The sequence below is a fragment of the Anoplopoma fimbria genome, chromosome 19, assembly GCF_027596085.1.
Source record: "Anoplopoma fimbria isolate UVic2021 breed Golden Eagle Sablefish chromosome 19, Afim_UVic_2022, whole genome shotgun sequence".
NCBI classification, from domain to species: domain Eukaryota; kingdom Metazoa; phylum Chordata; class Actinopteri; order Perciformes; family Anoplopomatidae; genus Anoplopoma; species Anoplopoma fimbria.
In genome coordinates this window covers 1,392,413-1,459,860 of record NC_072467.1, presented here as the reverse complement: position 1 = coordinate 1,459,860, position 67,448 = coordinate 1,392,413, and the positions used below count along the sequence as shown (strand labels likewise).

The 67,448-nt window shown below is 41.8% G+C and overlaps 2 protein-coding genes across 2 annotated transcripts; one reads left to right on the top strand and one right to left on the bottom strand.

The window, feature by feature from the left end:
• Nucleotides 1–16,962: 16,962 nt before the first annotated feature.
• On the top strand, nt 16,963–36,242 carry otud7a (OTU deubiquitinase 7A). The gene is made up of 11 exons (XM_054620172.1): nt 16,963–17,050; nt 19,663–19,848; nt 19,947–20,165; nt 22,214–22,315; nt 22,844–22,971; nt 23,590–23,702; nt 25,248–25,375; nt 25,456–25,605; nt 31,314–31,428; nt 32,712–32,796; nt 33,116–36,242. Exons 1-11 carry the CDS (start codon nt 16,966–16,968, stop codon nt 34,670–34,672), a joined length of 2,868 nt encoding a protein of 955 aa, XP_054476147.1. The 5' UTR covers nt 16,963–16,965; the 3' UTR covers nt 34,673–36,242.
• A 5,369-nt stretch (nt 36,243–41,611) lies between these two features.
• klf13 (Kruppel-like factor 13) lies at nt 41,612–60,132 on the bottom strand. The gene is made up of 2 exons (XM_054620093.1): nt 59,303–60,132; nt 41,612–48,287 (listed from the first exon to the last, which is right to left on the bottom strand). The coding sequence occupies exons 1-2, from the start codon at nt 59,778–59,780 to the stop codon at nt 47,959–47,961; spliced, it is 807 nt and encodes a 268-aa protein (XP_054476068.1). The 5' UTR covers nt 59,781–60,132; the 3' UTR covers nt 41,612–47,958.
• Between the last annotated feature and the right edge of the window lie 7,316 nt (nt 60,133–67,448).

Sequence of the window (67,448 nt, the reverse complement as noted above, 5' to 3'; positions counted from 1 at the left end):
TGGTAAAAAAAATAAAAAATAAAAAATAAAAAAAAATCAAGTTTAAGGAACAGCACAGCGGCCCCTGCTGGACGTGAGCAGAACTTCTTCACCGGCTGACGTCACGCGTTCTGCTGCAGCGGAGAAATATGACGTAGGGATGAGAGAGAGAGAGAGAGAGAGAGAGAGAGAGAGAGAGAGCAATGGACGGATCGACAGAGGTCTGCACTGAAACACCATAGGATGAGGAGTAATGAGTGAAAACAGGTAAGACATGGATTTGTTTTTATATAATGTTGCACACACAGAGCCACAGGCCGGTGCGTGGCTCGTCTGATGGGCTGCACACTGCAGACAGGTGCACCTGCCTTTATGCGAGTACGTGCTTCGATGCATTCAACTTCAGGTTCCGTGTGAATACCTTTTTATTTCAGGGCAGAAAGGCAAAATGCATAGAGGCCACAAATCCCATCGACGGTTTTGGGACCAGACGTCAGCCTGTGAACATGATTGTGGTCCTCAATCTGTATGCTTAGTCACAGATGATGTGATGGAGGAGCATACAGTAGCATATGCAATGCAAATGTGAGACAGCTGAGTTTATTATTCTGTGTTGCTGGCAAATACTAAATAACACAGTAGCCCTTTTGAAGGCTATTGTTCTTTTTTTTTTTTTTTACAGACATGGAATTTAAATCAGCACAGTGTATTTTGGGCCAGATGGCTGAACATGTATATGGTGATAGAATACATAACAGCTATATGTTTCATATAGTAAATCAAAGCAGTTTCACTATCTGTTCATCGTAAAAAGGAAACCTTACAATAACTGCCAATACCACTGCCTGCTTTAATTCTGGTGCCCATATACGCTTCTTTTATAGTTGGCCTGGTTTGAAATATCTACCACATAAGCCTGCCTGTAAAGATGGTGAGGCCACTACTTCATTGCTATGGTATTTTTTTAAAACTATCTTCATATCCCCCGACAAAGACCTACATAATAAAACCTTTAATCGATCATCAGTATCAGATTATATTTGAGCTGGGTACAACACTAATGAAATCAACTCCACGGTTTCCTCCTGGTCATTCTGAAGATGATGATGTACGTCAAATCAACTGGTTTGCTGTCTTACCCCGACAACATATTCTGCCACCCATTAACCCTGTCCAAATGCTTAACTTGGGCATATGAGACGGGCAGCTGACAGTAGTCGAGTCTGATTTGGAGACAGCTTGATGGGGCAGTGATACAAAGCAGGGCCCGTAGCTGCCAGGCCAAGCCAGGCCAAGCCAGGCCATGCCAGCTCCACAGAGGGCTTTAGTGCAGCAGGGCACTGGGGAGAGGGCGCTTGGCACCTGATCAGTTACCACAGTGAATTCTGTTCCTGTCACTGGCATTTAGCTACAGAAAAGCAGGGCAGAGATGACGGTTGTTGTTGAACCCAGTTGGGCTTTCATGTCACCGTGGTAGTGCCGCTTTATCACTCGTGCTCGTCGACTAATACAAAATGACATTCCTTTGCAAACATCTGTGCCAGTTGCCCACTACCTACTTCAAAAACAGAAGAAGAAAACGTTTTGTTTCACTCAAAAAAACACAAGTGAAACACTGGTTTCATTTTTAGAACGACCCCTAAAGTTGAAAATGTTTGCATATTTTTCATCAAAGGACCCAGCAGCAATGATGATATGTTTTCCGTCTGGTATCATTAGGCAGGAATCTAAAAGAACGATCAAGGTAAATCATCATGTGACCCCTGAAAAGCACCTGGAAAGGGGGCTTAAACCTCTTGTTTCCTTTGACAAGAATTCCATGTCTCCATGCCGGATTCTCCCAAAGTTTAGTCCTTCAGAGGACATGAAATGAGTCAAGTGCCGATGGTAATCATGGCCCAATCACTGCACGGCTTTGAAGTTGTCCCTGTTCTTCAGACATCTCTACAGGTGGGATGGCAATGTTAAGTGCTCTGTCTGCAGGCATAGGGAGGTCAGCTAGAGGCCATGGAGGCACAGGGGCTCCTCTGACACATCAAAATAGGGGAGGGTGGAGCTCTCCAGAGTCACTGCACTGTGGTCACACGTGAGTCTGTACATTGGCCTTGATGTTGGGCCTCCAAACCCGTTCTCAAATGTGTTTGTGAATATGTGGCAACATGAAATATACCTCCAAATCACAGACAAATGAAGTTATCAGCCTTGTGTCATAAAGCTGTAATAAATCCTTACACCAGTGTTCTCTTCTCTGCTGTGGTAAAGGCTTCAACCACAGAAGTGCTGTAATACGTTTACTGCAGAAACCATTTAACCATGATTTATGAACATTTTATAATGAATCTGGATTTTACAGTGTTTGCGAGGTCAGAGTTTGGGTTTTATGATTGTTTGTTTTTTGATGTGCGAATCTCTAAAGATGTGTGTAGGGGATTCTACATGGCCTGTAACGATAGTCCGAAGGGAACTATACGTTTCTGAAAAGATGTTTAGATGCCTGGACTTTAGCCTGAAGTCATCTTTTGTATTTCGTTCCACAATGAGGAAATCTAGACACCCCTGTCTCAATTTCACTTTTTTGATTGCAATATGATAGAAAAGTTTATTATAATAACGATGTACTGCCCCTGGAGAGACCATAGAGGTGGATTTTATGGCTATTATGATATAATAATATTATGATAATATGCAATAATGGTTATTATGGTGTAGCAGAGATAGTGACTATTGAGGTTCCAGTCAACCCTGAAGTTTTGCAATAGATGATGTTTCTGTAGAACATTTTCATGACAACCAGGTTTGGTGTTTTGAGTTGAGTTGGCATGTAAACATTTTTACAGTTGCACACATTGAACTCTCATTACCAAAGTGAAGATGTTGTGATCAAGACCGAGAGAGAGTCACTCGCAGACAAAAAGAGACCACAGGGTGTGTGTTAATGTGTGACAAACAAAGCTTTTTTTCTCATTGTTTTATCCAAATGTGACACATTCAGCAACAGGAGTTGGATGTTACATTTAGCCAAGAAGATATCCTCTGTGACAGACACAGGCCTAGCTTGTGTATGCGTACGTGTACACTGTACACGTGTGTGTGTGTGTGTGTGTGTGTGTGTGTGTGTGTGTGTGTGTGTGTGTGTGTGTGTGTGTGTGTGTGTGTGTGTGTGTGTGTGTGTGTGTGTGTGTGTGTGTGTGTGTGTGTGTGTGTGTCTGCGCCTCCTGCACCTAATTGCATTTGTGTTGCTTCACTTGTCTGGTGCTGAGTCTGGGAGCAGGCTGGCTGCTGGAGACGTCTGTCATTGTGACTTTCCCCCTCTTACAAGGCCCAATGGGCACAGCCATCCCCTGTCCGGCCTCGAATCAGCAAGGGAGCAGTTTCAAAATCAAACAGAACACTGTTGCACAGGATACCCTTGGTGACTCAATGTAGATTCACGCAGACCCACAGCGTAGGTCATTTTCATTCATTCAGAAAAAGAGGTCAGGCCTTTCTGCAAAACCCAGCTGCATTTGTTGGAAATTCAGTATATCTCCATTTTGTCTCAGTTTATTTCCGTTGAAGGAAATATAAAAAGGGACGTGCAGGTTAGATGCCATCCTGAGAAATGAGGAGCAATAGCGCTCCTGTTCACTTTGCTTTCTACCTCATTAATTTATTAAGTAGAGAAAATAAATGCTCTGCTGTTTGTCACTGTTACTACCCTTTCTTTCATCTTTCTCAGCTATAGTTACAATTTGCCAATCTTTGTTGTCTCCATTCTGGTGAGAGGCTGAACAAAGTGTCTGAGATGACTCAGAGGGTCATGAAGTACATAGCCTAGTTATTTGTACACTATATTTATCTTTTGAAGGTTTGAAGGGAACGTATTTTGACGTTTAACAATTATACAGTTGCACATATACTGTACATTCAGAGATATATTAATTTCACAGAAATATGTGGTGGAATACTGCTCTGAGTATTTACCCTGCAGCTACTTTCCTCCCACTGCTGTATGCCTCTCCCACGCACTCTCATAGGCTTGTTGGCGACCCCAACCCACCTACATACTTTCTCGACTGTGGGGTCTGCACCATGAGTGAGGTCACTTGACATATAGATGGGGTTATTGGACATTTTTAGAAATATAAGAATAAATCAGATATTTTTTGAATAAATCATCATTCACATTTACGCAATCTATTTGTATCCCATGATGCTTCTGGACATAGAATGCACAGGTACGCCTTTCTAAGCTTGAGAACTCTGTAAGTGATTTTTTTTACCTTTTTAATGTAAGATTTTGATTGTTTAAGCGACACCCAAGCGTATGATACTAGTTAGAGGCAGCAAACGTTCCTTGAGCAATAGCTATAATGATGGACTCCTCCACTAATGATAATATTTTTTTTCAGTTCGGTTTGTTGGTTAGTTTGTGTGTCAGCAGGACTACGTAAAAAACTACTGGCCTGATTTTTATGATATTTAGTTGAAGGCCAAGGAACAACCCATTACATTTTGGAGGGTATACAATTTTTTACATAATTCTAATGTTGGAAATATATCCTGACATATATAGTGGTTGCGCTTGTAGATTTGCATATCATGAAAGACTGGATTATTGGCCTTGCCGGAGGTGTGACTATCTTGAGTGCCCCTATAGTTATAGAATGTAATTGAATGGCTATTGCTGGAATATTTTTGACCATATATAGTTTCAAAAGCACGGGATGATTTCATGACAATCTGAAAACTCTACAATCTGGTTGAGAAGCCCTGCACAGCTATAACAATTTAAACTTGAACACTGCACCTGGTCATGTAATAACGTGTTTAAGGTTTGTGCTCTAAATGAAATAATGACTGGCTAGTGCCATAACAAGGGCTTTAAATTATTCCAAACAAATGCTTGTAAATTAAACTAAAATTATAAAATGATCAATTGTCCTAATCAAAAAAGTGCTAGATTATGTTACTTTCTTGGATAGCTCATAAAACCCTGATGTAACAAACTTTTTCTTCAAGTTAATCAGACGATAGGCTGTACCAGGTTAGTTAATAATTTAAACAAACCATCTCTGTTGGTTCTTAAACCCTTTTAACTATAAAGGGGAAACATACATGTCAGTTACTGATACCAGTCTGACACATCTTTCCTTTGCAGTGTACCCTTATTCGCTGAATGCCCTTTCTGTGCGTTCATTTCAGGCCAGTTTGGAGAACACACGTCAGACAAAGTTACTAAGTGCAAGATACTTATTTTTTCATCCAAGAGGCCAACATAAACGTTTCAGGCTTGGATCCATTCATCTCTCACAAAGATAATTGATGTCTTTTGCCTCTTTTGGGGTCACAAAGTCCATCTTGGCCCTTAGTAATGGGAGTAAATGACACTTGCATTAGATTCATAGTATCTGCAATTGTTTTGCAGCTTCCATTAACTGTCGACTGGCTCTCGTCAAGTATCCTTTGATGGACACAGTTTGTGGAGAGCAAGGTAGTTCTCCAATCAGAGGATCGGTGGTTCGATACCCGGCTTCGGCAGTCGATGTGTCCTTGGGCAAGACACTTAACCCCAAGTTGCTCCCGAAGGCTTGTGGACTGGATGTTGCATGAATGTTAGTTAGAGTCTGATGGTGGCACCTTGATGGTAGCCTGTCATCAGTGTGTGAATGGGTGAATGATATGTAATATACTACTGATTGTAAGTCGCTTTGGATAAAAGCGTCTGCTAAATGACTGTAATGTAATGTAATATAATGTTGTCAATTAAAATTGGCTGTTGCGGTTAGCATCAGTCCATTTGGATAGCTTATTGTTGTTCCTGCAGCAAAACTGACCACAGTAAAGTGCCGGAAGCACTGCAGTTAAGTTCAGGGTCATATGAAGCTTCCTTCAACAGGTTTACAAATGACACACCACAAGCGTAGGATGTGCAGTCCTGTTCTTCTGCTTGTGTGTCATTATTGTAGCCAAGTGCTCAGATGATTGTTTGGATTCCCTTCTGTCTGTTTGAGCAAAGCTCAAAGTCTTATCAATTGTTAGCTTCACCGCGTTTTCTTATAGATCTGATGAGTTAACACTGGCCATGGTTAGTTTTAAAATATGAGTTTCGTTGTTCAGATTCTCTTTATCAGAGACACTTTATTGTGTCTATATTTTTCTATAATATTTTTATTTCAACAAAAACTATTACTATTCAACTCATGCTACTTTTATGTATATAAGTCTAATAAACCCAGCAGCTTTATCATAAGGCCAATAAAATGAAATTTGTTTGCTTAGGTTTTCCTTGCAAGTCGATTTTTCCCTTTCGCAAGTAAACTTCCATGTCTCCCAAATGACCTATAGTAGTAGGTCATGATTCATTGATATTGTACATAAAAGTGACTCTGATATACTTCCAGACCACCACTCAAGGGACCGATCAAATCACAAATAGTCCAGACGTTCCAGATTGGAAAATGTATTTCCGAAAAAGGGGTTTGACAGAATTAGTGCAACAATGCCTTGATGCGTGTATTTCTTTGTGTAAATGTGTGGTTCAATTCGATGGAGGCACACAACAGTCAAAAACAAAGGCAGTAACACCCGTGTTGGTGCTTAATTGACCTCAGTACTAAAATAAACCCAGTCCGTATTTGTGGTAATTGGTAACTAGTACAAAAGTGGTGAAAGATCATCACAGAATTCTTGTGGCTTAGCCATTTTTTCTTCAGAAACCTACTGGTTTATGGGTTTTCATGTCTTTTTCTTCAGATACTAAATTCAGAACAAGGTTATGATATTGCCCTCTCCACCTACTTGAGTGTACCCACACATACAGTCAATCCAACACTGTACATACAGATATCGTGAGATGTAGAGTCTGAGATATAACGGGTGTCAAAACAATCTCTTACAGCATTTCCTTTCCTTATGGATCAGTGGATATAATGAAATTCTTATCTTTGGGGGTCATTGTAGGTCATCATAGCCATCCTATGATTGAAGCAGGGCTTTAGCTGAATATAATTACTGTAGTTTGTTGATATTTCTGTACATCTCAGATGCTTGTTTTAAAAAAAGCTACTGCAGTAAGTGATCTAGCCAACCTGACATTGTGCATCGCTTTGCAGTAAATGCTGTTTTACAGTTTGTTTTTTTCATGGTACCAAAATGAAATAATCAGGTTGACAAAAGAACACGAAGTACTGTATAGCTGCTGCCGCTTGTCTTAGCTATAATATGTGGCTTTGTGCGTGTGGATACAGAGGAGACGTCATTATAAACTACTTTATACATCCTTTAGACTTATATGTAACAATATACATGTACAGTAACATTCCAACCCCTCATAGAGCATATCAATCTACCATCATACATATATCTTCAGGCTACATGTAGGTCTTTGAGCTGGAGAGGACAGTGGAAGAAAGCAAAAGATTCTGTTTGTCCAACATTTGAGAGGACACCCTCCCTCAGCACAAACTCAAATAGGACATACCAGCTGGCTTCAGCTAGTTGGTCTGTTTATCTCACGTGGGATTAGAAGATAAGTATTCAGATAGCAATCAGTTCTTATATGCAACCTCCTAGCTTCCACCTTTTCATCCATGTCATTAATACACCTCACACTGGGTGCTTAGTGTAATTTATATCCACTGCGTGGTAATTTCTGTCTTCTTCAAATCAACAGAAATGCAGGAACCATCTTCTTTGCTAAGGCTTTGGTCTCTATTTACAGCTGTCTGCTTGTGGCATTCTGTCAAAAAGGGCCCAGTCTGGAAAAGAGGTATCGGACACTGTGGTAGGGGGAGGCTGGAGGGACTGACATTTTAAGGGGTTACGATCTTGTTCTGTGTCCCTCAGCAACCAGCTCTTTGTTTGGGTGCATGCTGCACAGACAGCTGGGTGCAGCTCTGGTAAAACTGAATGTCTGAATTGAATGTAAGGTCAGACAGAAGAATTATCGGTTGCTTTGCTACATGGATTTATAGCTTGTAGTGTCAATAATGAACGTTGCTTTTGGGAAATATGATGTTAATCCTGTCGTTTTTGTGTCTGTAGATAATAGAAAATACAAGCGAAATCATAATTGTATAATTTGGATGGCAAATCTAGTTTGTGCTTCTAAACTTCTTCACAAATACTGAAAGGTTTTCTAGGAACACTCATGTCCCTCAGGTACACAGGTTAGTGCTTTATGCTGTCCACTGCAGCATTAATTGAAATTTGCCTCAAATATTTATGCAATGATGCATTTAGTGCAAAATTGACAACAACTCTCCCCTCCATGCATATGCTGTGCTGGCAGTGTGCAGCGCAGCAATGAGATGCAAAGTGACATTATTGCTTCCAGCAGCATCTTTCTTGCAGCATGTGAGGGACCTGCCACACAGACGTCTGGCTTTTCTTTAAGTTTAGAGAAGGATTAAGAAAGAGAGGTTTTTAGTGGGAGTGTCAGTGTTTGTGCACGGCTTGATTACAGACTCTAGAGTCTAGAGGTCAAGACTTTGGAGTGTTGCACACTCATTGTGCCTTGCGCGAGTGTTTGTCTCTCCAACGTCTTGGCTTTCTCGCTGTTGGTCTATCCATCTTCTTGCCACTGGAAGCGGGTGCTTTCTTAGGATGTCAGGGTGCTCTGAGGTGACAGCAAATACATGCCATCTGTATGTCCTGAAGGCAGGGAAAGTCCCACTAGTGAGTAGAGCATAATGGATGGATAGGGAGAGATTCTTCACACTCCCAGGTCGTGACTGGCGAGAAAGACAGACGTAGATGGAGCTCTCAGTCATCAAAATGGCTTAATTTGATGAGCCGGTGCAGGGTGAAGAGCTCTCGCTTTGAACATGTCATCCCATGCACTGATTGAAACACGTCATACCTTCCACTGGCCCGCCTATAATATCTTCTAGATGGCGCCGTGTAAGCATTTACATGCACACGTCTGCTGCCCTGAGAACTGGTGAGGCACATGCACAATCACCACAAGTACAAGCTGGCCATTGTGACTGCAGGAGGAGGAGGAGGGACAGAGATTGAGGCTGACTGACTGATATGAAGGCTGAATAGCAAGTGGTGCTTCCAGTCCGCATTGAGATTCACTGATTGAATCTTGTGCTGTCAAGCACGGACTTTGAAATAGTTGAAGTGCTTAGTTTGTAGTTTGGTTGAGACATTATAATATCCCATTCCATGAATTTTCCATGCCACTTAGGTGTGCTGTGTTATGAAACACGCTAATGGATTGTGTTGATTATTCGGTACTGATGCAAGCTGGAAATTATCTGTTTCCGTTGAATTGTTGCTCATTTGTTTCTCCAACATACAATTACCCCAAGTCTAATGTAACAGTGTTTTGAATTGCTCAATTTTTTTCTGTTTCCGCCATTATTTATTCAACGACATCGATAGCAGTTGAGCAACAACACTGTTTTGTAACTGTCTGGTTTGGTGTTTCCATCTCGTTGTATATTAAAAAAAAAAGCAGACATTTTTCTTCCAACCATAACTGAGAGGGTGACTTGACATTTTGCTGTGCACAGGCATGTGAATAAGTACTGGATAAGAAAGAATGCCATATTTTATTAGCTGTGAGATTGGTAAACACACAGAGGGCAGAAGGAGTAGAAAACATGCAATGGTTAGTTTTCTTGCATACACACATACACGCACACACACACACACACACACACACACACACACACACACACACACACACACACACACACACACACACACACACACACACACATTTGCGTACTCACACCCTCTTGCACTCTAGAGAAGGGGATCATAGGGCGTTTATCTACCAGTGTTGAACACAGCAGTTTGAGCCAGTTGGTGCTTGGCCCTGCTAACCACAGCTCAGCTCACACACTGGTGATGAAGCCACAGTTGGCCCGACAGAGCCGTATATCTGAGCCAATCGTACTATTTTGTTCTCTGCCTGCCTTGAAGAATCCCAAAAAACTCTCTCCATTGAAAGAAGGGATCAGACTTACTTGAGGCTTGAGTAACTTAATTTGTGTTTAATCAACAAGCCCACGTCTTATGTCAGAACCCTTGCTGGACAGGTCTCTTGCCACTACTTTGTTGATTAGGCTCATGTTTCAGGTTTCAAAGGTCTTTTTGACTCTTGAATCTCTGGACTAGTGCCACCTACTAAGCTGTGAAGTGAGCTAGTCCTCCACAAGAAGGATGGATTGAATCAGTCCCTGAGATCAACTGTCTCATCCATATATGTTGTCTGACATTGTTTCGAAGGAAGATATTAACACCCCAAACCCACTAATCAACTTAAATGCTTATATTTATGAAATATCTTGCATTACGGGGCCCATTTTTGTTCAGTGTAACTGGACAACGCAGTGAGCCTTGATGCAAAGTTATTTCCACAGGTACAGTGTTTAATAGGACTTCATTTATAATTTATTTGTAGAATGACTGGTAGTTTTGAGTTGTGATATAAGGCTCTTAGATGTGCTTATATCTAAATGTACAATCATTCAGGAAGAATTACGTCATTAAAAAGGAAGAGATACCAGAGAAGCCAATTCCTCCATTGACATCAGCCTCAATCGACTGGAACAGTGTATCAAATAGCATAATATTATGAGGTGTTTCTGCACAGCATTCTGTATGCATGTAGGCTCTCTTTTGGAAGCTGTGTTTTTTCGGATCTTGGAAAGCATTCTGTCAAAAGGAGGAAATCAGAAGTCTTAGCAGAAACAGACAAAGCAAGTAATAGACTAAAATGTAGAATCTTGAAATTCATTGGCCACACATTAATATGATACGTGTGTAAAGGATGGGTTTTTCCTCAACAGCATCAGTAGGGTACTCTGATATCTACATAAACTCAGACTTGCAAAGTATAATTGCTGTAAAATAGAAGCTGCCTTTTAAAAGCTTATCTTAGAGAATCTATACCCTGCTGTTAACATTGATGTCCATGTATAGAATTTGCTGCTGGACCATATTCCAGTTACGAAGGAGATGCACTGTAAAGAGTAGAGTATAAGTGTACAGTATGTTCACCTCCCACCTGCTGTGTTTCTGCCTGGCATGTGGGCGATCATGGCTCACTGTGGAGACAATTATCTCATCTATAACTCATCCTGTTATTGTAATGTGATTATGTATATACGTGTACATCATGGGGGGAAAAAAAACTGTTGCACATTTGCATTGAACAGTGGACGTTTAAATGCCAAATAAGCTTGTGACGGTGGAAAGCAATAGTGCGTCATTTTTGATCTTCTGTGTTGAATTCTGAAGTATTCTCGGAGTAAAGGCTCCGAGGTCTAATTGTTAAGTCCTGTAGATCCACTCACAGTAAGTATTTTCACACTTTCTAACCAGCCAACTGGTTTACTGGTGGTTTAAAGTAGTGAAGCTTCAAATGGTATTAAATGTAACTAAGGAAGTAGTGGTTGGGGTGTTGTTATACAGGATTAGCATGCATAATGTAGGGTGGTTTTGCATTTGATAATTTTTGAGGTGGGGTCAAATACATCTGTGTTTGTTGGCTTTTTTTATTGTTTCACAAGTTCACAAGAGATCTCTGAGAGAAGGTTAATTCGATTTAAACACCCTGCAGCTGAATAACTCACTGAGGTAGGTTTATTTATATTAAGACTTGATTGATAGTTGCTAATGATTGATTTGGTGAGGTGGTAATAGTTGTTAAGAACACACAAAACACAATGACTACATTTGAAATGCCTAACCATCAGCAATGTACGGCTCTCAGTGGGGTACAGCCAACAGCTCCCAGGGGCCTCATTTATAATAGGCGGTCCGGCTTTTATGCTTGCATGCAAAATTACAGATGTTATTTATGAAAAATGTATTTGAGCTTGCATGTTTTACGTAGGTGTTTTATTTTTGTCATGTCTAAATAATTTGTTATGAATGTTATACTGTATAGCTGCAGTGTCTGTGGACCAGTGCTGTTCAGTGTACACATAGATGCTAAAGGAGAATTCAGTGGACCGTTCACCAGTGCTTGTGCAGTCAGATGATTAAGAAACAATTCCTTTGTCTGTCTTTTACTGTCTACAAACGGGCCTTTGTAAATATGGAGGGACTGCGGGCAGAATGCTTACAGGTCAGTGGACCACAGGAGGCAAAAGACGCAGTGTGTTTGAGTACTGTTGTAAATACTGTTAGGAGTATACACAACTTACTAATACACCTGCTGCTCAGCTGTGTAGTAGGAATAGTGAAAGCAGAAACATCCGAGTGATAATGAAGCAGTAGCTGGGTGAAAGGCCACACGTTTCCCCCGCGGTCAAAAACTGTAAAAGAGTTCAATCGACATCACGAGATCAAAGATGCAGCCTGCAGTGAACATTGTGTGTTCACTTCTGACACAAATATACAAGCGTACACACTCGACCAATACCAGGTGCGGAAACATACAGTGTGTGCTCTCAATATTGCAATTGAGCAGCATTTTCAAGATTTTTCTCCTTTCACTCATAGGTTTTTGTGATATATTAAGTATTTTCCCTCAGGTAACAGTAGTCATTAAGCAATAGTCTTGCGTTAAAAACTTCAATTGAGTAAATATAAAGTGGTATTGGCGATAAAATGTACAAGCGAAAGCAAAAGTGTTCATTTTTCTGCATTAGCCCGTGTCATTGTTATATAATTATGTTATTGGATAATTATTAGTTTAATCTATAACAATGCTGCATAATTTGAACGCGTATCACATGTTTTTACATGTAACTACGTCTGTCAGATAAATGTACAAGTTTCCCTCCTGAAATGTAGTAAAGTATAAGTATAAAGTAATGAAAATACTAAAGTTAAGTACAAGTACTTTAGGATTGTACTTAGTACAGTCAGTACAGTACAGTACTTTGGTAACAGTATAATTATTTTGGCACAATTAGGATCATTTTAGTTCAAGTGGCAGAGCAATTAAGCCATTAATTAAAAGGTCGGTGGCCTGATCCCCCAGCTCTTCATCGCCAAATGTGAATGAGTCTTTGAGCAATACACTGAACTACAGTGTCTGCCAAATGGGATGTAATTATAACTTTTAAACTTGCATGGATCTTTCATTTTGACTTTTAATCAAGAAAATCTTTTTTCAACACAAGTAACCTGACTTTTACTTGAGAACAATACTAGTCAAGTAACTTCTGCTCTGGTGGAATATTCTCGTCTTATTTCCAGCCATGCAAATTACATTTGTAATAGTCATCACTAACATGTTGGCCTGAAAGTAATAGTTGAAGTTGTGAAAGTTGTTCCTTTGTATAACTCATGGATAATAGTCAGTATCACATTTACACTACAATTTGCTCAATTCACTTTCATTTCAAGTGAGGAACTGCTCTGGTTTGAAAGGTAACATATAGTGCTGTGGTTAAAGTTGCTGTGATAGATTGTACAAATAAACCTTGGACACATACAGTATATGAAAATTTTTACTGTTCTGGTGAATTATGCATGGCACTGAAGGATATTTCAGTCCCACTTAGTAGGGCTTTGACGCTAACTCCTCAGCAGTGTTCCACTGAAAGGGTGAAGAGAGGCGTCGGTAGTGGCTGAATATCCTCTGTGGCTCTGTGTGGCTGCTCTCACACTCTTCTCTCTCAGTTTCCATGTGTGTTTGTCTCCACACACTGATAATCTCATCTCTCAGCCTGCTGTATCATGCAGGATCATTCCGGATAACAGCAACTCTTACAGCGTCCTCCTCCACATTTACTGGCATCAGCATGTAGCGCGTTTCGTGACGTATAAGCAAAGATCGGGAGGCTAGCACTGCACTTTCCTTTACCACGTCAGTGATGGTGTCACATAAACATCTGCATCTTTGTTTGAGAAGCTGAAAATGTGATGACGCCTTTAGAAGGTGAGGTCTTAGAAGAAATTCTGCTGCTTTTAGGTGCAGCTGCTTCCTAAACTTCAGGCTGTTTGAGCTGCAGGAAATGTTTATGAAGAAGAAATTAAGCAGCTTTATGGGGCTCTTACAACAGCTGACTGGTGTAGTTACACACATCACAAGGCAGATTAAAACCCTGTTTAAAAGTACTCAAGCATGACATCAATAATGTAACTTCACATTTTAGTAAAAAGATTGGTCTTTAATTTTGTATCGATGATTAAGTGTTGGCTGTTCAAGAGCAATACTCTGCTGATGAATAGTCAGTAGACCAAGTGGTTTCTAAATGACACATGATGAAAGTAATGGCTTGAGGGGTAATTTTGGATTTGCATATTAACACTGATGCAGTCGCAGGTGTGTGTCCGTCGGGTGTTTAACAGCAGTTCCAAATTGAGCTCAGTCGATCAGAGCTAAGGGCCATAACTTTCTGTTTCAGGGTGATAACTTTCAGTAAGTACTGTATGTGTGTGTTTCAGGGTTCTCTGCTTCCCCGGTGTCTTCCTCTCCTCTGCTGCCTCTGAAGCCATGGACTAGAGCTGTGTCTGGTCCGGACAGTCCCACGGTCATCAGATGGCTTCTCAACAACCCTCAGCAAAAATACAGAAAGTATGTGTGATAACTAATGGAAAGAAGTTGAGTCACAGTCATCCACATTGTCACTGACAGCTGCTAAATAACACTAAATGCATAAGGCTAGAGGTATTCAATATTCCTCTAATTAACAGCAATGAAAAGACCAAAACCAACAATGAGTTGATCATATTATCTAGTACCATAGACCTCCATTTTTGACCAAAGACTATTAAAAACACACAAATGAGCCACACGGCTGCACTTGGTAACATGTTCCTTCATTAAGATTGCATTGCATCAATATGGGAGAAGCATTTCACTGCTGCACTGTAGTTGGTTAAGTAACTTCAACCACGTTATAATGTTGGGCTCTTTAATTTGTCATATTTTATAAGCTGATCATTAAATCATAAAACAATCTTAATCTAGTAAGAACCTATAGCTGTCAAATAAATGTAGTGCACTTAATAAGTACAGTACTTGAGTAAATGTAATGGGCTACATTTCACCATTGTACCTGGTGCCATAAATATTCACAACAATGGTTGGTACTGGTCTTTTCATGCATTTGTTAAGAATAAGAACATATGACAAACAACAGTCCTTTAAGTAGCTATCTTTCTAGTTCACAGCGCTGCGATAATGCTTTCGTTTTTTGTAGAAGCTGGATGCATCATGCGTGTGACAAATATGCAAATTGTCATTATGATTTAGGGGAGGCTGGGCAGTCCCAGGCTTTATGTCAGATAGAAACACATGAATAAAGGTGTCTCTGAGTCATAACTACCTCCCACAGGGAAAGCAATCTGAATAAGGCTGTTCTTCAGGGAAAAGGCGAGGTCATGACTTATAATATTCCTATGACTCCTGTTATATTCCTGTGACTCGCTTCACACCACTAGACTCAAGGCTTTTTGCCCTGCTGCGACTCTCACTTGATGGGCAGCTTATTATTCTGTACTGAGGTAAGTGTTGACCTCTAGAGAGTTTAATTATGTGCACACATGTTGTGTCTTTGTGCCTTGAATTTCCTGTAAGAAGTTTCCTACAATTTAAATGTTGTTATCAGAAACATTTAGACGATTTCTAAGGAGGAAGTGCCAATAAAGAGAAAATCTTCTCCTCCAGCGATACATTTTGGGTCACCTTTGATCCAATAACATAATGTGTATCCCTCACAATCTCATGATCTCTGACCAACCTTTGGTTGTGTCTGCTCCAGCACATGCAACATAATGCAAGTGGTTGACAGTAAGTAGGTCAGCTAAACTACAGCTTAAGTGCGGCTTTGGCTCATTAATAATGCATATGATAAAGACTAAAGTTACTGGCTCTTGAACACAGATATTTTCTCTCTGATGCCAATAATCAGGCAGTGCTCGGCTGTCTTTTTTTCCCTTTTTCGTCGTGAGCTTTTAATTTTCTTGTGACGATAATACTGACTGAGAGCACGTTTCTGAGAGTGTTCTGTCATGGTCTGTTAAAGATATGCTGCGATGTCCTATCCACTAACGCTCATCCGTCTCAGAAGCAGGAAACAACTGAATTTGCTTTGCATCAGCTGTCTTTCCAGATCAGAACGTCTGTGCCAAAACTGAGCCAGAACCTGATGGACGCTCATGTCATGCGGCACACTGGGAGTTGGAGCTGTGCTTACAGCTCAGTAATGTGGGCAGAGCATCAGAATGTCTCCAGCATGCTCTCACTCCTCTTTGGGTCAAAGCAACAGACGTGAGCAGCCGTCAAACCTCCGGTCCGCACACACAGAGGCCCGGCGTCAGAGCTGCAAACCTGTGGGTGTTTGTTTCTCCACTGACAGCGCTCTGAACTCCGTTCCTCTGTCACCCACACAGCCTCCAGAGGAATGAGAGCTATGCCTTGGCTCATTCGTTCCATGGGCCGAGGGAGGGAACATTTGTGCATCTTAGAAGTGTTATTCGAGATCTAACAAAGGAGCGCTTGTTGATCATTAGAGGCAGGATGTTAACCTGTTCTCTAGCTAGGATCATACTAAATAACATCTCACTGAGTCGCTCCACAAAAGCGTCCTTCCCTGCTGTCCAGGTCATGTGTTTCAAGATACTGGACCATACCCAGAAGCCCCTGGTTGGCACTCGGTGGCAGGAAGTGGGTTAGTGTTGTTTTGGTCGTGGGCGTTGGGCCAAAGGCTTTGGAGATAGGCAGGTGTGTCCTGGAAACGACCTCTGGTAATATTGTTGATATTACATCTGTGCTGTCGGATATTATGTTGTGACTGTTAGCGAGAGCTGGGAGGAGTTCTGGGAGTGGAGTGCTGTTCACACGACTATGTACTTTCAGCTCAAAGCAATACACATCAGTAAAGGCCATGACTGCTGGCTGAGATTAGAATAAGAGAGGGGCCACCCAGTTTCTGTTTTCTCACAGGGGAGGTGAGTGATGGGTTTTTAAACGTGTGGCTGAGATGGATTTACTATAAAATGGTGTCTTTTTTCCAGATGACAACGTGAAGGCTGGCGTCCACCAAGGCCACCGCTGCACCTTGGGCAGCGCACACACATGATCACATGACTCTGGACATGGACGCGGTCCTGTCAGACTTTGTTCGGTCCACAGGGGCAGAACCGGGTCTGGCAAGAGACCTGCTGGAAGGTAAGAGACCAAAAATGTGCCTGCACCTGTGAGATTAGAGCTATCAACCAAACTGTTATATAGAAAAGACTCAATATGTGGGAATTTGTGATTGGATCAGCTGCTCCCCGTTGTGCTGCGGTTGCACTCAAGCAAGCAGAGCAGAGGGAAGGACAGAAGAGGAGAGGAAATGAGGGGAAAGGAAAAAGAAAGGAAACAAAGGAGGGAGGAGAGGAATGGGGCCTGTAACAGTGAGCCAGCTTGCTGATTTAAAGGCCAGTGTGACGGTTTTACGAGTGCACTCCCCAGGGAGAGCTTTGTGCCCATTCATTGGAACTCATTGAGGAGCAGAGTGCTACTGGCACTTGTATAGCTTACATACAGGGCCACTTTGGGGGGGGAACAGGAGAGCAAAAGTGCACACGGCAACAGAAAGCTGGTTGATGGTCAGTTGAATTGGCTTTCTTGAGACAGTCAAGTGAGGGTTTGTGTTTTTATTTCCTTTTTTTTTTGCAGCCATTTCGGTCTCAGACAGTTTCGCATTGCTCTCCAGCATCTGGTCAAACTGCAGTAAAGAAATGCTGAAGTCTTAATTCAGACCGGTTTTGTCTACTTTACAGGAATAAAAGCATGCTCCACACAAATCCGACTTCCATTAGGCGATGAAATCCTTTTAAAGTGCATCCTGGAATTCTTTTTTTTTTTTGTCTCTGCGCATGTGTTTTATGCAGCTGGTGCCTAGTCTGATAAAATAATTAAGGTGTTGGGTGTCTGTCTCTCCCTCCCCTTCAGTCATTCTGATTCTGCTTTGGCACAAAGCCACAGGGACACTAACAAGACACCAAACAAGACACAGCACTCAGACAAGACAGACATGGGCCTGGATGGCCTATTTCAGTATCACTTCTCTCTGGTGTTAGCTTAGCTCTCCAGACCTGCATCAATCAGCTTCTGTGTGACTCTCTGGTCTGAGTCAGGATGGTGAGAGCAGCACAAATATGACAGCGCCACATGTGATACTTCCCCCTAGAGGATGGTTTATGTACTGAATCATTTGTTTGGACCTGTGGTCACATTTATTGACAACCAGGACAATTTCTGTGTTCTGGGGTGAGAGTTTTTAATTTTTCACATTAGGAAAAAGGGTTAACAAACTAATTTAGGAGATTTCATTTAATCAAAGGAATCAGATAGTTAGTAAAGCTTGCTCATAAAGATCTATTATATTGCCCTCAAATCCTCGTATGCACCTGTTTTAGTTCCAAATCCTTTAATGATTAAAAAAAAAGGAGTTCAGTGAAGCTGCTGTGTTTTTAATAGATTGGGATAATGCATGTTCACACTGCAGATGAATTTATCAGTGTTCCTTTTGCTGACGCCATCCATTAAAAATGAAGGAGCTGAAACGAGGCCTTCCAAGCTACAGTAATAGTAGGCTAATGTAGAAGCATTTAAAGAACATGCATTAGGTGCTGAGTGGCTATGTTGCTAGACCTCAAGCTGCGTCTGTGCAGCTCGATAAAGTAAAACCAGTTTTGCATTGATTGGGGGTGAGAGACAGTGATTAGTGGTGCCAGGTTTCACGTTCAGACTGCCGAGAATTGTCATGTCTGGAAGTGAGGAAGAAGACAACTTCCTCAAGGTCTCTTACAAAGGGAGTCCATTAGTGGACCCTGTCTCACAAACATTCTCAGATTACACGCAGGAACCCTGGGAATGTTCGCAGATGTAGGCGTTGATGTGAGTTTTATAGACTGTCTTACAGATAGTTCCTGTGGCATCATGAGAAGGCACATTGTTTTATAATAAGACTGAGGCTCGACTTATTTCTCTCAAACCTGGAAGGGATCTCTATGAGAGAGACAAGACCCAGAGGAGACAAGTGTGTGTGTGTGTGTGTGTGTGTGTGTGTGTGTGTGTGTGTGTGTGTGTGTGTGTGTGTGTGTGTGTGTGTGTGTGTGTGTGTGTGTGTGTGTGTGTGTGTTACCAGTGTGTGGGTCCCTCCTGCACATCAGGATATTGCTGTCACTCTGTTAAAAGATCTCTCCCCCTCAGCATCTTCATTGTTGATGCACCACCCAACCTCAACCTGTAGTTATTCTTCTTATGATGCAGCATGTTTTACTCAGACACTGTATGGCATTGCTTATATATATATATATATATATATATATATATATATAAAGGATTGATTATTTATTTATTATTTATATACCATATACCATTATTGTTGGGCTCATTATTTACATTTCTAAAGAGCTGGGAAGTTATCTGAATTTGTTTTTTAAAAAGACAGTAATCCCAAAACTCTGCAGAGGCATAGACCTTTTGCATTTCACCCCATTTCTTGATTCCCTTTCTGCTATTGGTAGCATATTATGAGTTATTTACCATGATATAGCCCTTTTTACTGTAAACTGCAGCAAAACGTGTCCTGTTGCACCAGAAAAACAACAACTTTAATCATGCCTGGGAACATAATATTTGGTAAACCACTCTAACTGTTCAGAAATTATATATGGAAAAAGAATATCAATATGATAGCTTTCAATAATCCTACATAACATGTATTCTTGATATTTGTAATCAGTGCTGATATGCACTCAACCAGACCTTTTGTTTGTGTCCCGCAGGTAAAAATTGGGACCTCAGTGCTGCTCTGAATGATTACGAGGAGCTCAGGCAGGTCCACACTGCCAACCTGCCGCAGGTCTTCAACGAGGGCCGCTACTACAAGCAGCCAGAGACACGTGACACGCCCACCCATGTCACCAAGATCGACAGGCCATGTGCACAGAAGCAGGAGGACAATGCACAGGGTACACCATATTGCCACCACCAACGACCCCACCAGATTCTTCCCTCTTCACTTGTTTCCCCCTCATCCATAAAATTCTCGCTTCTTCTGTCCCTCTAGAGAAGCGTTTGTCCCGCGGGATCTCCCACGCCAGCTCTGCTATCGTCTCGCTGGCGCGGCTGCAGGTGGCCAATGACTGTACAAGCGAGCAGTTCCCTCTTGAGATGCCCATCTACACATTCCAGCTTCCCGATCTCAGCGTGTACAGCGAGGATTTCAGGAGCTTCATAGAGAGAGACCTGATCGAGCAGTCCACCATGATGGCTCTGGAGCAGGCCGGTGAGTACTACAGGATATAATATAATACAATACTTCTCCCACTACTGATATGAGATATGTAACAGAATTTTATGCATTTCAGCGTGTTCTTGGTTTAGACTATTCTGAAATGCAGGAGGCCCACAAAGCAGGATCAATAAGAAAAATACCAGTGAAAGTCAGTATTGTGGACATAGACGTGGAGGGTGAGACTGAGTGTAGAGATACAGAGCAGCAGCATCTGGAAGCAAGACGACAACAGCTAATTCAAAGCTTCCAGGATCCCAAAGGATTCATCTCCCAGAAGTTCTGAAATAACAGAGAGAAACTAGTTAGTGAAGTTTCAAATATTCCTGCAGATTTTCTCACACAGAGACTGCAGAGATTCTGAAAGCTTTTTCACCTAATTTGGTTCAAATTCTGGTAACAAAGATCCAAGAAGAAGATTCTGACAATTAAATATATTGACCTTCATATTTCTGTATTTCATAAACAAGTGAATAAGGGAAAATCTGTCTAGTATTGTGAATTAATTTTCAACGGTCTAACCAGCAAATCTGATCTCATGAGATAAATGAAGGATTTATCTTATAATACATTTAATCCAAATTAAATGCATCACAATTCTTCCTATAAAATATGAATCTCTGCAAAAAAAAAAAAAAAGGAAAATAAATTACAACAACCAGCTTAGTATTAGCCTCCCTTTATTTGTGGTTTAATCTCAACCCACATGCATTTTCTTGGATAGAACATCATTAAACAAACTGGGATATAATAGTAGACCAAGTTTTAAGAAAAAATAACTTAAATATCTAATGCATAAAGAAATCGAGAAATGCAAAAACATCTGCATTTTGAGCCCATCCACACTGAGGGGTAAATCATTCAGAGCTTCTTCTGTGTTTACTGTTGTTAAATAAATGATGCAGTCAGATCACCCCAGGCTCAGAGCGATGAGGCTTCCTGCAGTAAAGCAGTGTGCCGGGCCGAGGGCTGTGAAGCAGTCGTCTCTCCCCCAGGGACACTGGCAGGGCGGTGATGGAGCAGAAACTGGAGATACTGTAAAAGTCAGGCTGAGGAGGAAGATACTCAGAGTGGGGTTTTTGAAAGACTGCTAGGTGTTTGAGGGTGTGTGCAAAGCATATGGCGTGTGCTAATCATTGCCTTCAAAGTTCAACTAATGAAGCTAATTATGCTTGTTGGCTAATTGTTCTCATTGGGCCATCACTGGTACCTGCTCCAGTAGTGTGAGACTGGAAGACATTAAGTTCTCAGTTCATTTGAGTAACAAGGTGACAAAGAGTTGTGACAATTAAAGGCTCCTGTTAATGTTCGTAGTACATTTCTGACAGAGAGGTTTTTTTACTGAATCATTATGACAGTAATTATTATTTAACTCCACTAATAGACTAGAAAGGAGCAATTGACAATATTTCCACAAGGTGATTAATTACATATATCCCATGTCTAAAATATATAATAAGGATGTAAACTACACTCAAAATGAAACTAATTACATGTTATTTACTTTTTTATAAATAAAGTAACCTTTAACAATGTAATATATAATACAATAATTATGAGTTATAGAGCTTTTTTATTGAACTAAGTCTTATTTATTTAGTTATTTTATTGCTTTTGCTATATCTAAAGTAAACTTGCTATAAACCTACATTTTTTTGTATTTCTATTATTGATAAATTAGCATGTTTCTGTTCATTCATTTGATTGCCTTTTTCATCACCTATGGCCCCTGTTATATCCCCAGTCACCCATGGAATAAACATCTACGACTTCTTTTTTTTGTAAATTATAGTCTCCCCTTTATAGAGATGCTGGACGGGGTTAGGAATGAATGTTGCTTTAATCCTGTAATGCCCAATGAGGCATTATGTTGGAAGCATACAAATACATTTTTGTGTGTGCATTTCAATTTGAGTAAATAATGAAAATAAAAATAAGAGACTATTGACTTGAAAATGTATTGAAACTAAATGTGTTTGCTCCCTTCTGTTTCTCAGTTTTGTACAGAATTCATGTTCTTATAATGTGGTACGTGTGTGCAGGTCGTCTGAACTGGTGGTCCACCATGTGCACTAGCTGTAAGAAGCTGCTTCCTCTGGCCACCACAGGCGACGGGAACTGCCTTCTGCATGCTGCCTCTTTAGGTGAGCTACTCATGTACACTAGAGTAGATCTAACACATGATATATACCAGTTGTTATTATCATCCATAACAACTGTGCAAGACGGTGTCTATTAACAGTATCAGTGCTGTGTCACAGCTGCTGAATCCAGAGGAGGGACTAAGAAAGGAGGATTGGAAAAGCAAAGGAAGCAAGGAAGGGAGGGAGTGAGATAACTGACCTAAACATTGCAGCAATCTGTCAGCTGCCGGGTTCAGTGGGTTGACAGTTATTTCTGGTCCGTGCCGAAGGAGATTGTTGACTTCCCAGTGTGAGGACTGCTGGATCAGGAGCTGTCAGGGTTAGAGGCACCAGAGCTAACGCAATCCACACTGACAGTCAGACAACTAAGGCCCTTTGATGAGTGATGAAAGACATCTTTAGACAGGAAGTTAAAGAGCTGTTGTTGTCTCAGAATGATTATATGGTTTGGTGCAAGGGCTGTTTCATTGTTTTACGTCCTCCCAATCTTTACACGCAGTAACGGTGTGTTGCATCTGTGTCACTCAGGGATGTGGGGCTTCCATGACAGAGACCTGATGCTGAGGAAATCCCTGTACACCATGATGAAGAGCGGAGCGGAGAGAGACGCTCTAAAGAGGAGGTGGAGGTGGCAGCAAACCCAACAGAACAAGGAGGTTGGAAGAGTAAATGCATCACATCCACTTTTACAGTTGATGCATTAATAAATCCATAAGAGCAAGCGAAGGGATGAGCCGCATGTATCCTCCGTTATTAAGCCCTGATTTTCGCTTCCTTGCTGGGTCGCACATTTGGATTTTTGCTGCGAGGAAAAATAGTCTTTTGATGCTACCAAATGTGCATTAGTAGCAGTGTTAATACTGTCAAATCCTCTCCCTTCTCTTGATGTTCATGGATTAAAATATTTGCCAATCTATTAGAAAAATTGTGTCACCAAAGATAGCTCAGTCAAAGAAGTAGTCCAGATGCTCATATTTTAAAAATGCCCGGGGCGTCCTTGTGTCCCACTGATCTGAGACACATCCCATGTAAACGCTGCGTCCTGGTTTGTCGCATGTCATCCACCTTTCTCTAATTACCCATAATCCCTGTCTGTTTCTTCCAACTAACCATCCATTAACAGCAAAAATATGACAAAACATACTGACGTGTAGATTCATTAAGCTCCTGGAGACCTTGTAGAAGAATTATGATGAATAATGATGATAAGGAGTGTGTGGGTGAGCATCAGCCTGTGTTTATTAGAATTTCTCCATGTGCGTGTGCTTGTGCAGTCGGGGCTGGTGTATACAGAGGAGGAGTGGGAGAGAGAGTGGAACGAGCTGCTGAAGTTGGCCTCCAGCGAGCCTCGCACTCACCTCAGCAAAAACGGCAACACCAGTGGAGGGTAAGCGGGTGACTCACATTTATCCCCCTTTCACTCCCAAGACACAACACATATTACATTCCATTAACCTGAATCCAGCAATGTTTGCTCCGTAGTCACTGTATAAGATGGAGAATGGAACAACAAACAGAGCAGCCGTAGTGAGTTGCACAGCTCTCGTCCCACATCACACATTACACTCTCCTGCTGTGTTTTAACTGCTTGTACGATGAAACGCCGCAGGAAGCCCACAATTAAAACAAAAGTGACCTTCTCACTAAGATGGATTTGTCCGGGAAACTCATTGTTCCCACTCGTACTGTTGCTCTTTTTCATTGACTCCTTGATTTAGTAACATTGTTGAAGACTGTGAAGACATTGGTGAGACTGTGCCATCTACTGGCTGCCATCAGTATTAATCATTTGCAATCTGTGCTCATATAATTTGCCACAGAAAAGGAAGGAAATTGAGGATCTTATGGATCATAATTACATTTTTGCCAGATGACAGTGAAGACAGTGTCATAGGTAGTTACTACCATTTGTTGTCGTTGCTAACAAAGGGCTGAACCCAAAAATGTTCACTAACTCTCCTACTGTACAAAACCAAAAATATTATTACTCTAAGTTAATCAAATATTATCTTTAATTCATTAAAGATACCCCCCCTTCCACCTGTGACATAAACAAGTGTAAGAGTGGGTTTTTCAGAGGCAGATTGGAAACTAACTCTAGTTTCCTCCTCCTACGCACAGAAAGCTTGTGGTTTTGTCTCTTGTTTCCATTTTCACTGAAATAAACACACAGACTCTGTCTTATGTACACGATTGGCATTGCAGCTAATTTTGTGGAGAAAAAAAACAACTGTGATGGAAATAAAAAAAATGTAAGCAGGTTGTGGTTGTCTGCGCTCAGTGCTGACTTAAAAGATAAAAGTACAAACCTCATAAGAAACCATGCAAAGCTGTGTGATAGCAACATCTGAAAACAATTTAATAACTGCGTTAATTAGCTTGCCTCGCCGGCATTGACTTGTCCAGTACAAAGCCCTCTATCACTGAAAATATCCCATCATTTACTCATTTACTCTGGTGGTTTTAACCTCTCATTGAGTTTGACTGTAATACAGTAATCAGGTCAGGGACCTTTGATGGTCCTAGTGTGAGATGAGCCCCTAAATAGGATGAGTGGGATTCACATATTAAGAGGCTCTTCATTAGAGTAAAATTGGCAGCGTGGCTGTTTGTGTGGCCGACAACTTAATTGTTGCACATCCTCTGGTTCCCTGGTGGTTGCATGCCTGAGAGCTCTGCCTCTGCTTTTTTTTCTCTCGGCCTCACCCTCCCTTCCTCTTTATCTCTCCCGCTCTCAGATGGATCTTTGTACAAGTCTGTTAAAGGTAGCCAGAGGGCAAAATGGATCAGACGAGATCATGCAGGCACACGATTTGCACCGACATTTATTGTTTTGGCAGACGTTTTTGCACCAGTGAATTCCAAGTCAGGAAATTGTCATAGTATCCCATAATCCCACTGTGTTACATGGTTTTTGTTGTTTTTTTTGCAGGGTGGATAACTCTGAGGATCCGGTCTATGAGAGTCTGGAGGAGTTCCATGTGTTTGTGCTGGCCCACGTGTTACGAAGGCCAATTGTAGTGGTGGCTGACACGATGCTCAGAGACTCAGGAGGAGAAGGTAGGCTGACTGCGTCCTGCGTTGATCTTCTACAATACAATAGGATAAGCAATGGACTGACACTAGATGTGGTGTTCCAGCGTTTGCTCCCATCCCGTTTGGAGGGCTCTATCTGCCTCTGGAGGTTCCCCCGAGCCGCTGTCACTGCTCCCCTCTGGTCCTAGCCTACGATCAGGCTCACTTCTCCGCTCTGGTGTCCATGGAGCAGAGAGACCAGCAGCGAGAGCAAGGTAAGCGACTGTGCATCATCACGAAACCACTTACATAATCTTGACAGAAAAATCTGCCGGCATACGCAGATTGGGATGTGGGGACATAAACCTTTTCCTGTACTCTTGTTCTTAAAAACCACAAGTGTCACCCGCTGTAATGAGCATTTGTTAGGCAGTCGCTGGTTTTACTTTAAGTGGGTAGCTTGCAAGAATGAGGGCGAGTGGTCTTCCTGTACTGATAGAGGTGAATAATGTATGAGACAGCAGTCTAATTACCTGTGATCCATTATTAAAGCAGGCCAGTTGACAGCAGGAACCAGGGAGTGGCCAACATGGAGGGGAAGTGGACAGCAGGCCACTTCTTCTGACTTACTGAGCACCGCACTGATCATGCAATTGTATGTTATTGCATGTCAACATTTCTCTCTCTGAAGGTCACTGTTTTGAATTTAGATTGTTACAGTAGGTGTGTTTGTTTATGTGGTTGCCTCTTTGAAAGGGGTCTGTGATATGTGGCTGCGTAGAGCGCATTGATCGTGTTATGTCGTGGCGAGGGGGTGCTGATTTTCCGTGACTCTTGTTTTTGTGTTGTTGTGCTCCCACTCCGGATGTGTTGCTCATTCTCGAGGCCTGAGTAATCTTCACATGGAGTTCCTTTAATTGACAAATAGAGTGGATCTCCTTGACAACCAGTCTTAGCAGTCACGGCACTCTTCTTTATCTGACTCAGTGGGTGGAACTCACTTGTCACTTGCGTGGGCTGCCGGCCAACTCCGTCCCTCTGCCTCTTTTTCCTCACTCTCAAACACAGATACGCTTATGCAAACTGTTTCTTTCTTCCTCTCTCTGTCTTCCTCGTTCCTTTGTGCTTTTCTGAGCATGTACGTTTCCTATTCTCGGCATGTAAACACCAACCTAGTTATTAAGTCTGGGTACGACCACTGCAGACTAGCAGACAGACATGATTACTAACCTCCAATCCCTTCCCTGAAGTCATTCCCTTTAATGCCAGCAGCACATCAAAGGCAGCCTTCTCCACAGCACATAACTATTCAGAACTCCCACTTTTATTCGTGTGTTTTAGTGTGGCAAAGGGTTCTCTTTTTGTCCACCAGATGGAGCATATGTCCAAAGAACCGGCCGTAGCTAGATCGCTACACCACTGCATGACTCTACTTTTTCATTCTGGTACACTGTGTCCTGTGATAGGATCAGAGTGCGTTTTGTCTGCAGTCTCTCTTCAAGATGTTATGAAAACATTTTATGCTCAGTTTGCTGCATTCGTATGTCGTGATGAGTCATATAACCCAGAAATGATACAAATCTGTGCCGCTCCTGCATTTGTTATTGTGCATAGTTAGATTTTTTTGTATGATATTATAAGTAATGTGTTTTTCTGAATTTTTAAGAAATGGTACAATGCTGGCTTATATCGCTGAACAAATGAAAGACAGACATGAAGAGGGTCAGACAGACACGCAGACCTAATCTTCCACTACCAATTAGGACGGAGCAGCGCATGCCGGCCCATAAGCCCTTCACCACATCACCACATATGGGCAGGGTCCCGGGCCGGGGCCTCAACAAAATGATCCTCTCTGCTTACAGTCGGGCCAGTGTGTGGACGTCTCAGGTGGAGGGTTGGTCTCAGTTTCCCCCCGTAAAGTGAAGAGCATCCGAGAGGCCGTTGGCCCTGTGTGTGTTCAGGTGCCAGAGGCTGGGTTAGAATACTGGCTCTTTCTGTATGGAAGGTTATAGCCCCCCCTCACCGACCAGTAACCCGATTCTAATTCACACTGACACGTCATGCTACTGACCCTTTTATGGCCCGCTTGCATGCCTGCTAGGGCTATATTGATGGTGGATATTGGAAAAATAAGGGAGGGGTGTCTAAAGTTAGAGGTTGTTGCTAAGGATCAAAACTTTCTTTTATGTCATTTTTCTCTCGCTGGTTACATCCCAACAGCACAGTCAAGTGTTTTTTGTTTTTTTCTGAGTAAGGTAGTCAGGTGAACCCAGAGCTTTCTATGTGTTTTCTATCAGCACACTGCTGCTCACCTGCTGTGTGATAATGACTGGCTCCTCAGTAGACGCCGTTGGCAAAGTCTTTTATCAGCTTGTTTGTGCTCCTGTGGTTAAAAGATGTATGAGTGGAACTGGACCTTTTGAAAAAACGGTGGAGCTATTTCAAGCTCTGGTCCCAGTACCAAAACACTTCCAGGTTTTCTTTGGCATTCCATCATCATCCCCCTAACACCCGTTTGAATGAAGTAAATGGCCGTCTTTTTCACTAAGACCACCTACATAACAGTTAGGTGTAACCATCCAGCTCTGGCCAGGTTTTACTTCTCTATCTACTAAAGACACCCAGTGTATTTCTCCCCATGCTGTCGGCGTAATTAAATCAATATGGCAGTCAGAATTAAAATGCTATTTGTTGTGGTTTTAAACGTCACTTCAAATGTGATGCTCTTGTAAATACCCCCATGGTTCCGCTGTTAAAATCTGTGGCCCAAGAAAAAGCTGAGGCTTGTTTATATGCATGACTGATGTTTAGTCTGGTGAATTGGAGTCCTTTAAATCTGCAGCTGTGCTGAGTGACCAATGTCAAGGATTCAAGTTTGTGCATTTTCCAGACAGGACAAATTGTTCTTGAATTGGAAACAGAGGAAACATTGGCTCAGTGTTCCTGCTGTGAATAAATGCTTGTGATGGGCGAGTTTGTCCTCAGAAGGTGGTAAAAGAGGAGAGAGAATCCTCTCTCTTTCTGCTCTCATAACACAAGTACTTGACATGTTAATTTTGTGCAAACTAAAAAAAGCAATCAAATCATGTGAATGCATGCTTAGAAAAGGTTATCTACCTCATTTCCAACAGCTGTTTCCTCACAGGTTACACCCAAGTCCCCCTTCCGAATCAAAGATGCAAACTGAGCAAGGCAAGGCAGGCTGGCAGTTATGTTGCTGAGTACACAGCTTGCCTACCGCGGAGGGCTATGATGTCATCCGTGCATACACTATGGGAATCGGTCATTCAAGGACAACAAAACAAGACTGCCAACAGGGATAGTAAATACATTACAGCACACTTTAGTCCCCCAGAGCTCCATTGGCAGTGTTGAATCTTTGAATCTGGATGGGGCCCAAGTGGGAACAACAGCACACACAGCACTTTGGAATGGCGTGAAAGGAGGACAGCTGCATCGTGGGAGCCAGGACGCCACCTCACAGGCCTCCGCTGCCTGCTGCATGACCCTGAGTGGGAACTGAGTGGGAGCTGGTTCACTGCCTCCTGTCTGTCTGTGTGTGTTTGTGATTATGACTGATTTTTTCTGGGCAAGAGTGTTCTAGGAAAGACCCTTCTTTAAGAAAAACCACTCTCTTTTTTTTTCTCCCAGTTTTCAGTGCTGCCTCGCCACGGCTCTCATTACTGTTTGTGTCTGTGGCTACAGGCATTAGTCATGCTTTTTTCTTTTGGAAGATGGTATTAAATGCATTGCAATTTACAGGTATGACGCAAAGGCAACTTTGACATTGTAGGACAAGTCTTGGGACAAGCCTAGTATGTCAGCACTGCTATTAGTGATGCATTCACTAAGCTGTTGGAATTTGTTTGCTAAGCGACTACTGGTGTCAGATACAACTAAGTGATCATGTTTGCAGTGTTAAATTTGCAAGCAGGGGTGTGGCCCCACTTATTCTGTTTCAAAAACTTAAGGCATCATCATTATGCATGTACCAACACTATTTTGAAGCATATCATCAATAAGAGTGTACTTTTTATCTACGCATTGGCTCTCAAGAAGAGACACAAGAGGGAAAGAGTGAGTGTTTGACCTGCAGGTTCATCAGGGACACGGGAGGGGCCGTTGCTGCTCGTGCTTGTGTCTGCATGAAGCCTGCAGAGCAGCCCATTGGCAGTGGAAGAATTGATAAAGCTGGGCGGAGACTGTATCTTCCATCTGTGGCTGACAGTGAAGGCTGGAATGTCCTCTGCCTGAACAGCCTGCCTCTCTCCGCTGTCATGTGGACAACAGCCCCCACACTAGGCAGCCTAAGGAGAGCTGTCATGTGGGCCAGTGGGGTCTAGCTAGTCCTCCTCGCACTCTTGTTTTGAAAGGCAGCCATGCACTCACACACAAACACATACACGCCTGCACTGTGCAAATAATATAGGAGGAAGCCCGGTTGGGTGTCTGTTTTATGTGCTCCTTCCAGTGATTATTGTTGAAAACATCTTCCTGCTTGTAGCTGATCATATCAGAAGGGTATGAAGGAAATCATTTCAGCACTCCTTCTTCTACTTCTGTACTCCTGTGTCTGATTGCACTCTATTACTAAACTAAATCATCCTGTGCAATCCTGAACAAATTGAGAGCTACTGGGTTCAATGTAAATCAAAGCAGCGGTCTCATCATGTCAAACTCAGAATACCAAATCCTTAAGTTTAGCTAGGGGATGGTTTCAGTTTGTCACAACCTGGGTACTATTTTCGTAGTATTGGCCATCCCTCCTTCTGGTAATGATAACACTATACTCCCCCTTAGTGTCTGCAGAGGTCTGGGACATCTCTAAAAAGGAAACACACAAGGCAGACACCCTGGTTAGCCAAATGTATGTGGAAGTGAAAACAAAGACAAAAGGTAAAATTATGACCACAGCTGTGTGTTGTAAATACATCACAGTTCACAGACTGACTTCCTACTTCAACTTTTACCTAACATACCCATAGTGGTGCACGCACATTGTTTCTGAGAATCAAAGGATTATTACCAACGTTTGAAGTGTACCAGTTTGGATTTACCTCCAAATAAAGTGGTTTAGATAATCCGGCTAAACTGTAGCTCAAATGCTTTTTGCCTTGCCCCATTGGACTTTGCTATAGCAATGTCACTATGTTCGCAGTGTACTCATTGCAGATAGTAAAGATTGCCAGAAAATACGACCCCAATTTGAGAATTAATAATAAATGCTTGACCTTTGAAACAATACTTGTCAAAGCAGGCTAACCAAAGGGTGAATTTAGAAGCTGTTCTTAAGCTTTCAATTGTATCATAGGATCTTCCTCGGTGAACGGAGTTGTCATGGAACTATAAATGTTCAAATTTGCAGTACCTTTGAGGGCTTTAACGACATCTCATATATGTTGGTTCAAAAGTTTGGATTGAAAACAATCCAACCGTGGAAAGAAAACTGTCCCTCCAGCAGGTCAATTTAGTAGCTGTTTTGGAGCTTTTGATGTATCAATATGATTAAATGCTCCAGAGGAGCTACAACCCAAATGATAATGAACATGATCTTTCCTTTAATTTCCCTCCTCATGGGAAAAAAAGTAGATAGACTGGATACACTTGACCAGAGAGGACAGAACAGTGTCAGAGACCCGGGATAGGGACCAGTCTGTGTTATAAGAGAAGCAACCAATGGAAGTTAAAGCAGGCAACTGAGTCCCTTCTCTGTCTGGATGAGTCAGCGTGAGTGACACTCTCTGGTCAGGGCTACCTCTCTGCCTAAAAGATGGATGTCAGATAGAATGCACCCACAGTATACGTTACTCTATGCTGACAGGCATCTGGGATCATTAACATGGCATTATTCTAGTGTGTCATTATGGTGTCACTAGCTCTGACATCACAGTGGCCTTGTGAGAGAATGGATCGCGTGCAAGGTAGTCTCTGCTGGTAAAGCTAGACCAAACTAACCTTCTGATAATCTCATCTCTTCCAGCTGTTATCCCTCTGACTGACTCGGAGCACAAGCTGCTGGCACTCCATTTTGCCGTGGACCCTGGCAGGGACTGGGAGTGGGGGAGGGACGACAATGATAATACCAAGCTAGCCAAGTAAGTCCTGTATAGCATATCGCGGAGTGTTGATGCTTATCAACAAAGCACACAGTGGCGCTGACTACGAGAGTCCCATGAAGGGTGAAAAACTGCAGGCCAAGGCAGTTCTGTTAGTCTACCCACAAGGCTGTATGTGGGGGATTTAACTCTCATTATGGTCTCCGAGCTTAGGTCACTTCAAAGAGTGAGCAGGGGGAGAACAAATTGTGAGATACGTCAGTCATCCATAGGGTTTCCAGGGAATGGCCTCACTAAAGCAGCAACACACTCTCTGAGTTTAGCAAAGAGTTTATGTAAGGGTTTCTGTTTCACATTCCTGCCAGTCAGGGGGTCAGCTTATCATTTAAAGGAACAGTTCAGCCCAAAATCAAAATTGCATATTTGTCCTCTCACCTGTAGTGCCATTTATCAATTCAGATTGTTTTGCTGGGAGTTGCCTACTTTTGGAGATAGGGCCAAAGAGATGTCTGCCCTCTTTCTAATATAATGGGACTAGCTTGTGGTGATCAAAGCGCCAACAAATACATAAAAAAAAACTACAGCCATGTCTCATTCCAGACATCATCACCTGGTTACTCTAGATTATCACCAGACCTTGTTTCAGGTAGAAACTATTTTCTGTCAACATGCTGAAGGAAGGGTGCATCTATACTCAATACTGCTAGCTAACCTAGCACCAATGAGCTAGCTAATGTTACAGCTCAGCCGAGGAGGGCGCCATTAATGGCTACATCTCGTCCATGAGTCGATGCACATTCTTTTTGCACGCTAATACCGTTGGCTGCTGTAGTTGTTGGGTCTATTATCTTGAGTGACTGGGTCATGTTTCTGGTTAGAGACATTGCTGTTTTTAAATGTCTAGTTTTGTCACTTTGAGCACCACAAGCTGAGTGTCATATAGTTACATTATATTGGAGAGAAGGCAGACATCTCTACAGCCAATATCTCCAAAACTAGGCATCTCTTACCAAAACAATCTAGATTGATAAATAACACTTCAGGTAAATATGTATTTTTGATTTTTGGGTGAACAAGTTTGTGAATGAACAATGCAGATATACATGGAACGAATGTTTAAGCTTCTAATACCACGTCTTTGTATTAACCTTAATGCATTGCAGGCATTCATAAGTTTTTTCGTTCAATAAGTTCTTAAAATGTCATACTCAGATCCATTACTATGGTATATGTGCCATTGAGTTCTTGTAAAAAATATTTGTCAAAGTCAACCGTGTCATATCACTGCTTGTTGTTAATTGCTGACACATGTTCTCCCACAGTCTCATCTTGTCTCTTGAGGCCAAACTCAACCTGCTGCACAACTACATGAATGTAACATGGATCCGAATTCCATCTGAAACAAGGGTAACTTTTCACACACGTGTTTCTGGTTCTTCACGGTTAATTTAGCCCCCAGAGAGACTTCAGATTCCAGATGTTCTTGAAACCACACACTATTCAATCAATCAGTTTTATTTACTGTCAAAATGCAATAATCCCAGGAATTCACATGTTTTTTTCTGATTATGATTCACCAAAACTCAGACAACAAAGTACTTTTTTTAATATTTTACAGGGAATTTGTCTGGAATAGATTGTGAGTCCCTGAGAAATGTCCTCATTGCTTGTGCTATGTTCTGTGTTTTATTCATTGCTTTATGTGTTTCTGTGTGTTTATGTGCAGGCTCCCCTAGCTCAGCCAGAGTCTCCCACAGCCTCTGCAGGTGAGGACGTCCAGTCTCTAGCTGAGTCTATGGACTCTGACCGCGAGTCTGTCGGCAGCAACTCTAACGTCAACAACGGCAAGCCCAGCAAAGAGAAGGACAAAGACAAGCAGCGCAAGGACAAAGACAAGAGCCGGGCTGATTCTGTAGCCAACAAACTAGGTAGCTTCAGCAAAACCTTGGGGATCAAGCTGAAGAAGAACATGGGAGGTCTGGGAGGCCTTGTGCACGGCAAAATGAACAAATCTAACTCTGGCTCAGGTCGTAGTGGGGAGAATGGAGGGGAAAAGACAAAGAAAAAAGAGTCTAAGACAACCAAAGGGAGCAAGGAGGAGTCGGGCCAGTCAGCCAGCTCCACTTCCTCTGAGAAGACCACTAGTCCATCTCCTACGGACAGAGACGGAGCCTCCAGCTCCTCCCCCGGGAGACAGGACAGTGCAGCGAGAGACAAGACCCTGGAAAACTGGAAATACAGCACGGATGTCAAGCTCAGCCTCAACATCCTGCGGGCCGCCATGCAGGGGGAGCGCAAGTTCATTTTCGCAGGCCTCCTGCTCACCAGCCATCGACACCAGTTCCACGAGGAGATGATCAGCTACTACCTGACCAATGCCCAGGAGCGCTTCAGCCAGGAGCAGGAGCAGAAGAGGAAGGAGGCCGAGAAGAAGCCGCCTGCCGCTAACGAGGTGGCGGTGAAGAAGCCTGAGATTGAGAGTGTCTTCCAGAGGGAGAGGTCAGACAGCTCGCCGCCGGAGAGCTGCTCTCCCGTCCTGCCCCACCACGCCCACACCTACAACCACAACTCCCAGCCCCCACTGGGGCTCAAGATGCAGGGCAGGAACAGTCCCACTCCTGCGGCCCCTCTCATCTCCATCCCAGTCCCTCCTCTCACTCCGCCAATAGCCTCCCACCATGTCTCCCACCCAGCCCCAGCCCCTGCGCCTTACTCCTCCCCCAGTATTGGTGCTAAGAGACCTGGGCCCGTTCCCGTGTCTGCCCACTACAGCCATACACCGCCCATCCAGCGGCACAGCGTGATTCACTTACAAGATGTCAACATGCAATCCTCCATCTTCCAAGATGACCCCTACAAGCCTGTGGTGGGCACCCTAAAGACATGCGCCACCTACCCCCAGCAGAACCGCACACTCTCGTCCCAGAGTTACAGCCCTGCTCGCCTGTCGGGGGTCCGCACTGTTAACACCATAGAGACGCTGTCCTACAACATGCCTGGCGAACACAAGTCCCACACCTACACCAATGGATTCAATGCGGGAGACATTCAGGACTGCTTGGAGTTTGCTGATGAGGACAACTCGTCTCACACCTGGCTCAACCAAGAGAAAACCAAAGGGCGGAGCTCTGGAAGCCCTTTGTACTGCTTTCAGCAGCGCCGCTGCAAGAGGGAGAACTGCTCCTTCTACGGCAGGCCAGAGACAGACAACTACTGCTCCTACTGCTACAGAGAGGATCTGAAACGCAGGGAGAGGGAGAGCAAAGTGCAGAGGCCTGCATAGCCATCACAGCCACTTCAGCCACTAGTCAGCAAGGCCGCAGGAGACGTGAGGGAAGGACACCACCATCTGCACTCATTTAGAATAACATGATGGCAAACATTTTCCTATTTTGTTGAAGAATGCTCTTGTATTCCTGTCACCCCTCCCTTGTTAGTAAAGATGATTACTTTATAATGGGGGAAGCAGAACTTGAAACAGTGAGCAGCTTTGGCCAGAAATTGTGCTATTTTGTTTTGGGTTTGTTTTTTTTGTCTCATTGAAGTTAGTCTTTTACTTGTTTTAGAGTAAAAGTCATCTCTCTGTGATGTAACTTTCTGTTTGTGAGGGAAAGTTCTTTATTTTTTAAAGTACAAAAAGATCTGCATCTCATATGGAGGGAACATTTTAGCTCTTTTAATCAGTTTGAATGCAATACCTCTGCTTGGTTCTTCAAAAATTTGTAGTTGTTTTGCAATCAAAAGAAATTCAATGGGAGATTAATATTAGACTTTAAAGCAATAAATTGGTGATTTTTGCTACACCCTCTCCCAATTTTGTCTATGCACCAATAATATAGTTACTGTAGGTTAACTGTGTCTTGTAAATTGTAAAGGATTGTCACGGTGTGCTTTTGTAAACAAATTTGAACTACAGGAATTAAAATGTGTAAGCATTATAGATTGTAATGTTGGATTAGGATGAAAATGTAAACCTATCTCATTTGTTAAGTGTACCTTTGTTCTTGCCACAATGCAAGGGTTTCCTGTGTCAGAATTGGACTCAAGATAATGTGTAAGATATCATTTCACATTTGTACCCGAAGTCGACCTCCTTAAAACCACAAGCACTGCCAAACTGGCTTCCTTAAAAAAAGATTACGATTCAAATTTTTTCAAAATGTTTTCTGTGGCAAACACAGAACAATGTGCATAGGATGAATTGCTTCTAAAATATGCAGTGTTTATGGTGTGTTTCTCTTGAGTCGCCTGTTAACTACTCTATTCGGTCAATGTGTTAGATGAGAAGAATTGTGGGTAGTGAGAGCAGGCCGATGCGTATTTGTCTGAAGTGTGATTACGTGTCTCTTCCCCTCTACACAAACAACACAATGTGCAATCATGCTATTAGCACTATGTGGTGACCTGCAGTATAGATGTGTCACCGGTCCAGTGTGAGATTGTCTGTTCTTCTTCCATATCTAGAGGCCGTTAAAAAGAAGCACCTGCTGCTAAGAGCACCTCAAGCCTTTGTGATCATCAGTGCTTTAACCAATCAGTGGGTTTGTAAAACCCCAGGCCTCCAAGTGCTTTCTGCTCATTCGACATGACTACTGTACAGACGCAGTGTTTGTGTTGCTGTTTGTTCTGGTGATGCTTGGATAATGTACCATGCTGTCCTTAACTAAGTGTGTCCTGGCCAAGGATGTCCACTGCTCCCTGGGTTTGCTTCTGTCTCTCTCCTGTACACACTGCAGTGTTGCTCCTCTTTGTTTCTATGTGACAAGTTCATGGACTCTCACCATGTTAGGACTGTAAGATATGATTTTGTATTCCTTTAAGAGTTTTACACTACTTTAAATTATTAATTTGCACATTAGGTACAGATGTAAATATGAAAAAAAATAGTTTATTGTTACAAACATGGTGTGTCTGCGTCATTTTTGTTTTTCCTCAAGGACTTTATCATCAGGAAATCTACAGATAATAGATTTTATTTAGATTTTTTTAAATCAATATTCAATCAAGTTACCATGGAGACCAAGTTGTTTAGGTTTCTCTCGATCCACATACACTACAATACACTTTTTTACTGTCTATTTGCTTTCATCCTCTTTTCTTTTTTCTATGACTGTTAAATCACTGCATTATGATACCAGAACCATAATGTTGGTGGACTTGCAAGAGAAAAAAATCTTTAAAATCTTTAAAATTGATGCAACAGTGACCAAAATATGCAGATTTTTGTGTCGCAAATGTGGGTCAAGCGCCAAAGAGACTAGATCCTACAATTCCTAGTTTCCCAGTTTGATTCAACAGTTTCTATTATAGAGACCTTCTGCTTCAACTTTTTAACACAGACTTTAAGGAGTTTAAAGTCCCCAAGCTGAAGCTGAGATAACCCTAATGACATCACCAGGGTTAATTTCTCAGACTTTACAAATTCTCCAGAGCCCTCAGGACACAACTGCAAAGTCCTTCCAATGAACTGCTCTTCATGTGTAAAATCAGTGCAGTGCCCCTTTAAAAGGCTATTTGACTTCTAGAATAGGACACTTTTGATGGTTATTTAAAAAGACTGCATTGTTGGAAAAAAGGAAATTAATCTTGCTTTTCGAATGAGTCAAACAAAACAGAATGAGGGGAATATTTCCACCAAAATCATTCTGAGGTTACAGCATTGAGATTCTTGGGAGAGAACTGACAAGTAGGGCAGCACTCCAGAGTTGGAGCTCTAACTCTGCTTTATCCCTCCATAGAAGCCCCAACATTGGCATTAGAGTCGACGCCACGCAGCGAAACAGGCTTTCCAAAAGCAGCAGAAAAATCAGCAAGTGCATTCATGTGAGAGTGTCCTCCAACCTTGCCATGGTTAAATCTGGTGACGGCTTGCTGCATGTGAGCAAATGTCACATATCGAGACAAATGGTATCAAACACTAAATAAAAATGACTGGGATGGATAATTATTTATTTATCTTTGCAGATGTATAGCTGAATTTAATTACATCTTAATTCAATCTTCAAATACCAAGAAAAGCAGCCTGCAAGAATAACTGAGTGAGAAGGGATTAATTCTAGCACATTAAAAACTGTGACCAGAGGCTTTCAGTCACATTATCATCATTACATCGTTGGATAAACACAAGCAGTCAAGTAAATATAGTGTCTTTTTAGGGTTGTTTTTTACATTTCTAGCTAGCAGCATGGCTTTATCAGATCAATGCCAGCCAGTCAATCAGTTGCTCCACCACTTTTGAATATATCATCATAGAATTTTGTACAGACATTTGTGGTTCCCAGAGGATGAATCCTAATGACTTACGAGATCTTTTGACTTTTTGAGAAGCGCTTCTAGCTGGTCAAAGATTTCACTTATCTTGTGCAAGCATTCATGGTTCCTAGAGGATGTATCCTGTATACACTGGTGATCCTCTGACTTTATCTCCAGCCACCAGGTTCATTTGTGGTGTTGCTTTTAATGTCTACTACAACAATTGGATGGATGGCCATGAAATTTGATAGACACAATACTTTCCCACTAATAATTAATTTAACTTTTCCTCCTCCTAACTTTTCTCTTGATTTTATGACGGCCAACCTAACGACAAAAGCAGCTGTACTTGTGTTTGATGCTAATTAACAAGTGTTAGCATGCTTAAATGCTAAGCTGATGAACAAGGTAAACATTTTAGCATGTTAGCATTGAACTCAAAGCAACACTGTGCCAAAGTACAGCCTCAAATAGCCTCTAGCGTGGTTGTATACTGTAAGGCTTTGTTAAATTAAAATGCACCAACAGAGTGTAATTAGTGAGGAGATAAATAGTGACTTCTAGAGTGAATGTAGGTTTAGTCAGAGTAACAAATCAGTCCATGTCTCTGTCAGAACTCCTTAATGCAAATGAGCTCATGAGGGTTTTAAAAATAAATCCTTTTCAATAAAAAAATATGAGGTAAAATTAGACTTTGCTTTTTCAAGAATCCACAGCCTGTACGGTAGCAGCTGGCTGAGTTGGTGGAGTGAGAGTGAGAAAACCGTTGCTCAGTGGGCAGTAGCCTGTAATGTGTGGGATGAATTGCATACTTCTCACTAAGATATGGTCTCGTGACTCAGCTGCTGGAGACAATTATGTGGTTTGGACTTAAGACTTCTCCAACCGTTTCCCCGTGCTTCAGGTCACATCTGTGGACTGCGGCTGCTGATAATATGGAATGACTTGTTAAGTTTTGAAGATGAATTACATCTCCACGTGATGTCTAATGTTAGTCACACAATGGCACACGAGGGGTCCTTTTTTCACAGCAATGTGTCCCAGAGCTCTTGAATCCTGCGTCCTCCATAACAAGTACCGAATGAGACAGAGTGCATTGTCTTCTTTCTTGGATCCCCTTTTCTCAGAATTCCCTTTTAATTTGCATGAGGGACCTCCCTTTGCTTTTCAAAGCAACAAAGAGCTCTATCAGGCATACAGCAGTCGTTTGGCAGACCTCTCTCATCCTCTCAACACAGCCTCCATGTTTTGTTAAATTCACTCAACGTTTTAAACTAAAAAACTAGGATATAGTAATTCTGAATGCCTATTATTTCCCTTTCCGATGCATCTGTCTCCTTCTTCCTCACATAATACAAACCCATTAGAGGCCTTAACGCAACACAATAGTTCATAAATATTGATTTTTATGGTAAGCAGTTGTCCCATTAAGACGGTGAAAATAAAACGTGGGTACATCAATTTAGATCCTATTTGCACAATTCTGGTTTACTAGTTTGTAAGGCTCTACCTGACAGTATTTACAGTGCTGTTGTGTTTTAAGCAGGTTGGTGCCTTTGATGCCTCCGCTGCAGTGAGTGGTAACGCCAACCCCTCACTTCCATAGCTAAGCCTTGTTCTCAGCCAGTGCCAGCCTCCAATATCTGAGCTCATCCCACCCGCTCTGCAGGATCTAGCGCCAGCCCCGCCATGCACTGCACTCGATGGTGGGTGGCATCACATGGCCCTTCAGCCTGCCTTCTGGGGCTTGGCATGGAGGAAGAGGGACGTACACACACACACACACACACTCATACACACACAGGCCTCTGTGTGATTAAGACCACTACTGCCACTGCTGACCACATCTCTCCCTCTTTTTTCTGAGGATGAATTCCACTGAGTCTCAAAGTCAGCGATGCCCACACACCTCAGTGGAGCATAGACCCTTTCCAGCCCACAAAGCCTCCCACGCTTTAGACTTTGAGTGTTTCTAGGTTGGGAGCACCAATCAGCAGCGGGTAACACCACCCACCCACCCCCTCATCCTCATCTTCCATCTCTCTCACACGATGTACTGTGCTTTCCCCTTAGACAATGCATTAGAAATATCTCATGGTTAAGGTTCTCACCGCACTGTAAATCACTGAGTTTATTCAGCATGCAGGATTTTACCTGGAGACTGGGTGCTCGGGAGTTGATAATCCAAAGAAAAGATGTGACAGAAGAGATAAATCAGTCAAACTGAAACCACCTCCGCCCCCACATCCTGTTTGCAGGGTGATACTAGCCGAGATGTGTTGTCACTGCTCATATAACTGTGTGTACTTTGCCTCGCTACTGCAGCAATATAACTCACTACAAAAGAGAAAATGTGTCATCCTGAGAATAAACACGTGATTGAAAGACGTGCAACCCAGAGAATGCCTCACCCACACAACCACCAAAACCTGAGATCTTTCTTGTAATACAGCAAGATTCGTGTGAATTATCTCAGTCAGTGGTCTCAGGGACCAGAGGCTCCACTTTCACATGGAGGAAAGATACAGGATTCCTATCTTTTTAAAGCCCAATTTTCCTTGACAACAGCACCCTGCCAACATTCAGAGCTTAAGACAATCAAAATAATTGGGTTAAATATAAACACATGAAAACGAACTGTGCAGAAGTCCCTTGTGTTGCCACACAAATATGAAAAACAAGCTCTGGGAACATGCCGGCTGTGATGGCACACCAACTTGTATGGTGGTGCCAGGGGTGGCAGCTTGTCTGTTTGTGTAGCGTGGTGTGCTGGTCGCTATAACCTGCCTGGAGACAGGAGGTGTACAGATTGAGCAGGGAGAACACCAGGCTCCTCATCAAAAATTTTAATGGCTTCTTTTTTTCTCTTCCTTCCTGTTTCGTTCCACATCGCATGATTCATCATGGAGTAGGAGAGGACACGCCTGCGGTCTCTGCATGGTGTTGGTGGGCCCACTTGGCTCAAGGGAGGGATAAATGCATGTTGGTGGTGTTTTTGCAGAACAGCACATGCAGATGGAGTGAGAAACTGCTTTTTGTGTGTCACATGGGTTTAAAAGTGCACTTTGCTCAGTGGGAAGCTACAATTGGTAGTGAATCATCCATTCCTCTGAATTTGCAAGTGCACTGGGTATATACAGGAAACATCTCACAATTTATCAGTCTATCTGGCCTGAAATACAATAGGGAAGGAAGGAGTCCCCAGCATTTGGTGCCCCGCCCATTGTTGATACCCCAGCAGTTACTGTAAATATTTGCATGGGTGAAATGAGGGAACAAGGTGTACTTCCTGTTGCAAGAATAATACTGAAGCACGTGGCACACTTGTGAGGAAAGGCTGTCTAACTGAGAAATATCACCCCACCCATTTATATAGTTCTCTGCTGTAACTCTGCTGTTATGTTTAGAATACTTTTGATCATAAACAAGGAACTTCCTTATGTGTGGAATGAAACAAATCTGACATTGAATAAAACCACTCTTTCTCTTAAAATTGAATTGTTAAATTTATATGCATGAAACACACGCTTCACTTGGTATGACTGTTAGCTCATGTTGGCTAATGTTAGCTTATGCAACAGACATAACTGAGTCAGTTCTCTGACTTAAAGGAATACTTAGACAATTGGGATCCCCTTTCTTGCTGAGAATTAGATGGGAACATTGAAACCACCCTCATATTTGAGTGGTAAATATAAGATTAAGGCTACAGCTGGTTAATTTACATTAAGGCTGGAAACGAGGGGAAACAGCTAGCATGGCTCAGTCCAAAGCTAACAAAATTCAGTAAAATCAGTACGTCTGAAGTTCATCAATTATTATTTTATATCTCATGTATCTAATTCCTACAAAATGCTTAAATTACTCTTCTTATGCTACTAGCCTGTCTTAGCGTTTATCATTATCCAAAAAGTTACTTTGGTTAAAAAGTTACACTACTGTCACAAAACAAAACAACATTTTAGCTGCTTATTTTATGAATTTATTTCCAAATGTAAACTTCACTATATCATGCATACAAGTTATGACAACATACATTATTCAACAATCTGTTATTTTTCATATTTGCATAGGACATGGTCACAATATATCGTCTAACATGTAGAAAATAATGCCATAAAAAGGTACAGCAGAGCAGCTAAGACCAGCACATTAGATGTGTGTAGAATCCGAGTAACTGTACAACTGTAATACTTGAATGTAGTGATTTTGGTTTGCTGAGAGAGAAAAAAAAAAAATGACACCTGAAGGTTAGAGTGAGGTCATAAGAAAATGTACTGGCCATAGCTGAGTCGAGAGTTATTTACAGATTAGATTATACTGGTGCTGAAAGGAGAAGCAGCACCATGGAGTCACTACAACAGGCAACTGATGGTGATGGGCAGAGGACAAACACACAGAGGTATCAAGAGAGCAACATTACACTGAGGAGGTACACTGAGGACAAACAGGTACAGGAAACAGAACCAAAAGGCTGGTGAGTGGCTCTCTTTTTGTTATTAAAGGGAGGTCATTCACAGCACTGTGTGCTGCATAACCTGGAACAGACTAATCCTTTCAGGGCAAAAATATCCAAAGCTTGAGCAAAGTCTTTTTTTGTCAGCGTGCATTTCTTCAGTGAAGAGCAAATGACGCACAGTGTCAGTTTGGGCAGTCAAGCGAGACCACATGGTCAGTGAAGGGTACAGACAGATGTGGTCTACTCCACTGCATGGTCCTACTCACGCAGTCTCTTTTGTTTCTCGTCTTTTACTCAGTGAGAATTAGTTTGCTCGTAAGATTTATAGTTTTTGTTCATTCAAGTGATTTTCAAAAAGAAAGAAAAAAGAAACCTGCTTAATTGAGATGTAGAAAAAGGTCCATATCAAGCACAACATCCATTGATCAGCACTTACAGCATATAAAGTTGAACCCAAAGGTCCAAACTGGGTTGGGTTCAAAGTTACTGCCACATTCATCTTTCCCTTCATAGCCTTTGGTAACAACTTGTAACTGTGGAGCTTTTGATGAGCTGCGAGAACTCAAATCTCCTTCTCATTCTGAAGAACCACTCTCTCCTATCATGGCTGCCTCTTAAAACATCACTCCCCGAGCCTCAGGGCTTTGACACGAGGGAGGACATACTCTGTACGTCCTAGTCTTTTAAATATTACATATTATAATACTTAACTAAAATATTGCATGTATGTTGTTCATTCAAATTGGCTTAGCTTAAAGATCCTGCAGAGTAGAAAGGAGAGGTTAAACCTGGGAAACGTTGACAATGAGAAACGTACCTTGTGGACAACTCACAATGTTTAAAACCTCACAGTCAAGACAGACTTCGATTCATAACCTACAAAAATGCATCGGTCCATGAAAGCAGCACATTTATAGCAAATGCAATTTTCAATCCTTTGGAATGGTTGGGCTTTCATCATCATTAAGATTGTTTATGTCAAAATACCTGCAATAAGCCATTATACATTGCTAAAATATTGTACAGCAAAAAAAAAGAAGTAAAAATTAAATAACAAGAACCAAAATGAAAACAAAGCTACACAATCAAAATGTTTACATAAAGCAGAAAATAATTATTTAACTTAGAGCACTTGCATATCAAATACACAGAGTTGCTTCTTTAAATCCTGTACATTACATAAAAACATGTCACACTTATATAAAACTGTACAAGTTTGTTAAATGTCCGATAGTAGCTAGATTTTTTTACCCTCAACTTTTGTATCTTTATGAAGTTACCATTATAGTTTTGGCACACAATTGCATCAATCATGCTTGTACACTGAGACCAGTCATGAAGATGAGACGATCTGATCAGCGATATATTCATGTAATTTATATGATTTTTAAAAATAAGATTCATGTTAGTTCTTTACATACTAGGCAACAACCAATTCACTTTAATATCATTTTACAATTAGCAGAAAAAAATAATAACTGGTACACAGTTAGCATCTTGTAGAAACCTTGTATTTCCATTTTGTCATTGTTTTAAGTCCTTTTTTTGTTTGACAAATGTCAAACGCTGTAATGTTACGGGGATTACAATCATAAAGTTGGATTAAAAAATGCTGAAGTGGAGTTTCTAAGTAATTTACAGCTGACAACATCCCTCATATAAACCATTTTTAACTAAGATAAATATATGGAGCTCAGTAGAGGAGGGGTGTTTTAAATATCTGTTTAACATAAAATAATAAAAATAAGGTTTTATTATTTCCTGGAAAGATTACATTTTGAATCTACAAGGATGTGCAAGACCCTGACAACATCGGATGATTATATAAAATTTAGCCCAGTGTTTTTTGTTTTTTTGTTTTGTTTTACAGAAAAAAGTTTCCTTTTTTCTTTCTATTTTCTTTTCTCTCTTCCTTTCATCATTCAAGTAGGGACAAATAAAACCACCAATTATTTGTGCTACTCATCAAGCAAACGTAAGCTACATGATGGATGTTTTGAAAAGATATGAAGGTACAACAAAAGTCAAATATTTCAAGAGGTATGATTTTTGAAAAATATACAAGCATTTTATGTGAGACAAAAAAAACAATAATAAAACTCATGACTACATCGCTAACTCACAATGCTGTGGTCTCTATTCTTATGGAAAAAATGATCTAAATAATAAAGGAAAAGAAGTCACTCCATCTGAAACTGTCGAACAGAGAGGTCAGGACGTTCATCACCCCAAACAATCCTTTCGTTTTTTGACTGAGGAATTTTTGGATAACAGGCTAAATGGAATAACCTGCATCCTGACATCAACGGAGTATTAATTGTTTCTGATAAAAGGGGTAAACCCCATTTTACAGGGATAAATGTATTATTTTTAACAAAATACGGTGCTTTTAAACAGCCTGACAAAACCAGTCAACCTTATGCTGTGATATATACGAAAGAGATGCTGAAATGACCTGAAGACAATGGAAAATCTAGAAAAAAAACAGAATAAATCAAACAGACTATACACCTTTCTCCAGAGAGGTTAATAATTATTTGACAACAAAAGCAAGTACAGTAAAAATGGACATGTACAAAACTGTGTTCAATGGCCTTTTGTGTTGAATTATTCAAGTAGATTTGGTACAGTGAGAAAAAAAAGTTATGGGACACTCATGCCTGTGGAGGCCTATATTTCACTGGTGCAGTCTGGATGGATGGATAGACTGGGATGTTTACACTGTCACAGTCAGTTTATGTTCAGATGGTAGGAGCTTCCTGCCTACTGTAAGTCCACTGACACTAAAGGGTCAAAGGTGTTTAAAGGGGCGTTTCACTGAATAGAGCGCCAGAGTGCCCAGTGCTTACTAAGGCACATAGCAGGACTGTAGGATGTTATGAAGACATAATAGGCAGGAGCTGGGCCCCGCGAGGAGGTGTTCCTGTGTTTCCAGTGTGGTGGGACACTGACCAGCAGTGAGCACCAAGCACCCAGGAACACTGGGGTGGGGGGGGAGGCTGGCAGACATTTCTGTGCAGCAACTGATGTTACAACAAAATCCACAAACTGTCCCATATCTGCTTTGCGGATGTCGACCCTGAGGTAAATGTAAAGATTATGGATTAAGAAAGTGATTCATGAAACCTGCTTGAGGGTGAGCTACTGAGAAATATTTTTTTGCAAGAGAAAGTTACACTACAAACCAAGTCAGAAATTTACTATAACAAAAGAAAAAGAGTCATGGATAGATACCACAAAAAGCTGCTCAACAGCCATTTGAAGAGTTTGTTTGTGAAAATCAAAGTTTTTTTTCCAGAAATGGTAAATGTAAAACCCTCTCAGTGCTTCTTTCACAAAGAGCTGCTGATCAGTGGCATTCAAAGTGTCATCTTCCAGCCTGGAAACTATTTTAACATCTTACAGAGGGTTGTTGTTGTTTTTTAAAACATGTGGTGTTTTGAGGAAACTACTGCATTTGATCCAAATAAGTGATGTTTTCTTTTCTGGAGGATGTGACAGAGCTGATTCTTCACAGCTTTAAAGAGAGATGGCTGCTGTGGAGAACGAGGGACAAGGCCGTCCATTCATGAACTTACACCTGCCAGATCGCCTCAAAAAACCCTCTACGCTTCCAAGGCGCAGTTGTTAACATGCATATAGTGTGAAGCACGGGACTGCAGGGCAAGAGTCGCTGGTAGGATGAAGCTAGCACATGCAATTCATGACGACAACAGTCTGGAGGGGTCTGACAGGACCAAATACATGGATGCAATCATTTCCGGCCATAGTGCTGAAGCATTAAGAGAAAATGTAGGCATAACACAGACTGGCTGGGCTGCAGCAGTTTGGATAGTGGTGCCCGCTTCCATGGAAGGTTTACTGTGCCTTTTGCCTGACTTATTGAGGCATGTCTGTCTAGAAACACAAATCAGCTTTCTCACGGGGCATCTGAGCTTCACAGGGAGGACGACGTGAGGCTGGAGAGCACTGCACTTTGCTGATATGTTCGTTTTGGTTCAAATGTTTTTACAACAGTTTAAAAGCCCCCCCTGTTGCAAGAGAGAGAAGTTTGAAAGCAGCTGTTTTAGAGCTCTGGTTTATCACTATGAATTCGGAGCGACATTTTCCTTGGCATTGTGAAATTTGACTCTCTAGCAGTAGTAAAGGATTTCTCCCTGTGCTTAGGATGGAGCTTGGTACGTCCCACCCACACTGCTAGCTTTGTCTAGGTAGTACTGTTGTTCATACACTTATCTTATCCTACAGGTTGGACAATCACGCGAATTACAGCTATTTTTCTGCTCACTGCTTCAACAGTTGGAGGGAGGAAGAAGGAGGGAGGAGGAGATGGGGGTGTCTGGGACTGGGTGTCTCCTCCTCTGTGCTGCTCAGCTCATGATAAACCTCTCCTCTTTTATCCGGGCTTGCCCTCTCTTGCCTGTCTATTGTAGATAGCTGCTTTGTGCGCTCTGTTCTCCGCCATGTCGCAGCCAAGCCCAGCTCAGCTCTGCCCAACACTCTGGCCTACATTTGAACCCCCTTATGCAATTTGGCAGAGTTGGAGCTTCACCAATTTCTGACAGGGCAGGTAGAGCCAGATGGGCGAGGGAGCACTCCTCAGGAATGGCATGTTAGCACTCCTGCTGCGGGCTGTGAATAGCTTCTTGTGGGATGCAGCTGTTTCCTCAAGGGAGGCCACAAAAGGCAGAGAGCAAGCTGTCTGGTTCTACCTGTGGTACTGCCAACCACCAGCCCCAGGCCTCAGTTAAGGGCAGTTTACAAGACTGAATGGAAGGCTTTCATTCACTCTTGTCTTTGGTACTTTTTCCTATGTGCTTCAGAGAGAGTTGTTTCAACTAAAGTCCCTTTGTGTCCATTTTGTGTGAAATACTGGCTGATGATATAGTACTTTTAAAAAAAAAAAAAGCACGAACAGCTGCTTTGAAACTTAACTGTCTATATTAAAAGTCTTTAAAGTTTCTCCAACTGAGTAACTGTTGACCCAATATAACCCTGATCCTCCCAACATGCAGATATACATATTTAACCCAGTGTAATGGCAACTAAATGTCGACGTTGCAATGGAGGAACAGATGTGTTTTGTTTACTGAGGTGAAGGTTTGGGGATCGTCTTGTTAACACACAGCAATTGCATTACATGTGAACCCCACCCAGAGCATGAAGACATGAGTTCTGTGTACTATTGACCGTATGACCGTAGGGCTAGTTTCCACGAAACGTGAAAACTAACACACAAATAAAAACAAAGAGTGCAAAATTGTGTTGAGTGTAAGGCTGCTATATATGTACTGTATGATTCTCTTCACCATATTCATTCTTTCAAGCTAACAAGGCCATCCCTGAGAAGGGCATAAAATTCAACCCCTGTTGAATTTCAGAGTAAAGTGATGAGTATATTGTGCAGTCAATGTGAGTACTTTGAAGTACTGTGGTATTACAGAAATAGCAACTGTCTTCAATCCTGAGGTGTGTGTGTACCCCTTCTCCTCACCCATTCAAAAAGAAATCAAAGAAAACCCCATTTTGATAAGACTTGTCAGGGTGTCTGTTTTCTTTTCTTCCAAACCTTGTTTAGCTGACTGAGAACATACATTGGACAACTAGCCATGATCAGAAGCTAAAAAAATACAGACATATGGTACAGAATGTAAATATTGCCATCTGTGAAAGGCATTACCTTCTTTTAGGATCACACAAGTAATTGCACTACAATAAGCAGTTATGTACAGTATGGTACACCACAGCAAGCGCAGGAATAGCAATGGGGGGTTGCTGACAACTGTGCAACACGTAAGTGTTAGGAGAAAAACGCAGGCCTCGCAGGTCAGAGGCAGAAAGTGCGACTGGGTTTCAGTTTAAGGCGAGTTGGCTGGGCTGAGGGCGGGGCTGAGGGCGGGGCTAAGGGTGGGGCTGGAGGCATCCGAGCGGCTGTAGTCGCTGAGGGAGCTGGGACGCGTGGTGCCGCCGCTGCCGCCACCATGGGGCCTCTTCAGCATGCCGGGTTGGAAATCTGAGTGGCGCCGGGCGTGCTTCATGAGGTGGTCGCTGCGCATGAAGCGCTTGTCACAAAGCGGGCACCCGAACTTCTTCTCCCCTGTGTGGGTGCGGTAGTGGCGGGCCAGCTCATCTGAGCGGGCGAACTTCTTACTGCAGTCGGGCCAAGTACACGGGAAAGGCCGTTCTCCTGTAACAGACAGAGGTAAGAAGTTACTTCAGTGATGAATCACACAAGAAGATAGCAACGTGGCATTTAGAACAACAACCCCTTTATTTTAGCAAATTTTGTTTTAAGCATTTAGCCTGCTTAGTTCTGATCATTTTCCACACCTTCTTGCACCCTTTCCCCCCCATGTTCTGTGTTTTTTGGCCCCTGTACAGTTGACATTTTTCAAGTACACCACACACTTTAGTCACATTCCGTGCAGTCAGCATTTTAAACTTAAGTTTATTTCTGTAAAACCTGAGGTGAGGTGGCTACTGTGAGGTACACAGTGAACCGGTCTCCTGTTATTTTATATTTTATTATTGTTCAGTGGTCTTGCAATGCAGACTTTTCAACTCCATCTACGCTTTGATATGCAACAGTGACATTGTAACATTGACAGAAATAAAAATGATGTGCACTTAAATTAGTTACTTATCTCAAACTAACAATAAGTCTTAGCAAGTTGACCTTAACACAATACTGCAATAAATGAGAGCCAATGGCTGATGGAAAGTTAGAATAAAACTACAAAATAGAGCAACTGAATACTTGCTGGAGGGAATGGCAAGAATGTAAAGATTGTGTGATTTGTTTTTGAGTGGCCAAAACATGCGAAATATACGCTTAAGCGCTTTAGGTTGCAGGACCGGCTCCAATGACAGAAACTTATATACAATAAACCAAGTATTGATAGTGTCAGTGAGTGTAAAATGAAACAAATGAAACTCAGTGATGCAGCCTGGTGCTCACCATGATCCAAATTGCTCATCATAGTGAGAGTAGTGACTCACCATGAAGCGTTTACATGTTAACACGTCAAGAAGAACGCTGTGCACAGCTAACAGACAGATTTCAAGCCTGCTGAACAAGACTGTGTTGTTTTCTGTGCATAGTAGACTGTGTCATCAAGGGAAAATGATCACAAGGTCATTGCTAGGTCTGATAGGATAGTAAATGGAACGATATCAAAACCACCCAAGAGATCTTCAAAGATGTGGGACTGTGGGTAAATCACCTAAAAATTGGAACTCTGCTGGGTGAGCTGACGCAGTTTAATTATCTAAGCTCCAGATGCTAATCACACTCACAATGGTTACCCAGCCCATTTTCTAACATGCAACTATCTGTGACTCGGCACATGGGAAATTACACCCTTCCCCCCTCCATCAGGCAATAAAAGTGGGCTTTGACACAAATCTACTTAAAGCCAGATGGTACTATATATCTTGTGGTTTCCTTCCATTCTGATGTGGAAACAGTGTGCATGGAGCCTGAACGCAGCACTCTGCATCCACTGGCCGTCAAGAATAACACTGTATTCCATTTAGTTCCATTTCACTGAGTTTCTGCCTGACAATAGCAACATCCAGCATTCTAATTTTACCGGCGTGACCTTGCAGTACTATAGCGAAGGGTGGCAGGTTGCACTCTTTTGATGTTATGGTACTTTCCTGAGAATAAGGATAAGTCAATCATCACGTGCGTGCACATGCTGGGGATTTGAGGTATGAAAAGGAATAGGTGTTAAGATGTGTTAATGTTTATAGGACGCATAAGAGCCGGGCTGCCAAACGCTTCCTTTGTTCTGTGGTTTTCCTCAGGGCCACAGTGGAAACAGCGCTGTTCAACATCAAACAGTCATATGCTACCTGATGCCTATGAGTCTCAAAAACAAGAACTCAGTGCACTACTAGTCTCGCCCCCCCCCCCCCCCCCAATCTGCATGGTTACAATACATGCAGACAGACAGAGCAAGTCTAGACAGCCTGGTCTGTGTTCCTGCCTCCGACGCTTCACCTCAGCTCCAGACAAACTCAGTTGGCCCTGCCCAGTACAGTTCCTGAGGGCTCAGTGTGTGTGAACTTTGAAACTGATAAAAAAAAAAAACATTTGCATATACACACACTGCACACAGCCTTGTCTGATTTTCCCCGAAAACCTCTACACTGTTCTCCTTCTGCGGAGTTAACACACAAAGAACCAATCCATCTGCTCTGCATTAGTTACAATTCATAAAAACAAGGAGGCGATGGTTGTTTGACCCTATTTACACATCCTGGATTAAACCCTAAAGAAAAGGAGGCAGTTTAACTTCTGAGACACTAATCTCATTGAAGAGACTCATGATAGTCTGATTTCATACCTTATTAGCAAGAGAAGCAGCCTGTGCTGCCACCTGGCACTGCAAAATTAGTTATTGGCTAAAAAGTAAAGCTTAGCTCTGCGGGCTGCTTAAGGCTCAATAACCAGTGTAACGGATCCAACTACATTAATATTTAACCAGACACCAGAGAGCTAGGCTGAGATATCCAGTCTTACTGCCCTGATACAGTAATATAGTTATAGTGAAAGCATCAGGTATCGAGAAGCAATTTACAGAGGCGCGTCAAATTATTTAGAGCTCAGTGAATACTTAGAAAATGCAGAATTAAAAGATACACCGCCCATTTGCACCTCCCGCTAACTTGCTTTTGGCATTTAGGTCAACAATATGAATATGTATTAAAAATCCTGCTGCTTTAATGTCAGCCTTGAAAGGTTGAAAACATAAATTTAAAAAAACATGCAATGCCCTAATTCATTGTGCTTCTTTCATAACGTGAGGATTGAGATTCCCATGAGGGCAGTAAAAAATGATTTTAGGGTAACAATGAGGAGCTTTAGGGAAAAAAAATACTGTGGTGGAGTGGAAATACAGATAGGGGTTATTACCCTCTGTGGTAGGAGGATGTCTCTCGCCAAGATATTCGAATACACTGCAGATATTACTCAGCATCTCTGTTGAAAGAAGAATGCTGCAAGCTGCCCCCCTTTACCCTGCTCTAACTCCCATCTAGTTCCAGTGTTGTCACAGCAGGGCGCCGTGGCGATCGAGACGCCAGGCCCCACCGATTGGTTAACCCATCTCTGGCAGCGTCCACATCCAGGGTGTGGTTTGTGTTTCTCAGAATGTGTCAGTTGCAGAGGGGGGGGGCTTTTTCCCCTAACGAACACAGTGACCCAGTTACCCGTAAAGTGAGTTACATCATGCACGCCAACTGTATCTCTACTAAGCACTAGTGTCCCCCCTCCAAGGATTATGTCACAGGCACTCTTGTTATATAACTGTTCTCTCCGAGGCCATTGGGTCAGTAAATAAACAGCTCATCTCTGCTCCTCTCCCGTCCTTCTCTCATTCATATTTTAGAATCTTTGGCTTCTGGGTTTTCCGCAGAAATGGTTAAGAGAAATGTAATCCGAGTTGTCTCCATGTTGTAAGGGATGCTGTCTGCAAAGGCGAGATCAAATCTCTTTTTGACGTGAGCAGCGGTGCAGGAACTGAACTCGGTCACCTGCTCCAACAAACAGCTACCAGCATTTCAAACAAGAGCAGATAAGATTCCTGGTGTGTCCTCAGGCTTGGGCCAAACTCACACAGTGTACTTTCACGTGAGCCTGCCGTAAGAGAGCTAGAGTAAATAGCTCTGCAGGGTGAGGAGGGGAAAAAAATACAGTTCCTGTGGATACATAAGAGATCACCTTGAAGTTGACTTTGCTCTGCCTGCACGGTGAGAACCAGAGCAGGAAATATCTTTTACAGAGCTCAGAACAAAAACAAGGGCCGCACTAAAACCTGCATTGACTTTTGCAAGCAAACAGCTCGAGCAGGGAAAGTTAAACTGGAGTCAGACTTTAGATCACAACTCATTAGAGTTGGAGCTACCTCACTTCAGTGCAAGCTTAGTGGCACAGGCAGCTTGGCAGCATGAAATGAGAGGGACACCACTAACTCCAGAGGTAGGGCTCAGCACAGTCCTGTAATTTGGTTGCATGTTTACAACAGACTATGACCTGTAACCAACCAGGAGCCAGCAGACAACCATCCATGGGATTTTGGGTAATACTAAAATGACTGCCTCCCTCATCAGCAAAAACCACTGGAGCAGACAGGGTTATCCCAACTGAGCCCAGCCTCTCCCTCTACACTGTTACACGCCAAAATGATCTGAAAAGTAACATGTGTGTGCAGAACAATGAATACACATTATGGCTTTTACAGCTTCTATTTTCATTGCTCGTGCAGCAGGATATGCAGGCTTCGCTTGTGCAAAAAACAACAAAGGCTTCAAAGTTCTGTGGTCTGTAGAGGTAAAAAAAAAAAAAAAGACACTACTTGATTTGAAACATATCTGACCTCATAACTGTTTAAATGGCTCCTTGTCTACGAGAAATTAACTCAGTTGGAAAGGAGTCAAATTGCAAAGAAAATCACTCAATCAAAACACGTTTTCTCAGAAGCTCCATTCAGAGTCAAGAATACGCAGTTACTGCAGGAGAAATAAATGAGCCTCTGGTGGGTCAGGTGCTTGTGATGAGGACCATCTCAAGGTGGAAAAAAAGCTCAGAAAACAGGAAGGATTTTAACTTTTATCATCTTTTGTCTTTATTGAGAGGGACCTTGCTTGTCGTTGAATAGCATGCCGCCCCTTGTGGGCCTATGGCTGTTAGGGTTGTGAACAATAGCAACAGCCTCGATCCCAGCAGGAGAAGCGATCCTGTAATGCATTTCATCAGAAAGGCTATGCTTACTAACCGTAACTCACTCCCCTTGGTCTGCACTGCACAGGGCTATTGACATTCACCCGGAGACACGCAGCTGGGTCGAGTGTGACCGTCTGATTCCTGCACACACTTAACCATACATTACTTCATCCCCTTAACTCTTTAAGGGAAAGGTAGTGGTAGCCCGCCTGCATTGACCAGCTCATCACATTCGCCTCAATTAGTTAGAGTGGGCACTCTCTTTCGGCCTTGAGTGCATGCTAAAACAACCTGCAGCCTTGATGTGTTACAGGCATTCTCCTTATATTTTAAACCCTGGTTAACTGAGGACATGCACACAGCTGCAGCCGTTAATGGGTGTTTACAGTTGGTCCACAGAAGCAAGTGGGTGTAGGGATGCCCCATCATCCGGGACTCTCACTCACACAGCACAATGCCAGCTCATTCTACAGATGGAGTGTGACACTATAGCTCAAACGTGACAGACATACGTACTAACCGGCACCAAACAAAGAGCCATAGCCCTGCCAGATCGCAAGAGGCCTCACAACACTGCGATATGAGGAGATACAGGCTGGAGATAGTGCCAGCTATCCAATGTCATACCTGACACTCTGGCAGTAGGTGGGAGATAGATATTTCCATGTCTGACAGAGAAAATGCTCATGCCCTCCTTCCCCCAAGACTCCACATAATACTCCTGATCTCGTGAGAAGGGCCACACCCTTGTGTCGTGGTCGTCCACAGTCTGATTAATCACGCAGAGAAGGGGGACACACCTTACATTCATAGGGCACATAACGGCCCAACTAAAGAAAAGACACTCCCTCTGACATTAGCTCCACAGCCATTCCTCATCCAGATGAGCTGAACACAACACAGAGGATACAGTCTAGCTCTCAGATGGGACCCCGTGAGTGCCGGGCTGACAGGGGTGTTCTCTGCTGCAGAGGTCACAGCCCTTCCAAACATTAATCAGATTAGCTGCAGATGCAGCTGAATAAATGACCTACATCAATGGAGGGCATTGACAGTGAATATCCCGGTATCTTACCCCACCCCCACCCTGCCGCACTGTATATTCTCTGTCTTTGTACTGCAGATCCCTCCCTTGCATGCGAGATGTGGTTGGCGGTTTGTGAACAGGAGAGGTAAAAAGAATGCACAGTGTTCCACAGGTCTGTATCCCTCTCTTCCTGCCTCTTGTAATCAACACCACGCCACAGCCGTGGCCGGGGCTCAGCCTCACAACACAACACGCTTCAGCACCTATTTTTCTTTGCAGGCTGGAGAAGGATGGGAGGGGCTGGTGGGGGGAATAGACAGTGCAGCTTTTATAGAAACTACTCCAGAGCTAACTAAAGAATACATGAGCCCTGTGGGCCACTGAAGGCAACAAAGCCAGGGAACTGCCTGGCAAAGGCCCGTCAGTATTGGGAGTATCCACCGTGCACGCTTCGCTGTTTAATCAGTTATATTAGATTTACATTCCAACATTAGTGAGAAACTATCCCACTGTGAGCTTTACTGTGTCCATATAGGATAGCACATGGACAGCATGTGCACCAGCACAAGCCTCAAGGATGTCTTTCATGGAGCAGGAATGCTGCACCAAAGGATTAGAGAAGGCAATATGGCGACTCCAGTTTGGTTTTTTTACATCCCAAGGATAAAGTAGATTTAACTAATACCTTGTTTCCATTGGACGCATACTGTACAGCTTCACGTTGCCCTCAGGGGCCAACCAGATTTAAATCACAAGTAAAACGTCTTATCTTACAGCAGAAGAAAATGCATCACTAAATCGATAACAACACTACGAGTCTACAATAGCAGCTCTGTGGGGATGTACTTAGGCTCAATAGTGCATTGAGCTAAATGCTAATGTCATGCTCAGAATGACAATGACAAAAATGCTTACCACACTTACCACCTTAGTAGAGCGTGTTAGCATGCTATCATTTGCTAATTACCACAAAAGAAAAAGTACAATTGAGGTTGAAGAGAATGTTGTTGGTTTTGCAGGTATATGGTCTTAACCCAAAGTGCTGGACAAATTACAATATTGACCTCAACCAAAAATGTCAACATCATAGTGGCATAATAGGAAAAGTAGGGGAATCCCCAAAGTCACTAGGATTCATCATCCAGGAACCATGTATGCCTGTTCCCAGTTTTGGAGACAATGCACCTATTCAGTGTTAGACCAGTGAAAACTGACCTGCTAGTTGGTCAAGAAGAAAAATCAGGGGATCACCAAAGTCAGTCAGGTTCATCATCTGAGGATAATGAACGTATGTACAAAAATCCATGGCAATCCATCAAATAGTTGTTAAGATATTCCAGTACAGATCACAGTGGTTGGTTGACTGATTTTAAGTCTACAGAATGGGGACAAATGGAAACTGTGAGCATATTCTGACAGAGGGGTCGTCGTTTTATCAGGAGAAATATGGCTCAACTGGGTGGGATGGTGGAAATCCTGCCATGTGGCAGGTAGACAGAATGACCTTTTGTGCCCCAGTAGAGTTTGCACCCATTGCTGTGCCAAGGTCAGGCTCAAGCAAGAGCAGGAAAACCCCATCTCCACCCTGCTACCTCATCACTACCACCAGCCACACAGGAACACTGTGCACTCTGTGTAGCAGTGCAGCCAAATATAAAACCACTGGCAGAGATGTAGTATATATAACCAGACGCTCCATTTCCATGTGGAATTTGGAATAATTTCACATTTTAAAAAGTGCCATTAACCACAGTTATTTGGCTGAAAATAGAAAGCATGAATGAATAACTGGGTCTACATGGCAGTGGAACTTTGCTGCCAGGTGGTGCCACTTATTTTTTTAGGACAGACAGAAGAGGGATTTACTGCCATCTCGTAGTATTAGAGGTACCCCCAGCAGAACACAAAAGAAGTCCAGACAAAACGTCAAACCAACTGTAAAATATGTCATTAGGGCTCTTTGTCTTTGTGAAATATTGACCCTTTTCGTTCCGGTGATTCAAATAGTTTTCGAATAGGTCCATGGACACTGACAAGATGGCCTTTTGTGAGGCCCAGCTGTGGGGGGCACAGAGGGCCCGGTCTGTTCTTTCTGAAGAAGACTTGTAATGAGCTTGTCAAGCGCCATCTCTCCCTTAGAGATGGTCGTCTGCATGACACGACCAGAGCAGAGTAATGAGGCTTCACAGAAAACACCATGTACTTCATGACCACAGGACACCTCTTGGGAAAGTGGGTCTTCGTCATTGGAGTCGGTTATGCTTCTTAAGACAAAGAGTCGACAAAGAATGAATGAAAAGAATCTAGCTGGTGCTGAGGAAAGTCTTCAGAAAGAATCACAAGCAGTTTAATGTATATGACCTTAATTTGTTCAACTTAAAACTGAGTTGATCTGCATTACATGATGGCATTTTCCATACTAGGAGATAAGTGTATATGTCATAGAAAAGCCCCACCCTCACACACCGGGAGACCAGACAAAAGCTGTCTGGTAACCTTAGTGCCCTAAACTGTGGAGATTCCTCGCCATCAAACTCAATGCAGTATAATGAGCGATTTAAATTCAGCATTTTCCCTCAAGTCTGCTGCATCCTGATGACCCTCTTACAATGTGAAAGAACCTTAAATGAACCAACTTACTCCTTAGCGGAGACCCTTAATCGGGGAACTATTAAAGACCCTAAAAATAGATAGTTCCCAGTTGCTCAGGATAATCCACAGGCCTTATTACATTTTTTGAATCGAATGAAAATTATTCACAACAAGTTTTGTGAGCTATACAGTACATTATTTCCTAAAATACATACTGCTGTTGAGTTTGTTTTTGAAATGATGCTTTGAGCACTTTTATTCCCCTCATTATACTGGAGCAGCGGGAAAATCAGAAGAGCAGATAAAGCTGAAACTATCCTCATGGCATAGGTAATTAAGGAATGCTGACCCTTCATTTTTTTTTACATAGTTCACAAAAGATTATAATTTAAACAAACAACTTCCTTAATGGCAAGTTCATAGAATAAACAAAAAATACTTCTTGTATGGCTTGAATTGAAGATGATAAAAGCCTTATGTGTTGTAGACATTGCATAAGAAATACAATGTAGCTCAGGTTTCAGCTCCTCTTAAACTGCCAAATCCCCCACACACACACACACACACAAAAGGCTTTGAGCGCTAAAGGAGTCGGCTGAGGACGCCTTGTCCCTGGCTCTTTGTTTAGAGTCAATAACAGTGTTTCCCCCCCTCAATTAGATAGCGGTGTTTGGCGGGGACTGACTGGGCTGGAATCCATTCTCTCCTGACTCTGCTAGTAGGGGCTGAAGGGAAGCTCGCTGCTAGAGTCTGGCTCTGTGAAAACACTGCAAGGTTGGCTGAGGCAGCCTGGTTGAACTCAGATGACCCACATTCTGGGACTATCCAATCAAATAAGCAGAAAGAGCCCTTATTATTAGAATTTATGGGAAAAAACCCAATCATGAAGCCTGACGCCGGAGCATATCCAAACAGAGAGGCAGGCGAAAGGAAAAGCTTAATTGGCAAAGAGACAAGGGCTGGGCTTATACAGAGAAAGAAAAAATGCTTTAAAAACACATGGACGGGGCTGAAGGGAAGCACAGTGAGCACCGGAGGCTGGCTCTCTGGGAGCGCTGCTGCAAGTTTGGCTGAGATGAGGAATCCAACCTGAGATGACTCACGTTCAGTCACTAACCAATCAAATAAGAAGAAACCTTATCTGAAAATTATAAGATACAGACCAATCACAAAGCCAGACACAGGAGTGAATCCCAAAAGAAAGGAAAGGCTTAAAAGGGAAAGAGACATGGGCAGGGATGATAGACAGGTTATAAAACCGCACTAAAACACACAGTGTAAGAGACACAGGCGTTTTATGCCCTCCATTTAAGTAATGATACTGTATTACGGGCGCCTATTTTTTATCTACATTCATAAACCAAATGAGTGTCTCCTTCCTGTTCTTGACTAACATGTATTATACACCAATGCACCAAGCTTCAGCTGATGAACAAAATGTGGTGTTTTATATTCTTAATAAGAATTTATAAATTGGACTAATCTAGAAGAAAATCTCTCTATAGCAAGCATGTTTTATGGTGTGTACTTGCTTTTTTTTTTTTTAATCACATATGGCTTCCATATGAAATTCTTCCAAAGGATAAAGCATCTGGTCATATAAGGACACAAAACCAGGCAGGGGAGTATATCATGATACAAAGGCAGGTGAAGAAAGAGGAATAGACAACGAGACAATAATGTACCCATGTAAGGATGGGTCACTGACTTTTAATATTGGGACAAATGAGGGGGGGTTCAATGTCAAAAAGTTACCTGATTTGTCATTTGGGCTTTTTTTTGGAATTCAATTTCTATATGACTCAAATATGGGTCAAGTTGTTCACAGGAGGGCGTTTTCTTGTGTGAACCAGAGAGATGTGTTTTGTTTCTGGGCTGTCAGGCTGATGTATGCATGTATGTATGTGTGTTAGTGTGTGTTAGTGTGTGAAATGAATGGGGGCCAGTGGTGGGAAGAAGGGAGTGTGAGCTGCAGTCTACAGAGGGGAAGGAGAGGCTCCTCAGTCGAGGCTCAGCTAGCTGAGTCTGTTGCTGGCCAGATCAGCTGGCAGTCTGTCTAGTGGGGGTGTGGCACATCACAACAAAGGGCTCTGGGCAGACAGGCGACTGCACAGCTCGCATCAACCCCCTCAATCTGAGTCGATCTACATCTCTCACCCCCCTCTCAGTAGCCTATCCTGCGGAATGCAAAGAGCAAATATGGAGGTATGGTCCTTCAGGGAGGTCAAAGGCAGCACATACTGCTGATCTGGAGCCTTCACTCTGCAGAGTACTGGATCGGTGCTGGAAACTTTTTGCATGCCCATTTTTATTGGTTTATTCTGTGATGTGCGCATTGTTGTTGTTTTTGTTTTTTTTCCAAAGTTGGCTTAAATGAATGTGTGCAGAAGAAAACAAACAAACTGGAAACCCGATCAGTGTCATTGTGTACTGCAGGACTGAACATACTGTCCAACGCAGGAAGGAGGGGGGTTGCAAGAGGAAAGCACTGACAAAGCTTAGAGACTAGAGTGGGAGTGGCACTATTTTCTGACTCCCTCCCTCCCTCTCCTGAAATTAAAGGATATTACGCAAAGTTCACACAACTTAAAGGAACAATGCAATTATTCACACATATGCACCAATTCTGTTTTTCTTTTTATTCTAGGCAACCGGTTATTCCCATTGAGGGTGGATCCGTGAATGTTTAGCACATTTACCACACATATGACTGTAAGGAAGCACAGCAGTCATACACAGCTTACTGTAAGAGAAACCACACTTCTTATCAGTATTCTCGGTTGTAATAATCCATTCTCATATAGGCAAGGGGAATACAATAAGTCACAGCAACAAGCAATCCAATGAAACTGACCTGTGTGTGTCCTTAGATGAGCTTTGAGGTGGGATGATTTGCCATAAACTTTTTCACAACCTGAATAGTGGCATTTGTGCTTTTTCTGAGGTGATTCCTGCTCAGTTCGACCTCTCGATCTTTTGCCTCTTTGTTTGAGAGAAGGGTCGGAGATGGTGGTAGGTGTGGCAGAGTTTCCATCATCTAGGAGGCTCGGCATGCTCTCATCCTTTATTTTTGCCTGCTCGGCAACATTATTGGGAGTCTGCTGGTTAAAATCCGCAAGAATCCGAGCCACCACAAAAAGAGAGGAGTTGTCTTTCACCAAAGGTTCTTTCATTTCCTCTCCGTTCTTGGAGGAGGACGGGGTTTCTGGTTTAATCTCCCTATTCCCTTTAGGAGCGTGAACAATTGCACGACTGGACATTGAAACAAGGCACTCTGCTGCAAAGTGATCCATTTTGTCTTTGAAACAGCCTCCTCTGCTCCTAAATGACATTCAAAAAATAGAAAATGATGGCGTGAGAAAAGAAAAACTTGTTCCGTGGTTCCCTTTGTGAGGAGGTGGTGGTGAGGAGGAGGAGGAGGATGAAGAGGAGGAGGAGGAGGTCGTTCTCATCAAGAGAGAACTGACTTTATGATCTTACCCGGCTTTCCAATATTGTCAACATCCTGTGAGAGAAACGCCTCGGACACCAAAAAAAAAAAAAAAAAAAAAAAAAAAAAAAAAAAAAAGCAGACAAACCCCTTCAGAGAGAGAAAAAAGAAACCAGAAGTCTTTGTTTAGTGCAACGTCGCTGGTGACAGGACCTCTGCAAACTTAGATGCGTTCACTCCCATCGTGGCTTCGAACCCTCTCCAGCACAGAGAGCCTGTTCCTGCTGCTGGTATCCACGCTGGAGGCGTGTCGGCCGGCAGCAGCGTCACAGCAGCGGTCGTTCATTGGTGCAACATGTCCCCAAACGCACCGAGCAACACCAGTTACTTGGAAGTTTCACCACAGGTTGCCTCCATGCATTCAGATGATGTATCTCACAGGAGACCTTTAGGGAAGAGTACATGTGTTATTATAAGGGAGGGCATTCTGCAGCAGTGTTATTATTATATTATTATTATATTCCTTTATTGATTTAAATTCAAGTGTTGCAGCAGCTCAACTACACAGACAATAAATACACATACTATACAACTACACAGACAATAAATACACATACTATACAACTACACAGACAATAAATACACATACTATACAACTACACAGACAATAAATACACATACTATACAACTACACAGACAATAAATACACATACTATACAACTACACAATAAATACACATACTATACAACTACACAGACAATAAATACACATACTATACAACTACACAGACACAGACAATAAATACACATACTATACAACTACACAAACAATAAATACACATACTATACAACTACACAGACAATAAATACACATACTATACAACTACACAGACAATAAATACACATACTATACAACTACACAGACAATAAATACACATACTATACAACTACACAGACAATAAATACACATATTATACTATACAACTACACAGACAATAAATACACATACTATACAACTACACAGACACAGACAATAAATACACATACTATACAACTACACAGACAATAAATACACATACTATACAACTACACAATAAATACACATACTATACAACTACACAGACAATAATACACATACTATACAACTACACAGACAATAAATACACATACTATACAACTACACAGACACTAAATACACATACTATACAACTACACAGACAATAAATACACATACTATACAACTACACAGACAATAAATACACATACTATACAACTACACAGACAATAAATACACATACTATACAACTACACAGACAATAAATACACATACTATACAACTACACAGACAATAAATACACATACTATACAACTACACAGACAATAAATACACATACTATACAACTACACAGACAATAAATACACATACTATACAACTACACAGACAATAAATACACATACTATACAACTACACAGACAATAAATACACATACTATACAACTACACAGACAATAAATACACATACTATACAACTACACAGACAATAAATACACATACTATACAACTACACAGACAATAAATACACATACTATACAACTACACAGACAATAAATACACATACTATACAACTACACAGACAATAAATACACATACTATACAACTACACAGACAATAAATACACATACTATACAACTACACAGACAATAAATACACATACTATACAACTACACAGACAATAAATACACATACTATACAACTACACACAATAAATACACATACTATACAACTACACAGACAATAAATACACATACTATACAACTACACAGACAATAAATACACATACTATACAACTACACAGACAATAAATACACATACTATACAACTACACAGACAATAAATACACATACTATACAACTACACAGACAATAAATACACATACTATACAACTACACAGACACAGACAATAAATACACATACTATACAACTACACAGACAATAAATACACATACTATACAACTACACACAATAAATACACATACTATACAACTACACAGACAATAAATACACATACTATACAACTACACAGACAATAAATACACATACTATACAACTACACAGACAATAAATACACATACTATACAACTACACAGACAATAAATACACATACTATACAACTACACAGACACAGACAATAAATACACATACTATACAGCTACACAGACACAGACAATAAATACACATACTATACAACAAAATAAAGATAGAACAGATAGAACAGTCCCACCCTGCATGCATGTGTGCACGAAGATCTTTTGTAATATGTATTCAAAATGTTACGGACACCTTTGGGTAGGAATGCAACTAATATTCTACCCATACGTCGATTAATATATACATATATATATATATATATATATATATATATATATATATATATATATATATATATATATATATATATATATATATATATATATACCACATTTGAGAGACTGAAACCAAAGACTTTGGCATTTTTGCTTAAAAGATTCAAATGAATTAAATTATGAATCAAGAGTCAAAAAGCAAGATTTTTACAACAACCCAACTTTGGCTTTCTAAAGATATTAGTTGATGGAAAATCAGTGTTGAAGAATTAGGCATTTCATCTTTATACACTGAATGTGCAGCATCTCTGTCATAAACTACTGTGTATAGGTGAATCTCAATAAAAGCCATTATGCCATATTGACTTCCCCTGTTTCATATAATTCAATCACAAATGAGGAAATCATAAAGAAAAGCACACATAACTTTCCCGTAACAAGGGAGTTGTCTTTTCAGCAAAACGGGCTGCAACTCATCATCAGCAAGATGTCCTTAACAGTTTGAATGACATTGTGTCACCTTCTTGGAGCGACCAGTACACTCTGAGGCCATTGGCCACCGAGTAGATGCACAAGCAAAGAGCTTGAATGCTTCCAACTGCCAAATTATTGTTTTAGCCTGCTGAGAGTCCACAAAATCTGAATAATTCTTCTTCACAGCCTCTCCAAGACTTACATTTTATATTTTAGTCAAAGATAAGATGGTGGTTAAAACACAACGGTCAATAACTGATACACTTTTTTAAATTCCTTTCCTGCTTGATAATTAAAGCTATACTTTTTAGTGTGTTGCATTCTTACCCAAATGCATCGCTATATTTTGTAATGCTCAAGTATTTTGAATGTATAAATGCATGTATAAATGATAACATAAATAACAAAGTTATGTCTTATTTGACAACTCAAAAAAGGCATTCAGGAGTTGATATGCTTTTTGATCATGACCCATTTTCACAATAATTATTCTGCTTAATGTAACATCAACAGCTTGTACATTTATTTAGAAGATGGTAGCTTCCTTTCAGCAAACTAGCTAAACACCTCAAAACCCTCCTCTGAGCAACTCTGTGGTGTCAGCCAATTGAAATACAGCCAGCCAACACAGGCAATGTCTTCTTTAATTTATCCTCCGGCAAGAGACAAGTGACACCATTGTTGGGAGGAACTAGCCAAAACTGTGCGATATGCAGGTTTTGTCATTATTAGACAATCATTTATTTCATGGTGCAAGTTTTACAGCTGGTCGGTGAAGATGTATTATCAGACACCTGGAAATGAAGCTATAAAACTTCAAACCTTTCATTCATTTTAAACCTAAAGATTTCCAAACACAGAAGCCACCCGCTTGTTTAAAATAGCATGTCACCAGCTACAAAGTCCTAATAGCAAACAAACCAGCTGATGCTATTGATTAGTGGCTAAGGGCACACTTGAATGTCCCTGTTAACCCGATGCACTCAAATTAACCCCACTGTTTCCAGGAACTAAACAGGACACGTTTCAGGATGCATTTGTCTCAGATTAGGAACATAACAAAATGTTACATTGTACATAATGTTTCCTGTGATCAGTGCTACATTTCATCTCTTATTCTCTAATTCAGCTTAAAGCCCAATTTTATGAAGAAAAAGAATAAACGTGCACTCTGCCGATACAGGATCAGACCTGCTTTCCTGCTGCAGCTGATGCTCTCCGGTGAGAATGAATGCACACTTTCAGCACTGTGCACAAAAGCCCACACTAGAAAGTTCCCAGTGTTCAGTGTGAGCAAGTCGATGTGGCATTCAGAAGGCCATCTGGCTGTATTATTTTACATATTCTTTCACTACAAAAACGTGGTGTTCTTGTGTTTCATGCAGTGCTTTGGCGATCTTTTTCTAACAAGAGCCCGACAAGAGGGCATGGTTCCTCTTTCACAGGGTTATTTCCAAGAGTTGTAAAGAAACTGCAAGTGTTTATCAACTGTCACTGGGCGTCAAGCACAAGAAGGCCAAAAGAGACAGTCAGGAAATCAGCTGCAGCTTATAAAACTGAACCTCTCCAAAGGTAATAAGCAGCTGTAGAAGTGATCATTTAAAAAAAAAAAGAATAAAATCTCACTCAGAGGGAAACTGTGAAATGTTCCCCTCTGTGGCTGCGGCAGCAATGTGATGATTCAAGAGACCTTTTGTATGTTCCCAAATCCCAGCACCAACCCCCCAGTGCACACTGTCCAAACAGCACACTGTCTGGCACTGACACCACGTTCTCAGGCAGGAACAGTGTGCGATTGGCCTCTTCACTTCTGTTTGTAATAGGAGAGATCTTCTTTAAGCACAAGACAGCCTGACCACTACCACAATCTGGCGAGGCTGTTGTGTCAAGGCCAGGCCATCAAGGCAGAGAGAGAGAAAAACAAAGAACTATAAAAGCATGAAACACCACAAGTGGATTTAAATTGTTGGCAGGGTTTTGTCTTCCCTGCAGCAGGTGGTGATGTTCAGTGGAGGTCACTGACCTCTGGCTTATGACCCGAGTTTGATCCCCACTTTTGGCTAAAACATTGAGTCAGACACATAGTTGTCTTTAACTTTAGCCAGAGCAGTTTATCAGTGCTTTTTACTCCCAAAACTAGATTTACTTTTATATTCAAAACAGATGTTTGTTTGAGACCCATTTAGTACATATTCTAACAAAACTATAGCCATGCTAGCTGCTCCGTGAGGGGTTTACTTAGGCAAAGTGGTGCTTTGAGCTAAATGCTTACATCAGCATGCTAACATGCTCATAGAGACAACGCTAACATGCTGATGTTTGACAGGTAGACCTGTTATGTTTACCTTGTTTATCATCTTCCCTTAGCGTGTTAACATTTGCTAAATTGAACTAAACACCAAGTACATCTGAGTTTGATAAGTTATTAGTTTTTCAGGTATAGCGTGGTGATAAGTGATCTTTAGAGGTGCTGGTAGGCAGATTTTGCGTAGCCTACATTTGGATGTAGCTTTGACAAAAACATTTAACCGTAGACATTCTAGCGACTAGTGAGGCTTTACTTAAGCAAAATAGTGCTTTGAGCTAAATGTTAACATGGTCACAATGAAAATGCCTACTGGCTAAAAGTTTATTGTTGACCATGTTCATCAGCTTAGTTCAACACAATAGCATGCTAACATTAGCTGATTAGCGCAAAACACAAAGTAGGCCAACAGCTAAGGTGTAAAGGAGTAAATGGTAAATGGACTGTACTTGTATAGCGCTTTTCTAGTCTTCCGACCACTCAAAGCGCTTTTACATTACTAATCATTCACCCTTTCACACCCATTCACACACTGATGACGGGCTACCATGCAAGGTACCACCTGCCCATCAGGATCTCTCTAATCATTCACACCCATTCATACACCGATGGCACAGCCTTTGGGAGCAACTCAGGGTTAAGTGTCTTCCCCAAGGACACATCGACATGGACTGCCAGAGCCAGGGATCGAACCGCCGATCCTCTGATTGGAGGATGACCCTGCTCTCCACTGAGCCACAGCCGCCCCTGTGTCATTAGTTTTTGCTTGTCATTACATATTCTGGACAAATTGGCCTGATAATGGTAAGATTTAAAGCTCAGGGATCACTATTATCAGGGCAAAAAAAAATGAAATGCAACTGTACTCATTGACCCAGCGTTTGTTGACTTCCTTCTGGGATTCCTTTATCTAGTGCTGACATTGCAAGGGCACTCCAACTTGTCAAACTTCCCTGAAACGAAAATGAACATACCCTTATCAGAGCAGAAGAAGTTATTAACCACTTCAGAGTGTTTTACAGTTGAGCCAGTCTTACTGGAAATGTCGTGTGTTTAATGTTATTGAAATTGAGAATAATACTGGTTGAACTTGTGGTTTCATGTAAATCAGAGACATTTATTCACTGATTAGAACAGACTCAAGTTATTTAAGTGATAATAACTGATACACAATAAATGGTGCTATAGTGTGGTTATATATGAGTAGTGTGTTGTCTCTCTTTCTTTGCTGTTGATCTACACAGCTTACTTATCCTCAGTGACACATCAACGGTTGGGCCCCGTGACTAATAATGACAAAGCAGTCTGTAATTAGTCAGATGGAAGATATTGTACAGGTGTTAAAAAGCAAACATGTAAGTCAACAGTGAATACTAAAACTAATACCTATTCTCTTTAACAATGTGGCTCACATGTGCTGGCGTTTCAATAGGCGGCTGGTTAAATATTGTTCCTTGTTTCTTTGCTTTGACCAAAAAGAACAGCATGTATGAATGCAGTAATCACATGAGGTCAAATGAGTCAGTCAGGCGTAGCTGAGACGGGTAAACAAGTCCAAACTACCTGTTATTGTAACAAAGTGTGACCTGGCTGCTGTCTAGCAGGATATACTTGTTACGGTGTTATTGGGTCCTTATCATCAAGACTCAAGAGTGAAAGCCAAATCATTTGCTGACACACGTACAGATAGCATCACATGTCCCTGCTCCTTTTCCATACTATTCTTAGAAATCCTCGAGCTTTATTCAGTCTGGATTCTTTAAAAGTATTTTGCTGCAAAGTTTTCTGTTTGATATTTGGCTTTAGCCCAAAAAGAACAGGATGTTCTTTTTTAGGTGAATGATTCCATCTCTCACAGAAAAGATACACTGTATGATGCAATGAACATTAACTTTCCCATTATAGTTTGATACCTAACATTAAAGAAGTGCTGTTTGCTGATTTATTTTTTATTGTTTTGATTTTGTTGAGTCCATCAAGGGTATTTTGACTGGAGAAGGAAAAACACAAATCATCTTTCTTGCTGTGAGTTAGATAAGAAGATGGATACAATTCTTATATCTGTTTGGTAAATATAAGCTACAGCCAGCAGCCAGTTAGCTTAGTTTAGCATAAAGACTGGACACAATTGCACAACAAAACAACAAAATTGCACCTAAAAGCACAACTAGAGCTCACAGATTTACACATTATATATCTTGTCTGTTTGACCTGTACAAGAAAAGTATGATACATCATAGAAAAATAAAAATGACAAGTGTCATTTTACATGGGATTATGGGCGGGACTACATTTTAGCCGCGCAGTGTGATATCTGGGATGATCATTAGGTTGCCTGGTAACCTCAGCGTGATAACAAGACTCAAAGAAGTCAATGCTCACTGCCCAGAAACTGTCTGGCACATAACTCCCTGTAAAACCATGTCATG

What these genes read in the sequence shown, in the direction of transcription:
- otud7a (XM_054620172.1), top strand. Translation starts at nt 16,966, where the DNA reads ATGACTCTGGACATGGACGCGGTCCTGTCAGACTTTGTTCGGTCCACA. An exon ending in GATGGCTCTGGAGCAGGCCG is followed by an intron (nt 20,166 to 22,213) that starts GTGAGTACTACA and finishes ACGTGTGTGCAG; the next exon opens with GTCGTCTGAACTGGTGGTCC. An exon ending in GATAATACCAAGCTAGCCAA is followed by an intron (nt 31,429 to 32,711) that starts GTAAGTCCTGTA and finishes GTTCTCCCACAG; the next exon opens with TCTCATCTTGTCTCTTGAGG.
- klf13 (XM_054620093.1), bottom strand. Translation starts at nt 59,780, where the DNA reads ATGTCATTTAGGAGCAGAGGAGGCTGTTTCAAAGACAAAATGGATCAC. An exon ending in TCATCTAAGGACACACACAG is followed by an intron (nt 48,288 to 59,302) that starts GTCAGTTTCATT and finishes TGTCTGTTACAG; the next exon opens with GAGAACGGCCTTTCCCGTGT.